Below are 70,564 nucleotides of genomic sequence, written 5' to 3'. Positions count from 1 at the left end.
CCCCTGGATCAATAATTTTTGCAGATTCCTGTCAAGCCCCCACCACAGGCCCTGTCTCAACCCAGCAAAGAAGACCTTGCCGTGTTTCAGCTGAGCGATATCAAACCTCTGCAAGGAGCGCAGCACAGCCCTGGCCAGGCATCCTGTCTCAGGCTCCAGGGGCTGCCACCTTCATCAAGGGACATCCGAGGACCCACAACTGACCTGTGGATCAGCATCCCTCCTGCTAGTTCTTGTCCACAGTAATGTCCCAGTGACACCTGGCTTGGTGTGAGCAGAGGGCCTGAAATGGACCCTTTTATTCCTCTTTCAGGCGCACCAGATTTTTCCTTCTTCTTCTTCTCTCAAAGTGTGTATGTAATAAATATAGCACAGGCCTAGGAGGATGGAAAGATGAATCACAGCTATGAAAATATTTGACTATATTTTAAGCAGGACTCCCAACAGGTACAATCATAGCCATCTACCCTGATGTGCTTCAGAGGCATCAAAAGATGGTTTTTCCACCACTGAGTTACCATTAATTATTCTTAAAATAAAGTGCTACCATGCAGCATTAATTCAGAAGAAACTGTAAGTTCCTTGCTATTTTCTACAGCTTGTTTTCACAATGAATTAATGGGAGTTAATTTAGCAGTTCACAACAAACAGGACCACTGCAGGAATACAAACTAGGCGTTGCTTCCTGAATTCTTCCTCCCTCTTGTTAGTGCTCCTCTTCGACTTTTATTAGATGTAGTACAAAAGGTTTTAGTCTGGCAGAGAGTAAATTTGTCGGAAAGGCAGAAATTAGGAAAAAATACTGCATGATTTTCTCCTCCTGTGGATATTAACAGTTTGGCACAGATACATTGCTCTCACAGTGGAAAAGAATGGTAAAAAATGGGCTCTAATTCTTTGCAGTATGTTAATATTAATATCTGTGAACTGTGTGGTGTTGTCGTGTCTGTGTAGCATGTCCTTTGTCCAAGACTGATCCCAGTTTTCTGGAGCAAGAACCATTTCAGCCCACAGGTGGCACATTGACTGTCGATCACTTTCTCTAAAAATGCAAGAGATTTTAGTCCTCACTGAGATGGAAAACTAAAATAAGCAATTTGGAAAGCATTCTGCGTCTTGGAGAGGCTTTCTATAATTTATTCAAACTCAGCTTGAAATAGAGAAATGGTTTTACCCCCAGAAGCATCCAAAAATACATTGTGTCAGCAAGTGCATTGTGTAGGAAAATCACCAAATCTTCAAAAGCTGCAGGTCGAGGTCCCTGTGCTAACAAAGGGCTCATTTACAGCTGCAGCTCCTGTGGATGCCTGTGCAAGCCAGATGCTCAGCAAGTGTTGGGGTCCAGCTGGTATGTGGCCAAGAGGCTCTTCAACAGTAATGCCTCCACAGCCAGATACGAATTTTGGGATCCCCCTTAGCCAGTCCAGAAGCTGTAGGGAATGCACAGAGGTTCCCTGGGCATTCCAGGAGAGTAGGATGCTCCTGCCTCCTGGCTCAGGCTTCTTTCTCTGCGGTGCCAGAGGTGGGAATTAATGTTTACTGCAGCGGGCATCTGCTCTAGAAGGTCACAAGGAACAGGAGGAAGGTGCCAAGCTGTATCAGGGGAGGTTTAGGCTGGATACTGGGGAGCATTTCTCCATGGAAAGGGTGTCCAGCCCTGAGCAGGTTGCCCAGGGCAGTGGTAGAGTCCCATTCTTGGATAGATTTGGGAGACATGCAGGTGTGGTACTTAGGGACAGGGTTTAGTGGTGGCCTTGGCAGTGCTGGGGGAACAGTTCCACTTGGGGGTCTTAAGTGTCTTTCCAACCTCATTAACTGTGATTCCATAAAGCTGTTGCTTGCTTTTGTTCTTTGAAGATGCTTCTATCCTTCTGGGAGACCATGAGTAGAGCAAGTTGAGGTTTCGTTTCCATCAGGAACAAAGCAAGTCAGTCTGGAAATGCTGCCTGTGTGTTTTAAAGATCTGTAGCAGCAGTTGTAGAGACTGGGGGCAGGGAGAATGGCACACAGAGAAAATTTCATTCAAGCAATTAAGGAATCACCACACTTTTATGATTAACTTCTTGTTCCCAGGCTGAATGCAGAAGCTGTTAGTGGGGGCATTGCTATTCCATACCTGGCACGAACAATGGGAATATTTGTTCTGCCCGGGAGGATTACACCTTCCATTAATCTAAGTTTTATTGAAAGTTTAAATAACAGACAGACAAAATTTGATCAATTAGCAGTGTAATTCCAAGGAGATGTCACAGTGAAATTAAATCTCAAGCATTTTTAATGCAAAGAAACCTAGGAGCTCCCTCCAGTTTTCTTTCTCAGTACAGTGTTTAGATTTTAATTGAAAGTTTATTCTGCTTTGTGCATCTTCTAGTAAATTTTAATTTCAGACTGTAATGAGAACAGTTTTCTATTACAGTGTTTGTAGCATTTCTCAGATAGATCAAAGATGCCTCATAAATGAAGAAAACAAACAGGTTTGTGTAGGATCCACTAGCCAGGGAAATCTCCAGGAGGAAAGAGATTTATGTGGGGAAAAGGAGAGGGAATTGGTGCTGCAGTGAGGAAGGATGCATGGGGGAGCCAGGTGGCTGTGATTATTGTACCCACGTGCTCAGACCCTGGGGGCTCACTCAGGGCTCCTTCAGGTGCCACCAGTGCCAGACAGCCAGGGCTGTTCTCTTGCTCATCCCGCCCCAGACAAAAGCTGCTCCCTGAGCCCACCTCGGCACTGCTGCTCCTCTGCTTCCCAGCTGCCGTGGTCCCCTTCCTGCCATCCCTCCATTTTGGCTTTCATTTCCTTATATAATTTCTCTGTCCCCAGTGAAGTGTTATTGCCATCATTACTGCTCCACATCTTCCATTTTTCTTATCATAAATGTCATTCTCAAACTGCAAATACCAGAAGTGCCACAACCTTCCTGTGAATCTATCTCAGTGCTATCTTTGGAGACATACCTCATCTGAAAAGAAGTAATACTGAAAATAGCTGTATATTTTTGGATGTATATTTTTGTCTGGATGAATGTCAGGGATCAGCTTATCGGGCAGCTGAAGCAATGCAAATCCCCAGTCTGCACAGGTCTAGTTTTGTTTACACAGTAAGAGTTTCTGGTCAAACCTGGGCCTTGATACCCTTACAAAAAGCTTCCCAAAAGTGACAAAGACTCCAGATTTAACAGAAGATAGTGGTGAGGAAAGGTTTCTCAGCGATGGTGGAGGCACAGAACACAGCAGCAGGACTGAGCTGCCGGGCGTGCAGCACACGGGCTGTGATGGCAAATCACTCTGGACTGTTCCCCTGTCAGTCACCATCAGATGAGCAAATACCAGGAGGAACTGGTGCTTGTGAAAATTAATAGACGTGGTTGCACATTCCCAACATCTGATTATCTGTAAGTGTACCTGCCAAGCCAATCTGTTTGTGAATCCTGAGGCACCAGGCAGCTGGAGCCCTGGCTGGGGCACACCAGCTCTCTGTGGCATAATCATGCCTGGGAGGTGAGGATTTGGGGTTTCTCAAGAAGTAATTTTTCTTAGTAAAAGCAGTGATTAACCTTGCTTCAGTCACGAGCAGCAGTATTTAAAACAACAACAACAAAAAAAAGGCAGCTGAGAGCTGCCTGCAGCTTGGCTTGGGCAGCCGCTCTTCCATATGGCGTGTGAAATGCCAGCACATGAAATTAACTCTCATAAATAAGTAATAAGGGCTGATTTGCCCAGATCTGGATGGGCTGACTTCCTGTGGAACACAGCCCTTAACCGTGGCATCATTGTAACTGCAGGTGTTGGAGGCCACAGAGTTCCAACAAAATGTGTATTCCAGGGAGAACTTGGAAGGAAAAAACCGCTTTGGGAAGGGGCCAGTGTTCCAGCCTCATTCCAGGATGCTCAAGGAGGAGTGCCTGTTTGTGTTTTCAGAATTGAATGTTTCAGTTTTCTGACATTTTCCACAAATCAGGCTCTAGTGAAATTGTATTTTGTTCAAACAGAGCCTTTGAAGTTACCAAAATTTTCCCTCTTCCAGAGGACTCCTTGTATGGGAGTTCTTTTTCCTCCCCAGAACATGAGAAAATTGAAATAATGAAACTTCCTCTGAGAAATCAGAAAGATTTGTCCCACATCACATATCTCATGAATCTTTCACTGACAATACAGGGGGTTCAGACTGAAAGCCCTATTCCTGCTAGAACAGATATTCAGTATGCAAGAAGGTGGCAAGATTTTAAGTAGAAGGACTTAGGACTCTTGGACTTAGAGTTGCCCATCTCTGACAAAAAAAATTAAACACAAGTAGGCAAATTCTCACAGACCCTGGTGACTCGAGACAGCAGTTTTCAGCTCACCTGCAAGAGGCCTTCCCAAGTGCCTGGTGTCCACTCGCAGCAGGCATTGGTTCAGGTACTAACCCAACTGAAAGGGCCAAGCACCAGTGTCTGAATCCCCCTTTCCAGCAGCACCGTGGCTTCCTGAAGGCCTGATCCTGCAGAAACAATGGAATTTTTCTTCAGTCACCATCAGTGAAGTGGAAGCAGTGTCGCTGGGGATTGATGAATGGTCCCTGAAGTGCAGCAGCACAATCTGTCAGGGCTGAGGTTAATGGGGGGAATGGAAATAGCTTGAGCCTGCACAGCTGACATCATCTGCTAAATTAGCTGCAAACCAGCTCACAGCGTACTCCTGCTCCTCACTTCACTGTCATTGACCCCCATGCCCAGCTGCAGCACGGCACAGCCTGGGATCCACACGGAGCCTTGGGCAGCCCTCGGGGCCAGTGTGCTGGGCTGGCACTGCTGGGGCTGGGCACCACCCTGGGCACTGCCATGGCACCGGTCACAGCGGGACCCTGCCCTCGTGTCAGTGCCACACCAGGCTTGGCTTCAGTTTGTCCTCTGACACTCTTAGGGCACAGAGGGGGACTCACAACACAGGGGGAAATCCCACGCAGAATTCATTCCCATGTGTTGACAGAGTGTCTCACAGGGGAGACTGACTGCACATCCCTGTCACTTCTCCAGGCTCTGGTTCCTGGTCAGAGCTGGTACCTCTGTGGTCTTCAGAACCAAGCTCACTCTGCTGCCAACTGGGAGTGCTTGAGAAATGTTCCAAGTGCATTTGGTACTCCACTGCATAGTGCCACCTGTCCTGGAGACCAAATTAACCCACCGCTGAGAAAATGGAAACCCAGGAATTTCATAGTTTAATGGCTTCAAATCCTCTACTACTTAATTCCCATTTATAGCATAAATACTGAAGAAAATAAAGGTATTTTAAGAGGAAAAACAGATCCTAATTTCTGTTGATGTCTTGTTCTCACCTTACAGGAAGAAAGGTGCATTCAGAGGCTGGGTTTGGCTCGGGAGGCACCATTCTGCAATGAGAGGCTCCAGCTTTTCCCACGGGCATGATAATTCACAGTTCAAATAACTTTTTTCCTGTCCTGAAGGTAAAATACAACACAGAAACTGCCATGAGCAGTTTTCTTGGTTTGTGGTTGCAGCATGGCCTTTTCTGCCCTTTGGACATATGCCATGAATGCTTTAATCCTGGCAAGGGTTTTATCTTAAACAGATACCATGAAGGGTCTAAGAAGTAGGTCAGGGGACATTAGAGGCTGTTTGGTTCATTGAATTGTGTGCATAGCACGGCTTTCAAGCCTGAAATGTCATTACTTGGATGCAATGAAGCTGCTGTTTTGTTTTAGAAAATAGTCAAATGGATGGTTAGTAGGAGAAAGGAGAGAGGAAGGACTGGGTTTCAGGGGACCAAACCCGATTTCAAGCAGGAAACCACCACCCCACACAGGTGCTTGAGCTTTGTGGTGGCAGCAGGGACCAGCAGCACCCCAAAGGTGCAGGGTGAGGCTCTGGCGTGGCGATGGGGTTACAGACATGGGAACAGGAGAGCTGCAGCTGTCTCCTCTGATAGCAAAACAGTGCTTGGGGGACACTCCTGAGATCCTTTCCAAAGTACTGACGATATTTTTTTCCCCCTCACAGTGCTTTACCACCCTGTGTCTGTCCAGGGTGCAGAGTTTTCATTTCTTTTAATGGTTCTCAGGAAATTATTGAGAAATAAAAATGTATTTCAAAGTTATCTTCAAGGCTTACTGTGGTTCAGATAGTTTAAATCCACAGTACATATGCTATTTTTCAAAGCTTTACTGGTCCCCAAATGATTGTAATGGCATATTGACTGGCTTTACTGGGGCCTTGAGAGTTTAGAAAGGAAAAAAGTAACTTAGCATGGGAAAACCCTTTAAATATGTATACAGGAAAGTTTTAAAGTTCATCTAATCTGTCTCTAGTTTTGGTATTTCTAAACCAGACACTGTCATCAAGGTTAACAGCACTTTCCTGTTCTGGGAATGTTGCAGCAGCCAGTTGACTGGAGCTCCTTGATGTCTTAAGAAAAAAAACCCACCCATCTCACAGGGCTGGTGCATGCCTCAAGCTGCTGAAATCACTGCCAGGAACGAGAGCTTGGCCTCGCTGCACTTCCCTGCAATTGCTGGAGAGCCTGGGATCCTGAAATGTCCGTGTAACAGCATTAATACAAGATGGATATAGCTCCATACCCTGGATCTGCTTAACCTGATAAATAGTTTCAGTTAATGGACAGCAAAAGGGATGATGCTCAGTAAATTTGATTTTATGAGCCTTTCACTTATTTGCTGTGCCCATTAGGTCAGAAGTTAGGTAATGGTGAGTGTCCATTAGTGCATTAGCTCAGTGATGAGGGAGCTGAGTTGGAAAAAAAAGAAAATGGTGGAAAACCCCCTGAAGCCAGGTGTATTCATTAAACCTTTGTTCATTAGTGGTGGCTGTGGTGGACACTGAGCTGGAGAGGCATTGGAGTTTGGTTCAGGTGGGAAGAACAGCAACCTCTGAATCCCCTTCCTGCTCCCACAGCATTTGGTTTGTGTTTCTCCTGCCGTGGGGAGCCTGAGACAGCCACGGGGGCTGCGGGGCAGGGATGGGGCTGCTCATGTTCTCCTGTCCCAGGAAGGTCTCTGTGCAGTGCTGGTGTGATGGGCAGCCTGGGGCTGCTCCTTCCAGTCACAGATATATGACCCAGCTTGTAACAACCACAACAACCGTTTCGCTGATAACCCTTTCTTTTACTCACTTACTTTGGATTTTTTTTCTTTGCCGAGGCAAATTAGTTTTTAATATCGCTTTTCCCAATTTCTTCGTTACCCTGGGATTATTTACACAGCCCACAAAAAGCTGTTTACTCTTCTGGGTAATTCAATGAACATTCACTTGCTTTGAATTAATATGCAGCGTTGTTCCAAGTGCTGGCAATTTAGTGGTAATTGGAACATCTCCTTACCCTGGAAAAAACATCCAGCCTCCCAAGTTAGTTTTCACAAGTGGCATTAATGCAGCAAGAGAGCCAAATTCCCTTGTTTATGTGCTAGCAAGGAAATATGGGGCTTGTTAGCAATCACAAGGTAAATTTTCTTCCCCTCACCTCCTGAGGGTGCTTCCTCTGTAGCTGTGAGGGCTGTTCAGGTGACTGGGGTCTGTGTGCCACCACTGCCAGGGCTGGGTGAGTCCCTGCTGTGGTGATTAAGCAGTTTGCCCATGATGTGTTACAGGTGCTGGAAAAGAGTTTGGTGGGTAAAAGGGGTTTGCAGCAGTGTGTGGAGGAGCAGGCCACAAAGAACCTTTTCAGCAGCAGTTTGATCTCACCTGGATGCAGATCAGAGGTATGTGTTTAAGCTATTTGTGAGCCAGGTGAGCCGTGCAGAGAGCTTTGCCTGCAGGATTTGGTAGGGATGTCTGTAATTGCAGCAGCCCTGGCTCAGCTGGGGATTGAGCTCCCTCAATAACAGCATCAGCCCCCTCAGCAGGCATTTCCATTTCAATCTGCTGGGTGCACTCTGGCCACAGGCACGCCATGGCTGTGATAGAGACCTGTCTGTGAAGCTAACAGAACCTGATAGACAGAAAATGAAATCTGTTTGCTCTGCTCTGTTGTCTGCTCGCTTCCCTAATTTGGTTCTGCTTACAAGGGCTACTTAGGATGCTAACCCTTCTCCAGGGGTTTCCCCAGCAATGGAAACAGCTTTGTTAGGGACTGAAGGCAGGGAAAGAGACAATAAGTTGCATTTGTTTGACACAGTTTTGAGGTCCCAGTGGGAGCACTTTGGATCTGTGCAATCCAAAGTGAGGGTTCTGTGCCTTTCAGAGCCTTTTTCTTCCCTTAAACTTTTCACCCCATGTATAACCTCCTGCCTAGGCAGGACATGGGGCTTAGCCAGAAGGGAAGACAAAATGTTCTGGGGTTAGTTAAACTCCCAGGTAGGGTTTGCTGCTGGATGTGGCTGTGAGAGCAGCTCCCCTGTGGGATGACAAGTCTCAGAGCAGCAGGGCCCTCCAACAGCCTCTCCTGCTCTCAAGACTTTCTTTCTCTCATCACATTTGCTGTAGAACTGGAAAACTAATGATGAAAATATTTTTGTTGATTTTTATGCTTTGCTTTTGACCTGTGAAAATGTGTTTACAGCAGGGTTTGCGTTAACACCCTGAGAATAAACAAGTGTGAATATGGCACTGATCATGCTAGCACAAAAATTAATGTTGCATATGCAACATTAAATACCACTAAAGAATTTAATTTAATTAGGGAATCAGGCCTTATGGAAGCCAGCAAGCTGACAGCCCAGAGAGCTGAAATCTTCTGGCGTTGGCATGAGCTGAGCACCCAGGATCTCACTGGAGCTGCATGGAGCTGCATGGAGCACCCCTGGCCTGCATGGAGCACCCCTGGCCTGCATGGGGCACCCCTGGCCTGCATGGGGCACCCCTGGCCCTGCTGGCAGGGGGACAGAGCAGGGTCCACGTGCTGCCAGCCCTGCCCTTCTCTGCATGAGCAGGGTCTGCAGTTACAGAAAGGGACCAGTCTGGGACAATATTCAGCTTTACAAATTCTCTGGGTGGAAATGGCTTCCAGTCACTAGAACCAATCTGGGGCCAATGTAAATCCAGAGTCTAGAGAAGAAACCCTTCAGAACCAATTAGAAGGCTCTTGAGCTAATAAGTACACTCCAGACTCCCTGACAGCTGCTCATGGAGGCAGCAGAGCTCAGGGGCTGCCAAAGAGGTGTTCTCCATCCCCTCCTGCCCTTCACAGCCCTCTGGGGTTCCTGGCCCTGTCCACAGCCCCGTGCTGCCGTGGCACCGCTCTCCTGCAGTGTGGTCCCTGCCACAGCTGGCATCTCTGCTCTGGCCTCAGCCCTGGAGAAGGGCTTGTGGGCAGTCCCCACACAGCTCAGATGAGGAGGGATGTCTTCCTCCCACCCAGCACAGTCCTTGCCCCCCGAGACTGCATTCACAAAGGGTGATTAATGCAGTCTTTGGGAGAGCACATTGACTGAGACATCCTATTTACAGAGAGCTTCCTAGTGGTGTCCTCAGGAGAACAGGGAGCCAGACAGCATAGTGTGTGTTGTTAGTAATGTAAAAGGACACTGTTATTTGTATTGCATTACTGAACTCCATTATATCTTTTATTCTCCTTGTTTCCAGGACAAATGCAGTTCCTTGTGAAGCCATCGCCAATTGGCACCCCCTGGCAGGTCACCAGTGCAGGTTTTATGCAGCGAAGGAAACTGGCTGCTCTGAATCCCAGCAGTACGTGGCTTACAGTGCCACTGACTCAGCATGAACCACCTCCTCAGCTCCCTCAGCTGCCCTGGTCCTCACCGGCCACCCTGGGCACTGCCAGCAAAGCCACCTGAGCTGGCAAGGATGGGAATGCCCAGGGACAGGGCCATTGGCAGGACCTTACCCTCAGGCCCAGGTCTTTTCCTCTGCCAGTTTTCAGTGGAGCTTTCCCTGCTCATCCCCTTGCCTGCTTGTTGCTAGAGCTTGTCACAAGCATGGGGGGTCTCTGTTGGTCACTTGGTCCCTGTCCCCTCGCAGAGCAGGTCCTGGCTGGGGGGCCATCCCTGGGGGCAGGGCTGGGACCACCTCACACACATTCCTTGCAGGTCTCAGGTCCCTTGGCAGAGCTCTGCAAGCAGCTGCTTCCCTCTCTCTCTGCATTAAGATTAATGTTTGAGCAGCAGTTGTCCCATCCATCTCTCTGGGAGGCTTCCTCCAAACAAATAGCAGGAGGAGGTGGCATCTATTTGGGAATGACAGGGCTTCAATCTATTTATTCCACAGGTAACTGCTCTCTCCTAAAATGTCAGATTGACTCTTCATCTTCCACGGGCTGGGTGCGAGCGCGTGTGGCGGGTACAGCCCGCCTCCCTTCATCTGCAAGGAAAAAGAGTCACTCAGATTGATTGCACAATTGAATATGCAGCATGGTAAACAGTTATTTGGAAATTATTGTTTGTGTTTAATTATGACATACAGAACTTTAACAGTCATAAATTTTTCATTGGAGTTGGAATGCAAATGTAAGCTTTAACATGCATCAAGGAAAGACACAAATCAGCACTTCCCACAGCACATCACAGCTTTGGGGCCAGCAGCCCCACACTGCTCATGGGCATCCCCCTCCTCAGCATGGTGGGCTGGAGCTGTCAGTGAGCTGGGAGTGGCTTAGAAACCAGAGATTACTTATTTCTGCTTGGTTTGTTCTCTGCATAAAGTCCTTAAGGCAGAGCAGAGGCTGTAACAGGCAGTCAGGGCTTCACTGCCCCCTGCACTTTTGGGGTGCAGCCAGGGTGGGGAAGGGCCTGTGGGTGTCACCTCCATCCTGGCAAAATAGGAAAACTTTCTGGTTTCATGAAAGTGTCTTTTCAGCACTTTTGCTGCTGGCAACAATTCTTTCCAACAATTGTCAGATTCATTTTCCCCATCTTTTCTCTCTTTTCACTCCTTTCTTATCTCTTTCTTCTCCTTCCCCCAGCACATGCACACGGACACATGCTGTAGCTCTTGGCAATTGAAGAAAATGAAAAATAGATATATAGAGGGGAAAAAAGTTTAACAGCAAGAAAAGATATGCTAGAAAAGAGGGTGGTAATAAAGGAATCTAATTAAAATGGAAAATTTCTGCGGGAAAAGGAAGCAGTATTGGGGGAGGCAGAGGTAGAACATTGTTTCTATCCAGCCTGCTCTTTTGGGGGAAGAGGCAGCATTTCCCAGCTGATTAAAAACTGGCATGATAATGACAGTTGAGTATTCTTCTGTCTTTGTATTTCTGAAGCAAGTCTCTCGTGGGACAAAACATATCACTCAGTGAGTTGCATAACGTTTAATTCTGTATTAGGCAAAGAACAAACTGTCTGTGTTGTACAGTTCACATGTGAGCAGAAAGGTGAGCTCACGTTTTCTGAGCAGCCACTTGTGCCTCCAGAGACAACAGGTTTGGGGAGGATTTTAGGGAGAGACAGGAGTCCAGAGGGTCTTGTGACTCTTCCAGGGGTTAGCAAATGGGGTATGGAGATCTCAAAATAGATGTGCAGAGAGGGCTGACCTGTAGCTGAAGGATGTGTTTGAGCAGTGCTGACCTCGTCATCAAAGCTTGACATGAAATATCTCCCCAGACGAGTTGTGTTTATGATGTTCTCAAGCTATTTTAACAACAATACTGTAGCCAGTGGAGCTGTGATTTACTCCACAATGGCAGAGGTGTCCTCGGTGCTCCTGCAGGGTGGCCACCCTCGGCAGGGGGAGAGCAAGGGTCACAGCACTGGGGACGTGCCCTGCAGCCAGTCCAGGAATGAGCTGTGGCAATAAGGGACTCACTTCTTCAACACAGAGTGGCCCAGACACATCACAGTGGGGCAGGGGGTGCTGAGAAGGTGGATAAATGGCGCTGGGCTGTTTGTATTTCTGCATATTGTGACTCTGTGTAGCTGTCCAATGACCCATGGCTAATCTCACTGATTTAGGCATTTCTTTGTTTCTTGACTGATAAGGGTGACAGGGGAATCTGTGGCCCTTAGGACACAGTGAATGAGTTCTGGGAAAACAAATTCTCCAAAGAGGAAACTGACTGTGGGAAGTGGGGTGGGGGCTCTAAACCAGAGATGTGGCAGTGGGAATGGCTTTCCTGGGCTTTGCCTTAAGATTATTCCTTGCTGTCTGTCACTTCTTGGTTCTCTTCCCATGCTCTGGTTTGAAGGACAGCTTTGGGATGAGGGATGAGTCATAATGAGAAAATAAATGCAAATTAATCAAAGATGACACTAGAAATTATGTGAAACATAATTTCTTTGGCATAGTGTTGCAGCGAGGGGGGGTCTGTGTGTGTGTGTACACAGGCACACAAACGTGAGCCGTCACCATTCATCGTTACAGTGCTCACAAAAGGCTTTACAAATATGCACACTAACAGCTCCCACACAGAGCTGTGGGTGACCTTCACTTGGGGCTCTGGAGCTGGATTCAGAAGCCATTGCTTTGTTTGCTGTCTGTCAATTTTCCTTTGTGCTTCCAATCATGAGTGGCAGCAGCAGTGGCAGTGACAGCAATTCCCCAGTGAGCAGCAGAGCCTGAGGACCAGGAGGGTGATGATGAGAGACACCTGCGGTGGGCTGGGGGAAAAGGGGTAAAGGAGGAGTAATGTGGTACTCAGGCTGTATCGCTGCAGTGGAAGGGAAATGCTGTTAAAGAGTTGGGTGTGGTTCTAAAAACTCAGACTGGGAGTATTTCATCTTGGAATGCAATTACATTCCTGTAAAATCTTTCGCTGGCATGATGCTGGCTGTGGAGGTGAGCACCAGAGACCTTCTGCCCACAGCTTTGCAGAATTTAGTCAGCTTGAGAGTGAGCAGTGATGCATGAATAACCTAGAGACAATGTGTGTCCTTTCATGAGCGTTCATGCTAGATCTGTGTCCTGAGAGGAAAGCAGTGTTTGGGTCACAGGACAGGGCAGCAGGAACCTTAAATCCCACAGGAAATAAAAATGAAAGAAGCACTGATATTGAGAACTTCCCCAGTCAGAGGTGGTGTATCGTAGTTGTTCTCTGTTATAAACACCACCTTGAGCTCTTGCAGGTCCAGTAAAGAGAAAAGTAAAATGAAAACATTGTAATGGGTTAGAAAATGCTGAATGAGACAGCTCCATTCAGTGTCAGTCTGCGACGTGTCAGAACTGGCGAAATGTTTCACTGTGCCAGTTATTAAAAATTAAGAAATTGTGCACAGTGTGAGGCATGATGGTGATTGATTGTGTGCTCAGAGCTCACCAGGTCAGCCTGAGCCAGGGCATTACCCGCTCAGTGACACTCAGGAGCCGCAGCCATCGCCACCACGCTCAGAACTGTTTTCACTACTCTGCTAAAATAAATACCTCAGGTCTGCCAAAACATATTAAAGGTAACATGAGCCACCACTAAGGCAAACAGAACGAAAATTCCCTTGAAGGAAGTGAGCACAAACATAACTAAAACAGTAGATTAAAGATTGAAATATGAACTGCAGATGACAGACAAACTTCAGCTTTTTCTTGGTGATTTGCCAGAGGAAAAGCATTTATTGTGTCTTTTTCATTGTGCACTCTGCCTTCCCCTTGCAGCATCTCATGCTGCCCTCACAGCCTAAGCCCTAAGAGCTCTGAGCCTTTATTTGCCAAAACTCCATCCCCACGTCCTGCTGGATGTGATTATACCCATATCCCTATAAAATGTGTGTATGTTTCTAGAACAGTTATACGCTTTTGCCTTTTTTTGGGGGGTACATGTATGCATGTTGCATACTGTGGGCAGTTAATGGGCTGCCCTCTGCAGCCAGAGAGGCGCAGGGTGTGCGCACATGGACCCTCTGCTCCCAGCGTCACTGGCAGTGGTGGCACTGTCACCTCCTGCCAGCCCCGCACGTCCCGGCCCATCTGTGCCACCCTGCCAGAGGAGCCCTGGGTGCTGAGTCACTCCTTCCTGGGTAAATATCAGGGTAAAAAGACATGACATTTTCTGGGCTGTTCTTCTGTATTAATAAGATTCCAACTGCAGGGTGACCTTTTCACAAAGGATTTGTAAATGCCAAAAGCTGCATAAAAATCTCTCTTTCTCAGGCGAACAGAGGCATCATAACTTTGCATTTATTTCTTAAATGGTGTTTTCCTGTCTTTTCCTCTTTGATCATCTCTTTCCCCTGAATGGATGTAGTGACAGCTGTACCTCCAATAACAACTGTGAAAGGGAATGAGAGAAAATCAGTGATTGAATCTCTGCCTGCTCGGGGGATCATTCTGCTCAAGAGGCTGGATGAATGAAAACAAACAGGACAGGGATGATGCCCCAGCAGGGAGGGATCAGCCCCTGCAGGAGAGGGACCACAGAGCTTGGGCATGGGGGAATGCTTTGCAGCAGGCTTTACACCCTTTTGGGTGTATTTCCAAACATAGGAAAATAATAACAGCCAAACAAAAACCCAACAGAACAAAAGGCTTATAACTTTGCCAATGGAAAGCTGAGGCTTCATCGAGGAGCAGGGCACTGGTATACACCACCACCTGCATTGTGTCAAAGGCCCCAGGGCATGGACCTTGCCCGACCTCTTTGGTCAGACTTTGAGCTTAGAGTCGCCCTGAAAATCAGTGCATTGCCTTAGTTATTACATTGTGTGAGGAAACTCTTGTACCTTTTTGTTTCACCTCCATGGTTACCTTTTTCCTTTGTTCTCTTTCTGCATTTCTCATGTCTTTTCATCACCAACTAACATAATTTAATTTTTTCTCCCTTTTGCAAGAGTCCAGAGCCTGCACTTGTCACTGGCAAGTGTTCAGCTTTTCCTAAACTGCAGCTTAAAAAGGAAAAATTGAGGCTGGATCTGAGTCAAATGCAAGTTTCATACTTTAATGTTTTATCACCTCAAAATATCATCCTGCTTTTAATTTCCTGAGTGATTCTTGTGCCCAGCTCAGCAAATGCTAATATACTCCCCCTGATTCCCACTCTGGTTCCTCCCAGGTTTTCTCCTTTTCCCTCCCATTTCCATGAGACGTGTATGATAAAAAGGAGCAACAAACTGTAGGTGGATTCCTAAGGCGTCACCTCAAATATTGAGGGTTGATACGAGAGCAGGAAATATGTCCACAGTTGAATAGGAATATATGCCAGGTAAACATGAAATCAGCAAAAACTTTTCCCTAATGCACTGGTGAATTACCTGGAAGTCTGCATGTCAGTTGCCTGAACTCTAGATCAGGTTCTTCAGTCAAGCCAGGACAAACTTTCCCCTGATGACTCTTCCTGTGGTGTTATCCTTAGAACTTTTGCACCAGAGTCCAGGTTTCCCTTCAGCAGCACGCAGCATTACTTCTTGTTCTGCTGCACTGACTAATGAGAGTAATTGGTCTCTGTCCTCTTCATAATGTCCCTCTAAGTATTTGTAAAGAGTTATCATGGCTCCCTCCAGTCCTCTTTTCTCTTCACATAAAGATTCTCAATTCATTTTAATTCGTCCTCCCTGACCCTCCCTCCCACTCCCACTTTATATATCAAATAATGGAACCCAATTACCTTGCAGACATGCCACGTTTGGAGGAGAGGATGGAGGAGGGGACAGCAGAGTGCACTGAAAGGCAGCCGTGGGTTCTGCAGTGCCCAGCGTCTTCCCCTGTGTGTGAGCCACTGCTCAGGCTCAGCAGCTCTGCTTGGCTGCAGGAGCTCTGCAGCACTCCCAGTCCTTCTCAGGTGCCACCACAGCAGCAGCTGGGCACTGCTGGGCACTCTGTGCCACGCCAGGACGTGCAGCACTAGGGCATGCAGAAACATAAGCAGAGGCCCAGAATCCCCTCCTGCACTCTGTAACATTAAGATGAATGTTAATTTGGATTACCAAAATGGAAATGTCGAGCTTCATTTATATTCTGGCACTCAGTGTTAATTACCTTTCCCTTTTTTTAGTAACCATTCCTGTGTTCTGTTTCCTCACTTAAAACTGATAATAAGCTGTCCATCTATGTAACCACTCTGCTGACACAAATCATGATGGATATGGAAAGAAATAAAATGAAAATCTAATGAGACATTGCTCAGAATGGGACAAAAAAAACGAACCATGTTCTTTAATCATCAATGTACAAAGCCAACCAGAATGAATTTGTATCAAGGAGGCCTCATTTCTATTTAAATGTCAAATACACGGAAATGTTTTAAGAACCACAGAAAACTATGGATTTTGGATAAAAGACTAAGTATTAGCCTTGTAATCACCCCATACCAACCAACAGACAAATTCAATGCCCTGGTGCTGCAAAGAGGCCAATGGCTTCTCTTGCTTAGATTTCCCAGAGTGTAAAGCAAAACTCCTTAGACATAAGGTCACTGAAAACTTTAATCACTCATTTGCTCTGCAGGACAAAGACTCATCAAATTGCCAGCATCATCATAAATACTGGTAGAAAAAGCCTAACTTTGACCTGATGCTCTTATAAATAAGAATATCATTGCATAAAGTCAATAAGAGGTCATAAGCATTTTGAAAGGTTCAGTCCTCTAACCTTCCTCCTTCCTTCCCCCTCCCTGTTATCATCTCTTCCCCCATTTGTGTTTGAAGCTGCATTTCAAATCACATCCAGTGCAGAGTGGGACACACTGCCTGGCTATAGCACCCCCTGCTCTGCTGTGGTCCAGGTGTTTCAGAGCATATTCCAAACGCTGTCGTCCTGAAGGAAGCCCTGTAACAGTTAGTAAATTTAAAGTAATAAAGCAAATCTTGGAGAACAAAGAGGGTCTTTGTTTACCTTCTAAACAGAGGTTTCAGAACATAGACCTAATCCCTCTTCTTTGGGCATATAAAATTTAAAAAAATTAAAAACTCATTAAGAAAAGGAAGCTAGACTCCCAGTCCTGTGCTCAGAAAATAAGGCTTAAATAAGCATCAGATGTTGTGGAAACCCACAGTGAGATTTGTGTAAGTGGTGTGAGGAGGGTGAGACTGGATGTCTGTTCCTTGTGCTTGCTGCAATGGGAAGGGGTGCCCCTGAAGTCCCCAGGCACTGTGTAATTAAATGGTGAGACGTGTGACAGCCAGAAGGATAAATGGGTTCAAAAAAAGATTCAATTAATTCAGAGGAGAAACCTATCTGTGGCTATTAAGCCCCTTGTTCCCAACACAACTCGTGGCTCAGGAAGTCTGTAATCTGCTAATTACTAGAAACTGAGAGCCTGATTTGTAGGCACAGATCTGTCCAGTTTCTGCTGGAGACAGGGTGCTGGCTGGGTGGTTTTAGATGCTCCAGTGTAACAGGAGGTTTGCTTGGGTCAGGTGAAGTCACCTCCCCGGAGCCTCGTGGTGCCCTCCTCGTCCCCGCTGCCCGGCTCTGAGCCCGTCGCTGTGCTGCCTCAGCCCGGCCCTGCAGGATCCTGGGGCACACCCAGCTGGGCTCCAGAAGATCCCAGCATTATTTTGGGTTTCTGTTTCATGTTCATCTGCCCTTTAGGTTTTCGAGGGATTGTTTTTCCCTTTGTGTTTCTTCAGTCATTTGAATGATATTTTATCACTGCAGTCAAGTAATTACACCGGCACAATATGAACATTAACATTTGCAGTGTGAGTTGAGAAAAAACACCATCTTTAAGCCTCCACAGCAAAAATGCTCCTCAGCAACAAATGAAGATGCCACAGCCCAAGCTTGCCTGCAGCAGAAATCCCTGCTTCTCCTCCAGGACTTTGAACTTGAACACCTCCACCACCAATACCACTAACAAACAGCAAAGTCAAACACTCTTTTCTCAAACAGACACCCAGTCCTTGTGATTTCAGATGTGATTTTGTTTCCTGATTTTATCTGCATGAGCAGTTTGAATGGTTTTATAATTTGCCTGTGCTTCCATTTTATCACATCTGCCTCCCATCTGTTATTTTTATGGTTTGCATTCCCATTCTCCTCTCCTAATGCCAGCAGCTTGACTGTAAAACTGGTGGCACATCCTAGAAACTTATCACCTCTCTCAAAAAAACATGTCTTGTGCAGGATGGCATGAGAACCACCTGGAGAAGGATGGGTGGATCTGTTATTAAAGATTTTCTTTAGCAAGAGCCCACACAACCACTGCACTGGGTGCAGGTGCATATTCTCTTCTCACTGCACCTTGCAAAAGTCCCACTGAATGAACAGAACCCAAAAGTAAACAAAAACTTAGTGATTCAGGGGTGTTTATCTGTTATATCCCACTGCACTGGGAACAAAACAGGAACAGAGTAAGCACGCCAGGGCTCCAAGCTCTTCCCCAAGGCTTATCCCAAAACACAGGGATCTGTGGGAGCAAAGAGCTGGTCCCAGGGCTGCAGAAGGGAGGGGGAAATTAAAAACCAGCCTCTGGACCCCCAGGCTGAGCAGTTCCCTGACACACTCAGAAGATAAATAAGTAATTTGGTCACTATATCATGACAGCAATCCTCCTCCTGAGCATTGCAGTGCATCCCTGGGCAGGGATCCTGCCACAAAACATCTTTGAATCGAGGTCAGTTCACTGCAGCTCTCACAACCCTGGCTCTGGTCTGCAGAGCCCACAGAAGAAATGTGAAAGGGGCTGCAGGACTTGTGCATTGATGCCAGCTTGGCATCAGGTGGGAGAACCATAACATGCAAAATAAATACAGAATTTCCCTAATGTTGTCTCCAATACTCAATGTTCAACCTCCGATAAACAGCAGATGAGTCCTGCACGCGCCACAGGTTTGGGCCAGTTAAAATTTTCACTTATTTGTGGCACACAGACTTTTTCTCCTTCTTTTATAATTTTCCAAGCACATGTATAATTGGCTCTGGCGTGCTACCAAGAGGTTTATTAGAGCGGCAAGGGATGAAACTAATGATTGTTAAGAAGATCTAATTCCAAGGATACTGAGTTGTTGATTACACATTTATGGCTGCTAACCAGCAGCTCTCAAATAAGGGCCTGTGGATTTGTTTACCTTGCCAAGGCACTAAGATGTAGCCACTAAAACTCAGAGGTTGAGGCAGAAATCAATACAGAGCTGCTGAACACCCTCCTGTGCAGCTGGGAGAAACTAATTGCTGATGAACCTATGAGTCCAATAAAAATGTGCATAATTTAAATTGTATTAAAACCATAAGCTGCTAAAACATCAATATTTAAACACCATCCCACCATCCCCTGCAGTGTCACAAGGGATCTTACAGGAAGAACAGATATTGCTAAACATTAAAGTGACAAAGGCGAAAGAATTGCCTGAAATATTTCTTTCACCAAATTTCTGACATGCATTTGAATAAAAGTGTCTCACGGAAAAATTTGGCCCCTGGTGTTCTTCCTCCTGGTGCTAAGAACAGGTGCTGGAGCTGCAGCTTTAGGAGGAGGTTCACTGAGGGCTGACCCTTCCACAGCAGGGTCCATTCCCAGTCTGTGGACCATCCTGGCACTGCTCAATCCAGAGCTCACCTGCTGAGAATAATGCATTTACCACCACGATTCTGCCTGTCTGTGCTCTACAAGGTGTGCACGTGGCAAACCTCCATCATTTTCTCAGACACACTGGGATACATACCATGAAATTTAACAAGGTGTGTCCTATACAGGGCTGTAACATTGCAGCTGTGTGCACTAATTAGATAACACTCATTATTGTTCGTTCAATTTGCATTTGCAGAGGCGGTGCCAGCCTGGCTGCCGGCCCTGATTGATTGCTCCCACTTTGCATTCATTAGGAAGGTGGCCTCAGCGCAGTGGTTTTACAGCGTGTTTGCTGCCACTTAACTGGATATGCCAGGCAAATGCCTTGAACTGTGGCTCTTGATTAACAATATTTTGCAGATGCAGTGCGGGCTGTTTGAGCAACCTGACAGGCAGTGGTGGGGCTGGCAGAGCGCTGCTCCCACTCCCTGCAGAGCCCCCTCCCTGCAGAAACTGTGGCACAAGGGCTGGTGACAGCTCACCTGTACATCAGGGTCATCAGTGACCCTGTCCACTGCCCATCTCCTCCACTCAGACGTGACTGACAGAAATAAACGGGCCTGTCAGAGGGTTTGGCTTTGTCAGACAATACTGAGCCCATGAAACTGGGGCACGTACAGGTCTCAGTGACCTCTGAGATTTCTCCTTCATGTCCCCTCACAGATGCAGAGCAGGGTTTTCTCCGGTCCATCCCATCTCCCCCTCCACTCCAGGCATCACCTCGTGGGATCAGTGGAGCCAGGAACTCATCTCTTGCCTGGGTTTCTGTAGCAGCAAACAACAGCCTGGAAGCATCCATTGCCCCAGCCCAGGGGCCTCCAGACCCTCTGGTCCCAGAGCCCCCCGCCCTCCTGTCCTCCCCAGCTCAGCCCTTTGCCACCAGTCACTCAGACTGCCAAAAGGAGGATGCTGGGCTTGCAGGGAGCCTCCTCTCAACACATCCATGACATGGGACAGCTGCTTCCCTGCCAGAGCAAGGGCACTACGTGGCAAGGTGATGCCATTGAGTGCTGGACTGATTTGAGGAGATTTTTCCTCACGCTCAGTGTTGCTAGGCTGCTGACACAAGGCAGCTCCACAGCCAGCGTGTTCAGCAGATGAACTGTCGCTCCAGCTCCTTCCAGGGTGAAGCACTGTCACTTTTCCCTTTTGCATATGCAGCACACACTGGGGAGTTCAGGTCTGTGCACAACAGATTTATTCATCAGCAATCGTTTCATTTCTGCAAAGGAAATATGTTCCACTGCTCCTGCAGCTGACAGGCTCTGGCATCAGTTGGAGGCTGAGGCTCCAAAAGGAGGCAGAATATGTTTATGGGATGAACCGCAGCTGTTTGCAGTATTTCCCCTGCCCTAGCAATTATTTTAATAGAAAGAATTCCTGGAGGGTTATTTGGCTGCACACGGTGCACGTCGTGTTCACAGTCACTAGTTCAGGTATCAGGCGAGAGAACCTGTGAAGACAGTTCTGCTCCTGTAAAGCATTTTTTTAAAAAAGGCAGCAGGTTGAATGCTGCAGCCTGCTCACACGCCAGAAAATACTTGCTCCCATGGGTAGCACAAGAAATGATAGGAAAACTGGTACATTTACATAATCTGCATTATCATAAAGTTGTTTATCAGCATGGCTGAGCTGCCCAGCACTCCCAGGGTGTGAGAAGAGATGCTGCCCAATGCAGCCAATGCTGTCTAACCTAGAGACACAGAAAAGGTGAGCAAGACACATTCCTGCAGAAAACATGGATCATCTGGCTGCACACATTTTTCCCTGAGGGAGAAGAGGTGGGACCTCCCCAGCCTGTTCATGGTGCAGTGGTTTCCATGGGTGCCTTTTCCACCCCCGTGGAGCAGTTCCTGCAGGAGGAGTCGTCTCTGGCCAGGCTGGCTGCAGGAGTGCAAAAGGGAGTACCTGCTCCACTGCTGTATTTCCACAATAAACTGGAGTCCATTTAAAATTCAGCAGCATTGTGTGAATGTGTTGCTGCTTTGCCTCAGAAATAATCAGTCAAGACAGTCCTCAGACAGTGCTGCTCATTAAATAAAACACCCGGAGTCCTCCCTGAAGGGGAAGGTTCCTCAGGGACTGGCAATATTTTAGCCTGCTTGCCATCTGAGGGCTTTAAAATACTCCAGAAGCATTAATTAAGTCTCAGGACATGCCTGTAAGATGGAAGATTAGCATTTACTCAGCAGTGAGCAGCACTGGGGCTGCAGGCTGGGGATGCTCTGGGACTGTGGAAGTTTGGATCTGGTGCTGTGAATCCCAGAGCATCCCTGGTGCCAGCACAAGGGAGGGGAGAGTTCCCAGGCTGCAGCTCCTGCCCTGACCCACTCTGGGGCCAGGCTGGTGGCCTTGGAGAGGAAGGTGAGCTCCCAGGGCGGATGTTCTGCTCGCAGAGCTGCTGTGCCAGCTCGGGTCCCTGCCAGCCTGGCACTCCCCAGCCTGCAGGTTTGATTTGCACTGGCAGCATCCGTGCCCTTCACTGCGAGCATCTCACACAGACATTGGGATTTGGTTCAGGTGGCTTAATGAGAAAATGAGTAAATCCCTGCCTGGGTTTTTATGTTCCAACCAGCTGTCCAAAACATGAGATATCTGAATTCCTTGTAGCTTTAGGATGTTAGACTCTGTTTTCTCTCTGAAAATGCCCATTTTCCAGTGCACAGGAGAGCTCTAGCTGTTCATCCCACCAACAGGACTTTAGTCACACACTTATGAATGTGTAAGTGGAAGCTAAATGCTTTAAGAGTTCTGTAGAAATAGACATAAGAGAGGAAAGCACGAATAAATAAAATCTGCCAAGTGATGCTTCAGAAAGTTGTCCAGGAAAAAAAAAAAAAAAGAAAGAAAGAAAAACTGAACAAATATTCTGTAACTCAAAGGAGAAACAGGTAAGGATTTGTGTCACCAAACAGTGCTGTTCACATACAGAAATGCCATTTCTTACCTGGAGATTTGGATGAGAAGAGAAGCTCAGTGATTTTTGTCAGTGCCTTTAGTTTCTCTGCAGAGAATATGAGCATATTACTATGAGAGAACATCAATAATGGGGGAGGTAAACACTTCCAAAACGTTAATTCTCTCAGCGTTGTGGGATCCAACATATGCATCATCACTGTACGTCAGTGAGGGATAATGTGAGCAGGCACCACAGTCTAAAATACATCTGTGCAATCTGCTTCTGAGAGAGATTTCCATGTGGGAACAGACAATGTTTCAGCAGTTTCCCATAACAACACCAGGGCCCAGCGCAGCTCCTGGCTGCTGGAATCTGTCACAAACAGCTTTGCAATAAATGCCCCTGGTGTGGATGAGCACAGCCCTGTGGGCCAAGCACTCGGTAGCCATGGGAAGGGAAAAGGCAAAGGCAAATGGGAAAATCAAAGTCATTGAACTATCACAAGCCATGCAAACTCACCCTGAGCTGCACTGGCGGCCACTTTCCCTGACTTCCCAGGGCAGACCTGCGCTCTGGATGTCCCAGTCATTTACGCCTTCTGAATACCCAATTGCTTCAGTCCCTTACTGCACTTCCTTCAGCCCAGAAGGAGGTTAAAGAAGGCAAAATTATCTCCTGGGCCATCCACTGGACACAGAACCTGGGCTTCTGTTTGGGGTCATACTGTGATCTCTGGCTCTCTAACAAGAGCTGTAAAAGAAGAGGTTGAGCAATCTATGTCTCTATCTGCCTTCCATATTTTTATCCAGGACACACTAGATCTGGGCAAATGATTATGCACAAATATTTCTTAGATTATTTTTTTAGTCTTGACCATTTTCTCACTTCTTTTACATGGGGTTTTCACTTCTGTGACTTTATTCTACCAGCTCTGTTTAGTATCAAAGTATTCACTGAAGCAGCAAATTATACATGATTATTGGAGATTACTCACTGAGAGTGAAGTGATAAATGAATAATTAATTCTCATTATTAGCGCTGTCTGCCTGCTGCCTGAGGCCTCTGTGAAGCCAGGGCCCCTTGCTTTAGGGACTGTGCTAGCAAATAGGGACAGGTAGTTCCTGCTCCCAAAGGGCTGAGCCTGGAGAGGTGGCGCAGCTCAGGGGAAGGGTGGAGAGCTGTGCTGGGCTGGGGCAGCATTCCAAAGCCCTGTGGGCTCTGCACTGAAGAAATGCCCAGAGATTCCCTCATTTCTCTGTGTGGTGGGTTGAAGGATGCTGCCCCTCCCTGCTGAGCTCATCACCCCTCGCTCACAAACACCAGGGACAGCTCTTAATGCCCTCTCACTAAGAAAAAACTCTCACAACACCGCTGATTTTTCTGTGCCTTGTTATTTCTTTGGCCAGCTTTGCTCTTTGGCTTAGAGGGTTTTTGAGCCTCAGCTCCACCTTCTAAGTCAGGAAGGTGAAACAGGTGCAGAAGCTGCAAGGGAGAAGGCAGGAGGAGCAAAACCCCACGGGGGAAGAATTTCCTCCCTCCTGCCAGGGCTGCCGTTTGCAGAAGGTGACCAGTGTGATGTATGACTGTGGAACTCCCCCAGAGCGCACACAAATAAAACAGGGAATGGGCTGTAAAATATTTTGGAGCTGGAAAATGAATGATCTCTGTCAACTATTTAAAAGCAATCCAGTAATGTGAACAATCAGAAGTGAAGAAAAATCAATACACTTTTCATGGCACTGAAATGGAAAATAAGTGGGATTTTACTCTGGTAAAATCCATGCAAACAAAACCCAACAAATTAATTTACTTGTCAATGAATATGGTCGTGTCTTCAGCAGCTGCAGCACCTCCCAGAGTGCTATCTTCAGCCCCAGCACTGTGCTAGTGATGTAGCAGAAATCCCCACTGGACTCAGTGGTACATGACAGAGAATTATGAACCATTGTGTGTTATTCCCAACACATTCAATTTGTTTAACAAATAATTCCTCGAGGAAGGCTTCAGGGAAAGCAAACAGACAACAGAGCACAGCAGACACAGCCCAGTCCCTGCTCCTGCACACAAAATTCAGACAAAGCACCAGAGTAAAGCGAAGCATCACAGTCCCTGTCACACATTGGAGGCAGGACTAGAGCGGCCAAAGTGGCCATTTCTGCACTCCAAACTGCAGCCAGGTTCTGACCTCAGGTAACAGAGGGGAATGGCCCTGAGGGTACAGCTCCTGTAGCTTCAGGAGGTGTGGGGGCCCCTTCCAGAAAGAGCTTGGTGGGAACTGGGAGAGGGAAGGATCCAAGGGAGATGGATCGGTGGGTGGAGCGAGGACTTGCAGAGCTCCACAGAGCCGCACAACTTCTCTTGCAGGTCTCAGTGCCAGGCATGCACAGAGGCAGATCTCAGTTTTCCTTTCCAAACTTTCCTCTCCTACTGGACACAAGAAATAGAGCCAGAAACAGCACGTAAATTCAAGACCATGGTGCTGGCTGCAAGAGAACTGCCAGATGTGCAGCTTCTGAGCCTTGGCCACACCTGTGTTTGGCACTATAAAGTTCACAGCTATTCTGCAACCTGCCCTCTGCATCCCAGCATCAAATGTCGTGGCTGACTCCCCTAAGATGGGACTTGAGGTAACACTGGAAAAACTTCTAGCAGGCCGAACTAATTTCTTCTCATTGGGACAACCATTCTTTAAACTTGTTGCATTTGGCAAAGTTGTAAAGGAAACATTAGTAGCACTATGAACACAAACATGCCTTTTGCAGCGGAGCCTCTCGCGGCAGCAGCTGCTCCATCCCTGAGCAGGAGCTGCTGCGAATTTGAGCTCTCCTGCAGCGCCTCCAACGTTGCAAAGAAAGAAACGTTTTCCCCATTTAGTCAGCGTTAAGCTCTAAGCTCCTACGGGTACAGTGATTTATTTCCAGGTTACTTCCAGAGCCGGCGCTCCGCAGGCGCCCCGCGGTCCGGGCGGAGCGGACACAGCCCCGGCTCCGGGTCCCTGCAGCCCCTGGCACAGCTCCTGCCGCCCACGGAGCTGGGACGGGCTGGGAGAGCCCTTCATCCTGCCCACGGAGCTGGGACGGGCTGGGGGAGCCCTTCATCCTGCCCACGGAGCTGGGACGGGCTGGGGGAGCCCTTCATCCTGCCGATGGGAGCTGGGACGGGCTGGGAGAGCCCTTCATCCTGCCGATGGGAGCTGGGACGGGCTGGGAGAGCCCTTCATCCTGCCCACGGGAGCTGGGGCTGGGAGCCTTCACCTGCCACGGAGCTGGGACAGGCGCCGCTCCTGCCCACGGTGTGCGGGATGTCTCTTGCATCCTGCCCGGAGCGGGCGCTTCGCTGGGAGCTGACACTCTCCACCAGTGCCGGGCACGTCTCGCCATCTGGCGTGCGCTCAACCCCCGAGCCCATCCCACGGACATCCCAAATGTGTTCTGTGGTAGCTGTGCTGGTCACCTGGGCACTGACCCTCAGACACAGGCAGGACGGGGCCCCGCTGCCTGAGAGAGGGAGCACTTGCGCTCCCAGCTGTTCTGGCAGCTGCTGCCCAGACACGAGCCTGTTTGCAGAGGAAAGCAGATGATGACATCTCATTCCTGTATTTCCAGTGCCACCTTCTGTACGGAAGGGGAAACCTCTGAGTTTAGCACCTCCGAGGAATGAAACTGGAAAATTCTTCCGCCACCCACGTGGAAAAACTCAGTCACTATTGAAATTAAACACTGAAGGATTTACATTTTCAGTAGCTCAACAGCACACTGAGTTGTGTGCTAGAGACACCCACAGGTGCCAAAACCTTCTAATTTTACAAAGAAAGTACATCAGCCTCACTTTGTGTTTGTCATAAATTTGTGCAGTTTCTGGGATGGGATGTAATGGGTGAGAGAAATAAACATCCACTATTATAAAAAAAAGTAAAGCATAAGTCTGGCTATAAATATCAAAACCACATGCCAAATAAATTCATGGGGCCATGATTAAAGTATGTGATCAGGAATAGTTGTTCTTCTTTGTCATCCTGAGCCTTTCCCAGAGGTTTTCAGCCCAGGACTGCTGTGGGGCTGCAGTGTCCTGGCTGTGCCATGGAACACACCCCTCATCCTTGGAGACCACTCTGCATCCAGCCACACAAAGGACTGCAGGAAACATCCAGCTTTTTTATATTGTATCAAGTTTGCAAGCATTAAAAAAAAAACCCAAAAACAAAAACAAGTTGGATTTTCTTGTCCCTAATTTCAATTTCAAATATTAAGAACAAACCTGGTTTTTATCAGTTGGTGCCTTGCTTGGTTGAGCCGCCCAGAGCCATTGTGAAAGCTGGACCCAGAGCAGCAGCTCTGCAGAGCCACATCCCTGGGAGGGCTCAGGGCCACACTGGATGAGGCTTTGAGCACCTGAGCCTCGTGCATCTCCCTGCCCTTATCAGGGGATGAGTAGGTGATCTTTAAACTTCCCTCCTACCCCTAAACATTCTGTGATTTCATTCGTCCTTCTACTTGCCTACAGTGCCTAGAAAATTACTTGATTACTTGACTAATTACATTCAGGAGGTTTTCCACTAAGCACCATTCAGCATGATTATCTGGTACCTCCAGACTTTCATTAAAGAGACAGATAAGGTCTTATCATCTTTCCTAATAGCTGCCCCATGCTGCCCTGCCAGATCTGATAAGCTCTCAAGATGATTTGGAACAGCCTTAGAACATCCAACCACTTTTAATTGGGGTCAGCTCTTCCCGTCTGCAGATGCTGCTGTCACTGAGGGATCAAATCCCTCCCCTGTGCCCAGGACGGGCAGTCTGTGGCACAGTGAGCATCCCTAGGAGTCGGAGAAGGTGCTCAGGCAGTGAAATCATCCTCCCGTGACTCTGCACCTCAGGCAGGGCCACCCTGGGCAGCACCACCGTGTCCCAGCCCTGGCTCTGGTCACAGCTGCCATTTGCTGCCAGAATCACTCGGGGATGCTGCTCTGAAGGCTGTGGAGAGCTGCAACCAAGTGAATGAAAGACTCTGCACAAACTCCTCTGAAACCTGGATTTAGGTTCTTGTTTCCACAACACTCACAGTTTGTTTAAAAGTGAGCGGAGCAATTCTGGCTGAGCAGCCTGTTTTGAGTTTGTTTTCCAGTTGTCTGCAGTATTTGAGTCTCCCTCCCACCAAACTTAGGAGTTCAGATTCTGTGGGAAACTTTCCAAATTCTGGCTGGAATACTCAGCCATTAATTCCCAACTTACCCATCTGCCAGGTCTAGAAAACATTTCTTTAAATCCTTTAAAACATATGTCTAAACTGCTTGTTTATCTGTCAACATTGTCTCACACTATTTAATTTTAAAGCTTAACTTTTTAAACCTCTCAAGGCTGACCCTGCTCCCAAGGGGAGGAGCTGTCAGTGGCTTTGCACCATGTGAGAGCTGCCTGTGGAGCCAGACAGGCTTTGTGCCCAGTGACCACGCGATGAGCTGATCAGGTTCTCCCACAACAGCCTTTTCCTTGTTAAATCCCTGTTAAAATATTAAAAAATTAAAAAAAAAATTAAACTGCTTTGAAAGGAGGCTGAGGAGCTGGAGAGAGAACATGCAATTTCCTTGTTAGCTTACCTGGCCTGCCCAAGGCCTGATGCCCTGAGGGGAGCTCGGCTGGCACACAGTTGTTGCCGCACGGTCTGGCTGCTGACAGGAACCGGTTTGTATGGAGCTTTACGGGACACTAACCTCAGTTCAGGCAGGACGGTTCTCGTGGCTCAGTGGCTGAGTGTTCGCAGAGGAGTGGCTGGCTCCTCCTGCGCTGCTCCAGTCCCAGAGCTGGGAGCACCAGCAGAGATTTCCCCATTTATGTCGCTGTGCTTCAATATTCCTCTGCTCCACTGCCGGCTGTTTGACTCCACGGGAGCTCCCAGGCTCCCACTGCCACGGCTCAGCCCCGTTCCGTGCCCTCACCTGGTTTTCAAAGGAAAGTTCCCAAAAAACTCCTCTAAAGCTGTCACTACATGGCCACACACACAGAGCATGTATATGGACACAAAATATGTTATTTATTGTGAATTTTGCAAAGACACATTTAAGCAACAAAATATACATTTGTGAACCTTTAGTTTTATACATAACAATCTGCTACCATAGCAATAAATTAAATATACATTATTTACAACAGACATAGGTCACCAGAAACTACAAAGCACTGCCTCTCTACATCAAAAATAAACTTTGTCAGATACATTTCTCCAAGATTCATTTTCACTCTATAAATTCTGTTCACATTCTCTGCTATAAATCCAGCGTTCCCTTCGCAGGACATGGGCAGTGCTACATTCGCTGGAGGCGACGGAAGCGTGCAGGGGCTGGGCAGAGGCGGCAGGACCTGCCGGGCTCTGCCCCGGCACCGAGCACCGCCCGCAGCCGGGAGCTCCAGCCCCGGCACAGCCCGCGGGGGCACAACCATCCCTGGGCCCCTTACCTGCCGCTCTTGAGGACCCTCAAATCTCTGGGAAGAAACGGAGTTTGTGCTTAGCATGCCCTGCTTCCCTCAGAAAAAGCAATTCCTGTTGTGCTTTGGCTCTGTGGGCTTCCGAGAAGATGCGGGTGCGTGCCGAGAGCTTTGCTGAAGGGAAGCCCGGGCAGGGCAGGGCTGTGCCAGCCCGGGGCAGCTGCGCACCGGCCCCGGCGGAGGCGATGCCGCCGCAGGGGAAAGGTCCCGCACAAGGACTCGGAGCAGCGGCCCCAGGGGCACAGCTGCACCTGGGCTGGGCTGAGCGAGGGAGTGCAGCACCAGCAGGCAGAGGGGGAGCACCCCCGGCCACAGAGAGCCCTGTGCAGAGGGGCCAGAGACCCCCAGCCACAGAGAGCCCTGTGCAGAGGGGTCAGACACCCCCAGAGACGCCTCCACACAGCGGGGGCTGCCCCGTCACCCCCCTAAGGCGTTCCCGAGCCCCCTCTGCTCCCTCTGCCACGTCACTTCTGAGGAGGGCAGAAGCTGTGTGCATGGAAACAGCGGAATCAGAAGGGAAAATGCACTGCCCAGTAATTCTAGTGTCAGTTAAGGAACCTTTCCTTTATATATAAATATATATATTTTATACATATATATATATATATCCCTTTTATATATGTATAGATGTGTAAGTGTCACTTGTAAGCACAAAACATTTTGCAAAGTATCTACAGGAACGCCTCCACGGCCGCCGGCAGTGCAGAAGTGCCCGGGACGCGACAGGAGCCCTGCGGAGGCGCCGCGGGACCGTCCCGGGCCGCAGGGGCCGCCGGAGCCCGGCCGGAGCGGGGCAGGGCAGCCGAGCCCCGCCGGAGGATGCGCGGCGGGCTCCGGGCCTGCGGCGAGGAGGGCTGCTGGAAATGCCCGCAGGAGCCAAACCCCGCGCCAGAGCCCGGCCCCAGCGCTGCTCCGGCACAGAGACGAGCCCGGAGCACTGCAACTCTCCCTGAGGCTTCACACTGCTCCGCCTGTTAGTCCCATCCGAATAATTCCCAAATCAATCTAGGTCACAAAGGAAAGCCACAATTTCAAGTGGAAAAAAAAAAAAAAAAAAGCAACAAAACAACCAAAAATGGCAAACCAGCTGACAGTAGCCACTGCATCATCTGCTGAAAGATCTCATGGAGATCAACACCCACAGGAATGACAACATATACAGAACCGAGTGACTTCTCAGAGGAAAAAAACCCAGAGCAGACCCTGGGAGCAAGTCATTGCACCAGTCAGCGTTTCACTGTGCAGCCTCAGGAAATCAGACCAAAGCTTCTAAGGGGAGAATTGGGGGTGGGTTCAAAAGTGCTACTGAAGCATCATCAGACAAGTGCTGAGCAGCAAAATGTGTGATCCTGAGACACCTACAGCTACAGGCTGGGCTGAGCACACGGCATGCTCCTCTTCCAAAGGAAACTGGAGGCTTAAACCCGATTGAAATGCAGCTGGCTGGGAGCAGGAGGGAGCATCCCCGCGGGAGTTACTGATATTTACTAGTCCTACACAGCACTTCGGGCCGGTGAAACTGTTCCCTGCCTTTTCACAACTGTTCTCCTTCTTTAACCTGGCTCCTCCCCATCATAGCTACAGCCTTCCTCCATGGATTAATTGCAGCTCCTGTGTGAACCGGGTCTCAGGCTCTCGGAGAGCGCCTCCCTGCAGGAGCAGGGTGAGCAGAGCGCGTCCTGCTGGGCTGGGCTCGTCTCTGGCCAGGGAGATGACGGAGGAGGGCGGGTGGTGGCTGAACCCTATAAGCACTTGACCCAGAGAGGGGAGCAGGAGCAGGCACAGCCAGGGCGGCTGCCCAGGGCTGCTCCAGGAGCACAGCTCTGCCCCTCTGAAACCTCTGCCAGGTGCTTTGTGCCTCTTGGAGCACCCACGGGGGAAGGTGGCTTTGGCACTCAAAGTCCTGCTTTCAGTAGGAATCACAAACTTGAAGAACTGTGTTCACTTGAGACTGAGAACCTGATTTCATGAGGGTGTCCAAAGGTCTCAGGCTGGGGGGACAGGGGGGAATATCCCTGCAGCATCATGGCCTGTCTTCCAGAAAATGGGTAAGGGAAATCTGCGGGCAATGTGAAATTCACGGACAGGCTTCAGGAAACTTCACATGAAGCTCCATGAAAGAGCAAAAGGATTTCTTGGCATGTTGAGAGGTATTTTCTGGGAAAGGGCACTATCGGAGAGTTACCTTGCAGAATCTGTAATCCTTTCATAATAACAAGAGCTTGCTCGAAAGCAGCAGGACAGACTCTGTAAGGGCTGGAGCAGCCTAATGCCTCCCAAATCACCAGAGTTTTATGCATTTGCCTGCCTGGTGATCCAAGCCATAGGGCAAAGCAGAGCCCACCAGGTAAATCCCCTCTGGTTCCAGTTCTAGCACTAAGAAAAGCTAAAGCTGTAATACAGCACAGCTTTAGCTTTGGGTCACCTTTCCCAGGCCTGTGCCCAGTGTCAGGCAGGGACAAAGCAGGGAGGACGAACCTGCCAAGGAGGATGAGCTGGCTGCTGTCCCCAGCTCCACTCCCTGGGCCAAGTCACTCGCCTGCCTCATGTGCAAGAAACTGAGCAAGTTTGGAGCGAGGGGCTGCCTCTGCCCCAAGAGTTTTGGGGTGTTGGTAGGAGCTGGGGGACGGCTGGAGGGACCCTGCAGACCCCACGCCAGGGAGAGCTGCCCAGGACCCCCCTAGGGAGGTTTTGCCCCATTGTCCCCAGAGAAGAGCAACAGCAAACTGCCCCAGAGCCACTAACACCTAACCTTGGCCCGACCCCCACCCTTCAAAAAACAAACATAAACCCCTGTTTCCCCACTGATAACTGCAAATAAAGCATGGAGGGACCTAAACTATGTGGAGGTCTCTCCTGCTGCCCCTCTGCCCAAAAGGAGCTGCCAGGCAACCCAGGGACAGGGGGATGGATGGTGCCCACCAGCTGCAGCACACTGGGCAAGCACAGGGTGACCAGGAGGGGACGTGGCCCTGGCCACGCGTGCAGCACAGGCAGGGACACGTCCCCTCCTGCACACGGAGGGGACAGGGCGTGCGCTGCACAGCGGGTGAGAGGGTGGCTGTCCCTGTCAGGACAGCACTGCAGCAAGGTGAGAGCTCTGTTCTGGTGTGGTGGGCGAGGGCACCTCGCTGCCCATGGCCGGGGCGGGCATGGTCCATGGGTGTTGAAGATTTTTCCCTTTGTTGAAACATTCTGTGCAAAGAAGAAAAGGATAAAAGTCAGGAGTGTGGAAGGAGAATATTCCCACCCCTGTGGTGCTGGCTATGAAGCACCTGTCCCAGGGAGGGAGCTGAAGCCACGGCAGTGCCCTTCCCCAAAACACCAGGCCAGCCATCACTCACAGGTTGTGGGAGAAGGAAACACAGTGATTGGGTGAAAAGCTCAGCTTTTTGAGACCCATGCTTTCAGAAATGTAACTTTCTTTCAAGTTCTATGGGCTCTTCTGCTCAGTTTGGATCTTCCTAATGACACCCTTAATTTCATGGAACAGAAGGAACCCAGGTAAATCCCACTGAGTTCCCTTTACCTCTGCCCATGAAATCCATCTTGTGTATCTTCTGTTTGCCCTTGGATTTTTGGAATGGGTAAGGTCCTGCACTGCCTTTCCATGGCAGTGCCCAGGGCACAGCACAGCAAACCTGGAGCTGGGCACCAGTGTTTGACAGAGCTTAACTGGGAAAAATGCAACCTGCTGGGCTGACCTGGGAGCAGGTGCAGGAGCATGGTGCTGCAGAAAGGAACAGCAGCACTGCGGGTGCAGACTGCCACGCATCCCTGCCCTTTCCCTCACCTACAGCAGCACCCAAGGTGTTCTAAGGCACAGCATGGATCCCACAGCAATAACAAGCAGAGTGAGCAGCTGTGGGTAGCTGAACACAGCTGGCCCCCAAACAGCCTTTTTGCACAAAGCAAAACACACCAACACTCACCTGTGACAAGTTCATGACTTCCTCCTGCTAGTGGCTCTGTGTGAAAGAACAGAACACTGAGTGGGTTGCGAAGGAAGGGGCAAGAAGTGACAAAATCCCTTGCCCTTTCTCCCTCATGGCCCCAGAGGCACCCCCAGAGCCCAGACCCCCGTGCCAGGCAGGGAGGACACGGCTGGCAGCATCCCACCAGCGAGAGCCCTGGCACCTACCATGCTGGAGCTGCCATGGCTGAGCTTGTCAAAGCGAAACTTCAGGTTGGACCTTGGAGAATTTCTGTTCTTTAGATCTGCTGGAGGGAGAGGACAAACAAAGAACAAAAATAATAAACTGTGAACAAAAATATTTGCTGTAGTACTGGCTGCACTCACCCAGCTAGGCACTTTAATAGGCTGTCAGGAGTGCTACCAATATTTAGTCTGCCTTGGCTGAATGTTTGGCAAAAGCTGTACATTAAGTGTTTGCGATGGAACAAATTGAGGCTTAATTACATTTCACAGTCTTTCTCCTGGAAATGCCACTGAAAAGGCTACAAGGAATGACTGATCCATATAATGTATGGGTGGATTTTCATGTTCTTGGCAGGAAAAATACAAAATAAATACTTCAAGCATTAAAAGGGGCTGGTTTAAGGGTTCAGAAAATCACTTATGAAGTAAGGAGGAGGACCTGTGGGGTGCTGAGACACAAAAAGCCTGCCTGCACTCCATGGTCCCATTTTGCCTGCAACACTCCCAGTTACAGAGCTGTTTGGGTCTATTTGTGCTTCCTGGCTGCTTCAGAAACAGCTCCTCAGCTGACAGTGAGTCTGCACGTGGCTGCTGGTGCCTTGTGGCAGGCGCTCTGTGGCTCAAGGAACCAGAGCCATGGGGATTTGTGGGCGAGGGGTGACTGTGGCCATCCCCTGTCTCACTGCACCCTCACCACAGAACAGGCCAGCAAAGAGCTTTTCCTGCCTGTTTGGCCCTTCTGAGCTGCACCTCATTGTGCAAATCATCCGACTGAAATGGATGGAGCTGGTGAGCGGGTTGGCAGGAGAGGAATGGAGCCAAGACCACGGGAAGCTGATTGTTGATTAAGTAATTGTGAGTCATGGCTCAGCCTCTGGAGACAGAGTTTCCACGACTACTGCACATGCCTGTCAGGGGAGACAGAGGGAACAAAGCCACAGCAAGAGCCACCTCTGCACTCTAATTGAGAAAGGGAACCAATTCCCCCTGGAAGTAACCACAGCCCACGGGGCCATGTGCCCAGCCCAGCCCTGTCAGGATGGGGCTGCCCCACAGCCCGTGGGTGCCTGTCCTGCCAGGGCGGGCACGGCTGCTGCCTCACCCTGGGACAAGGCTGGGGGGCGGCTCCTCCATCCCACCGCGCCCCACAGGAACCCGGGGGCGGTGGCTTTGGGTGGCTCCAGGAGCAGAAGGCAGAGCTGGTGCCGGCTGCCCGTGACCCACCTGTGGGGCTCCTGCTCATGATGACGGGGGTGGCCGCGGCCCCCGCGCCGGGGCTGTCGCTGCCGGGCGAAGCGCTGTACACAAACACCTCCTGCTTGAACGGTGACGCCGTGGAGGGCTGGCTCCCCTGCTCACACAGACAGGACATGGCTTCTCCTGCAGACAGGCCTTCCCCCACACCCTGCCAGTGCCCCACTGCACCCGTGCCCGCTGCAACCACTGCCCTGGGCAGAGCAAGCAGTGCCCAGGGCATTCCAAGGCTCGCTGGGGTGCCACGGAATCACAGAATGGTTTGGGCTCTTGGTTTGGAAGGGACCTTAAGGACCATCTACCAGACCCACCCTGCCACGGGCAGCGACACCTTCCACTGGACCAGGCTGCTCCCAGCCTGTCCAGCCTGGCCCTCAACACCTCAGGGATGGGGCAGCCACAAGACCCCGAGTCCCGCCAGGCACACCACCCTCCTCCTCCCCACAGCAGGGATGGGTTGGGCCTCTCCACCTCAGCAGCGAGGAGGGGCTGGGGGCTGGCAGGCACATCCCCCCTCAGAGCCCGGAGGTCTGGGGGCAGCAGGGAGCCCAGGGCAGCGGGGAATGTGCCATGGGGAGGGTTTGGTACCTACCACGCTGTCGTACTCCTCCAGGGTCTCGCTCTCCCCCGCCGTGCTGCTGAAGCTGCTGGTGCTGGAGGAGGAACGGGAGATGTTCGACCGCCCGTTCTCTTTCAGCTTGATAAAAGGCCTAGAGAGGCGGAACGAAGGAAGGGCGCGTGGCTGTCACCAGGGCAGCGTGTCCCTGGGACTGGGACGGGGACAGGCCCTCCTGCACACCCCCGGAGCACAGTGCTGCCGTAGGAATGAACCTTTTGGGGTGCTTCAGCACATAACCACTTCCAAAGGCGTGGGACAGGGCGTGGGGTGGGTGCCCAGCAGGAAACCCTAGGTGGAGCTGACTTCGCCTTGGCAGGGAGGAACAGGCACAGCAGCCTTCCATGTCCTGAGGATTCGGGCAACCTTGGTCTAACGCTGCTCTTTGCTCTTCTTTGTAAAACCAAAAAGGAGCTGGGCTCAAGAATTACCAGAATCTTTTTTTCCTTAATATCAAACTTATTTACAGTGAAATTTAGGTATGGTTTCGTTTGACAAATTCCTTGACGTCTGCTGAGCTGTGGTGGAAGGAGGATGGGCTCCTCCTGGCTCACCTGTCTTTGTTGGGGCATATTTCAGGGGAGCTGGGGTTGGATGAGGTTTCAGATTTCATCTCTTGGGAAGAATGTCCCAAATCTGGTGTCTTCTGGGCTCCAGAAACACTGTCACTGAGGGCACAAAGAGACAAGTTGCATGAGTTATACAAGAGACTTTAAAAGGACGGTCAAATTGTACTACCTGACACCAGCTATAAACTGTGAGAGCAGCAGAGGTTCTACAGGCACCACCACAAACTCACCACCTTGTCCTGCTCTCTGCCTGGCTCTCCGATGTCGTGTGCAGGCGAGGGAACAGCCCCGAGCGGCGCTTGATGGGGCTCCTGGACTGGTTCTTGGCAGCAACAGCTGGGACAGGGGGCTGGGAGCAGAGAACAGTCTGGGGCTGAGAGCCCGTTGGGCTGTGCAGGGGGGGAGGAGGAAGGGACAGAGGGACGTGTGGACATGCTCACCGAGAAGGTGGTCTTGGTCACCTCGCCGCTGTTGTGGGCGATGCCCCCGCTGAGGCTGCCTGGGATGCCGCTGCCATGGTGCTTCTTCTGGCTGCCCACCATGGTCTCCATGGAGTGGCTGCGCACCCGGATGGCTCTCTGTGCCAGAGGGAACAGGGGACAGCCGGTCATCACCACGCAGCGGGGCGCTGTCCCCAGAATTCCTCCCCAACTTCAGGTGTTCCCCAGGCACAAGGGAGAGCCAGCTGTCTGTGCCTCCCCGAGAGCAAGCACACCCCAAGAGCAGCACAGCTCCTGACAGCAGCCCTGGCAGGGGCAGCTGAGCACAGCTGCCCCTGGGGAGCCCCACAGCCACCATTGGATCAGATTGTCCCCCCATTGCTCTGTGATATCAAGGACTCCATCTCTGGGACCAGGAGACACAGACACAAGCCCCAAGCCCTGGCCAACCTCCCAGACCCCTTGGCAGGAATAGGGACCACAGCCAAGCCAGAAGCCGTGTTTGTGTGCACACCCTCCACAATTCTGCCTGGACTCAGAGAGGACAGATCCTCTCCTGCCTTTCTTGCACCTCTCCTGCACCTCTGCAGCCTGCCCAAAACAGCCCCTGAGCTGGAGGCTTCACAGCCACAAAAAAAGTGCTTCTGTTCTTCAGCAAGCTGCTGCTTGAGAATACATTTAGCCTGAAGCCCTGCTGTGGCTTCTGGTTTGTTTTATCCACCTCTGGAAGGGACTGGAGGTGAGCTGTGTAGCACTGGTCCCATAGCAGCCACAGGCTCTCCGTGCTCCTGTGGATCTTCATTTCTCCACATCCCTTTCCTCACTCCTCACATCAGCAATCTTCTCCATTCTCCTCTCAGCTACTCCCTCAGCCATGGCTGCTCCAGCCCCTGAACCCCAGCCCAGGCTAAAGGGTAAATGAGCCACGGCAGGCCAAATTCCCTGGATGCCAGCACTGCATCTGCAGCATGCAGGCTGTTTGCTGCTGGCTCTGGGGCTCGTGGGGCCACAGGTGGACCTGCGCAGGGTGAGAGGAACTGCAGCCCTGAGCTCTCACTGATCCTGCAGGGCTGCAGACCACAGCCCCAGCAGCCCCTCCTGCCCAGCCAATAATGAACATCAGGCAAGAGTCCATCAGACTGAATTTATTGGGGTCAGCAGCATTGACATACAATTAGAAGTTGTTCTTAGGTAAAAGTGATCAGTTGCTTTGCTGCAAAGCAGCAGCCACAGGCACTCCCACTCTGCAGGCTCCTGTCCAGGGCTTTGGGACTCTGGGGGGTTCCCAACAGCCCAGCCCTGAGGAGTGGCTCCTTTACCCACACAAGAGGCAAAGGCACCTCTCGCTCACCCAGAGCCCAGCAGAACTGAGCTCTGCTCACCTCTGAGAACTGGCCATCTGGCCCAGGGGATGGGTCTGTAGGCTGGGCCGTAGGTGCGAGGCAGTGAGCAAAAAGGTACAGTGGGGACCAGGTGTGAGCCCTGCAGCCTTTGTCAAGGGGACAGGTGTGAGCCCTGCAGCCCTCCTGTGTGATGGGGACCAGGTGTGAGCCCTGCAGCCCCCCTTTACCGTGTGTGCTCCCCGTCACTCCCAGAGCACGTGGTGCAGGATGTAAGCCAGCAGGCAGCCCAGCAGCGCGGGCCCGAGGCGCCCCACATGGACCACGGGGCTCACCTCCCACCCCAGCACTCCCTGCAATGCCAAGAGAGCACGGTCTGTCTCCTCACACACACACAGTGGGTCAGAACACCCCTGCTCAGCCTCAGCGCTGAGACCTGACGTGAACGCTGCGATGCGTGACTGACTGTGCCCTTCCTGCACATCTCACACTGGAACATCTGAACCTCTGCAGCGGGGCCTGGGGAGCTGTGCACCCTCCTGCCCAGCCCCATCCTCCGGGTACAGGAGAAGGTGACTCATTCACCAGTCCCACTTCTCTGTGCTACAGACACAGCCACGCCTGAGCTGTTGCAGCAGGCACAGCCAGGACAGGCCCTGCCCAGGCAGTGCCAGCCGCCCAGCGCCAGCCCCTCCGTGCTGCAGGGCAGCTGCACCACAGACACCTGCCCGTGGCTCGCACCCTCACACTCAGGTGCTGCCCCTCCATCTCCAGGGGTGTCCCTGCTGCCCAGCCAGACACTCTCCCTGCTGCCAGCGCCTGCTCAGAGTTTCCTCCACAGCACTTTACCCACTCCTTTTCCTCCAGCCCACATCACCTGCTTTCCCTCCCACTCACCCAGCCTCCCTGGCACACTCAGCACCCCTTCCCCACTGCACACCCAGCACGTTATTTCTGTTTTAAGCACAATGACCACCACCCCCACCCACCTGCTGTGGCAGCTGCCCCAGGCACCCCTCCTGCTCCCTGTCCCGCAGCAGTGCCAGCCAGCAGCCAGAACATGAGCAGGACACGTCCTGCCACAGCACAGCCCAGCTGCAGGCACACTCTGTGGTAAGGGACTGGGCCTGAACTGAGACCCCTCTGGGGACACAAAATGCTGCAGCACACTGGTACAGAGTGCTCAGGAGATCTGGAGAAGTCACTCCAATGGGGACACTCACCAACAATGCCACCGTGCCAGCTTTTGCTTGCTCCCACTGGGACCAGCTCGGGCACTTGGCAGGCTGGGCAGGCAGTGGTGGCAGCAGCCTCCACCTCCCCTTGCCACCCTACCCTCGGGGGACATCTCTTGTCCCCCAGTGGGCACTCTGCCAACCCCAGGTGCCTTTTAGCTCTGCTGCTGGCAAGGGCAGGGCTTTACCTTGAAAGACTCCAGGAAGCCTCCGTGACCCCCGTTCTCCAGCTTGTCCTCCTCGGGCCCCAGCCCCAGCATGGTCTGCGTGTGCCCGTGCAGCTCGTCGTGCAGGTTGTCCAGCAGGGCAGCCCGTGTGCGGTCCTGGGGAGAGCCAGGGCTCAGCCAGGGCTCCGGGAGGAGCAGTGGCACTGGCCCGTGGCCCCAGCCCGTCCTCTCGAGGGGACAGCCACCCACGGGCACTGGCCCAGCTCAGCAGTGAAAGGCGGCTTTGAGGAGGGGTGGGACAGCCCCCAGAGCTGCTCCAGGCAGGGACACATGGGCAGCGTTACCTCCAGCTTGGCAAACTTGTCGGACTTGCAGCAGGCATTCTCAGCATTGATGAGCTTGGTCAGCAGGAACTCCCGGAACTCGGGGCTCTGTGGGGACAGAACCGAGGCAGAAAACACCCTCCAGTTTAGGAGTCTCTGCGTCTCTGGTAGCACAGCTGTACCAACCCAAAACCCAAGCTCACAGCACCTGGCAGCGCCTCCAGGTGTGGAAGCACTGGGGGAAACCTCCAGGTGGGTTTGAGGTGCTCGCCTGCACCAACACGGTGCCCCAGCACCAGAGCTGCTGCTGCCGCCTTGCTCAAGTAATGCCATGCTGTGCTGCACGGCCACTCACCCTACCATAAACCAGGGGCCCCAATGGAAACCAAAATTAATGCAGGTCAATTCCAGCAGTCCTGTTTTCCCCAAGCCAGCGTGCTTGGAAACACCTCGGACATGCACATCTACATTTCTACAGCTTGGAACACGATTCCCTCCCAGCCCCTACCTTCTGGAACACCGGCGGGCTCGGCAGGGGTGGGCCAAAGGAGGGAACGTCTTCCCGGGCTGTGACTGACACCTGAGGAGTCAAGAGACGTGTTATTCCCACGGGTGCAGCAGGATAACAGGGTTTGTGCCACCTACACCCAGGTGATTTGTCAGACTGTTCCAAGGCACATTCAAACACTGAGGATCATCAAAACCCTTTAACAAATGAGCTGTTTTACAAACATGTATTTCATGTACTGCGGTCTGTATACACACACGTTATGTCACAGTGCATACATAACACACCTGTGTGCACACATGTGTGTGCTCACCAGGCCTAGCACTGACTGCATCACTGAGCACGGGGTAAGTGCCCTGGGCAGCCTGTGCCAGGGCTCACCACCCTCAGAGGGAAGAATTTCCTCCTAATCTCTAATCTAACCCTACCTTTGCAAGTGGGAAGCCATTCCCCCTGTCTTGTCACTCCATGCCCCTGTCAAAAGATGCTGAAGCAAAACTGGGTGGGTGACACCGGGACTGCCCTCACCTTGTATGCTGTATTGTCTGCCTCGGGGTTCTCCACCTGCACCACGATGTAGGCATGCAGGAAGTTGGAGGCAATCATGTCTGGCACGAATGGCGTGTTCTCCTCTTGGAAGATAATTGCCACTATGTCGTTGCCAATGTGCCGCTTCCTCTGGAGCTAAACCAGCAGGGAGAACATTGGGTCAGCAAAACCAGGCAGCTCTGCTCCTGCAGGAGCAAGTGCCAGTCCCGTGCTGGGGAGCCAAGCAGCCCCATCCCATGGGGCCAGGGCTCAGCAGGGCCCAGTGCACGGGGCAGTGTCAGGGCATCCCCACTCAGACCCCTCTGAGCAAGCAACCACATCTCTCTTACTTGTTGTGTGTCTCCTTCGGTAAAAGGCAGCTTTGTGGAGACATGAAACATTATCTCCCTGTCCCTGAACACCGTGTACACAGACTCCACTCCCGTCTGCCCATGGCTGACATCCAGGCCTCCTCGAAAACTGGAGATCAAGGGAAAGGCGGAGAGAGACGAAGAGATGTTAATTGAAAGCTTCACAGAGAGCACCAGCGGCTGTCAGGGGACAGGCTGATGAACAGCCCAGCTCATTTATCTTTATCTAGCAGCAAGCAAATCAGAAAGAACAAAGCGTGCGTCATGTGCTGTAACCAGCCATCGCTGTCACCAGCCTGAAATGCAGGGTGCACACAAGGCAGGGCTGGCCAGCAGGGCTGACCACGGCCATGGGCACGAGCCATGGCCTCACCATCCCTCACCAGCAGTGGGGATCTCTGCCTGCACTGTGGCTGCTGCAGGGACTGCCCCGGAGGCGCCCGTGGCTGAGCCGCGACACCAGGCACAGCACATTTCCACAGACTGCCTTCTATCCATGGCTGAATATAGCCAGATTTTATCACAACCTCAAAGCTGCAGGAAAAGAAAATTTTCTCTCTTGGCAGCTCCAATTTTTTTTAACTCCCCCAGCCTGGAAAAACAAGCCAAAACTATATTTGCTTCTGCTCCGCACATCCCGCTCAAGAGCGAGATGACTTCTGTTCTCACACGTAGATATTTTTACATATGACATGGTCTCTTGTTAATGTATTTGTAAAATCATCCTTTTTATTTCACTTACCCTTTGAAGTCCTGGAGAGTTATGGTGTCTCCCAGAAAACTTAAGAAGTTCTTGAAGGCAGTGCTCTCTTCATTATTGCCAAACAGCTCCTCCTCTTGTGTCTACAAAACACAGGGTGCATCTGCTGACAGCCCCGATTTCCCAGCCTGTCCAATCCCCTGCCACCTCCAGCTCCACCCACGGGGTCCCTGGGGTCTGACCTTGTTCCATGGTGTCCTGCACAGCCACAGGCTGCTCACCCCCTCTGCTCCCCAGCTGGCACCACCACATTCCCCACCAGCCACCAGCACCATCCATGGGCTGCACAGCCTGCTCAGCACCCAGCACAGCCCAGGGCAAAGCTGCTGAGAGCCTCCTCTGAGCCCCAGCAAGGACCTTAGGGTAATATCCAGGAAATACCAAACCAGAAGTGAATCCTCTGTTGAAAAATCCCTAATCATCTCCTGCTTGCTGTATTTCAAAACAATGAGACCCTAATTGCAGTCTTGCATGAGTCACTCAATCCAACCCAAAATGCAATATGTAGAGGGCCTGTCAGAGTAATTCTCAGTGAGTTCTGAGGCTGAGTTCTGCACTGCCCATCCAGAGTCCCCCTGCTAATGACAGCATTTTCAGCAAGCACCTCTCTTCAGAGCCCACAGTCCCTCCAGACAAACGTAGCTGTTTAGCTGTCTAAACATGTATCTGATTAAAATACCACGCCTGCTAAAATCCATTTTCACATCCGCTTTTCCCTACAGCAGCCTGTGGGCTGATTTCCATACTGAGACTTTTCAGTCATATAATTTTTTAATGAGTGGGGAAAACATCCGAGCAATGAGAAACACAGACAGTGAGGACAGACAGTGCCACGAGGTGCTGCCCGTGGCAGAATTAAGGCCAGAGTTGAGCCTGTGCTCCTGAAATGTGGATCTCTGGTGCACAGGGACACACTCCATGAAAGCAGCGTGGGGACAACTCACCTGCCTGAACTTCTGATAGATCACACCAAACTTGAATGTGTTGTTGACCTCATGCTCATCATAAGACACTATCATCTGGGATGCCTGCAGGAAAGCAAAATTCCAATTGTTTCATCTGGTGGTTCAAAATGTGATGGCCAAAAGATCCATGGTGGGGGGTGAGGAGAGCCCACCAGAGCTGCAGCGGGGTACAACAACAGCTGGGCAGCATCAGGGGAATGGAAGGAGAAAAGAAGCCAAATTCCCACATAATTAGGCTAAAAGTTTTCAACAGTGGCCCTAGGTGTGGTTCTCAGTGTAGCTGCAGAACACACAACCAACTTGGGCAAGTTAGCTCACCTTGGGGTAAAGAACTGGGTTAAACTTCAGCCCAGAGGCATCGTCACAGAAGGCCTGTGGGCAAGGGGAAAGGCCAGTCAGTGCCAGGTCCTTGGCCAAAACTTCAGCCATGAAAGTCTTATAAAGAAGCCAAATACAGCCTCCAAGAGCAGGAGCTCCCCACTTCACATCCACCATTGGGACGCCCCATGGCCTGGCTGGCCCCAGCTGAGGATGCAGCAAGCCAGGTCCCAGGTCCCTCCGTGTCAAAGGAGAGCCACTTTCTGTCCTTGCAGGAAACCAACAGCACCACCCAAGTGCCCCTTGACCTGAGAGCCCAGGCACTGCTGCCCGACACTGCCCATCACTGCCCAACACTGGCACAGGCTTTGCTGCACGAGTTCCAGCCAAGCCAGGCCGTTCACCTTGGCAATCTGGGGGATACTCGGGAGTTTGCTGAATCCTGCCAATGGGATCCTTTCATGCAATGTCTTCACTTTGGACCTGGCAAAGAAACAACAAGCAAACAGATGTCAGAGAGTGTCTACAGCAAAGCAATACTCACTGTTGGGAAACACAGTTGTGCTGCATTTGTTGGGCCTGGCTACTGAGCTAAGGCTCGATTTGTCTTCTCATCTCTTAAAATATTCATAGTTTGAGGGAAATGACACAATGGTTCAGACATGCTGGGTCCTGTCAGCTTATGGAGGGATGGTGAGAGAAGTGACTGGTGTTATCCCAGGGAGGATTAAACCCACAGAGGTTTATGTTCAGTTCCAGCGGGTTTAGTGACAGATCAAAGTCTCACGTTCATTATCAGGTTTAGGCAGTCCCAGCGCAGAAACACAGGGATGCTGCCACTGCCTCCCATCCCACCCAGACCCCTTCCACATGCTGCCAGTCCAGCTCAAGCACCTGCTGTAGAAACAGAACCAGGGACTCCCAAAAGAGAATATTTTGTTAAACAAAGATTTTTTTTCCCTGTACCTGAGTATAACCCTTAAATATTCTGTGCCATCTGTCTCCTCGCATTTAACAGAAAGGATCAGATTTCCAAGGCTGCTGGCTGTACAGTAGAAATTTAAATGATCCTAAAAATAGAAAACAGCATGTTAGCAGCCGGGAAGCAACTCGCTGATGGCAAGGACACTCACCTGCTACCCCACACCCTCCCACCACTCACCCTGGGCCCCCGTGCCGGGAGCAGGGCTGTGAGCAAGAGGGCAGGGGCTGCCCTGCAGGCCCCCACGTCTGGCTGAGCCCCAGGGGCAGGAAGCTCAGAGCCAACACCCCCACTGGTGTCACAGGAGCCCTGTGCCTGTGGGGCCAGGGGCAAAGCCACATGTGTGGCCATCACTGCCATGCTGGGAGCCCACCAGTGCTCCATGCCCTGCAAGAAGGGAAACTGTAAAACTCGCCCATTTTGCTCTCAACTGCAGAGTTTTCTTAGCCAAAGGTTTGAGCCCCGTGGGGTGGAGGAACCCACCTTCCCCAGGAAATGCTTGCGGTAGGCTCTGGCCTCTCCCTTGCACTCCAGCTTGTAGCCATAGGTGCTGGGGCTGAGGTTTTCCTCCTCCTCCTCGCAGATGCTGCTGTCAGATGAGGTGGGCGTGCCGAGGTTTTCTGGGTCTTCTATCCAGTACCCCCCAAACTGGGGCAGGATGATCAGCGGGTATGGGCTACCCTTCTCCAGGATCTGCAGAGACATGTGCCAGGAGGGCTCAGGCAGGACTGGGGTGTGGATGTGGGATGCAGAGCTCATTGCTCCATGTTTTGCCCCTCTACTGCAGCAGACCCCAGCCCTGGAGGGACAAGTCCAGCCCCTCTCTGAAACCTCTTCTCTGTCACAGAAGAGGGCACATGCTACTGAGGAAAAGCCAAAACCCACAAAGGTAGGGAGGAGGAACATGCTTTATGCAGCTCCTCTCAGAAACAGAATCTCCACCAATTCCTCTGCCATCAGCAGTTTTGGAAAGGCATTGACCAGAAGGTGTTCAGGGGGTTCAGGGCACCCACCTCATCAATGCTGGGGTATGGGATGTAGTCTTCCTGGAAAAAGGAACCAAAACATCATCCATGACCATCTGCTCCCTCCAACTGTCCCTTAAAACCCCAGCCCTGCCCACCCAAGCCAGGGAGCACCTCCAGCACCTGCTGGTCCCTTGCAGGAAGGCACCAACGCAGGCTAAGCCCTGCCTAGAGCGAGTTCCTCCGCTGGTGCAACTTCCCAGTGCAGTGGCAAACCCCAACCCTCTTGCACAGCTGGGAGCTGAAATGCACTGGGCTGGGCATAAAGCTGGATTAGGGATTTACAGGCACCATGCTCCCATCTCTGCAATTCAATCAGTGCCTTGTTTTTAGATAGCATCTAAATCCTTCCCAGCCCTTTGAGTGACTGTCTTTGACAATCACAATAAACCTCTGAGATGGGGGGGACACTTGAAGAGACCCCTCAAGAAACAAAAATCAACCAACCTTGTGTTTTTGGCTTCCAGACCTCTGTTCTTCCAGTTTTGGTGCCTGTTTAGAACAAAATGAATGCATTTCAGATGCTTTGACCCACACAGGGGGTCAGTCCACCAACATGAGGGTATTTTGCTACATGGAGATCATTCCAACCCAAGTGGCTGGAAGGTGAGGTCTGTTCCTGGGACAGGCCCTCTGCCCTCAGGGGCCGTGCTGGGGCAAACATCCCAAGTTTCTGGCATGCACATTGCTGCTCACCTGCATTTTTTCCAGCATTTCGAAGAATTCTGCCGACTGAAAAGAAAAGAAGGAAATCTACTGTTCGATAAAAGCAGACACAAAGCAAGCCAGTCCGAGCCACATCACAGCAGGGACACTGGACCCCCACCCCGAGCACTTGTCCTGCTCCCTGAATGTGACCAGGCAGCTGGGATTCCCATCCAGCCCCACCTAGAGCTCAGCATCTTTGCTGCAGATGCCCTTGCCAGAAGCCCTCGACCCCCAAAAATGCCAAGCTTTGAGCACATTTGATCAGGGGTCTTGAATCATTTATTTTCTTCATCACACCAGCATTGGCGAAGCTGCTGCCCGTGGTGCTGGGCTGCCCAGTGCAGGGTTAATCCCCCTTGCCACAGGAACCAAAGAGATTACTGAGCTGCTGCTATTGGAATCCCTGTTGTGCTGCCCGCCCCAGGAGTGCCGTGGCAGGAGCCGAGCACAGGGCGAGTGGCCCTGCACGCTGGGTGACACGGAGCGGGGTCAGGGACAGGAACCCACCGGGGCGGGCTCAGCCCACCCCGGCCCCTCGGGAGAGCTGCCAGGACCCGCTGACCCAGGCCGCGCTCTCCCTCGGCCGCGGGAACTCGGGTACCCCTGCTCCGAGCTGCCTGAGCTGCCCAGCGGGGCCGCCCCCGAGCTGCTCCGGGGCCGCGCGTCCCGCAGCAGCCGGACTGGCCGGGCAGCGCTGATCCCGCTCCGGCTCCGGCTGCCGTCAGGAACGCACACACAAACTACCCAGCCAGGCTGTGGCTGCACGCGGCGCTCCCGTAAGCCCCTAAGTGGCTTTTCTGGAGGCGGGCCGCCCCCGCCCCGTCCCTTCTCTCTGCCCTCCTTTTGCCGGGCCGGGGCTGCTCCTGGCGCGGACCAGGAGCGGCCGGGCCACGGCAGCGCCGCCAGCCCGAGGGGCCCGGGAAAAGCGGGACCAGCAGCTCCCATCCCACCGGCTGCCACAAACGGTTCGCGGGAGGGACATGCGTGATTTGGGGCCAAAAAAGGGGGTCATGGTAACAAGGGGAAAGGCAAAGGGGATGATTTTTAGTGAGCCCTTAGAATAGAATGAATTTCTCAAAAGACAAAAAACCACCAAAAAATAAAGGAAACAACAGAGGAGAGGATGAAGAAATTAAAATCAAAGGAAAAGTCTGAGAGGCATTTTTTCGTTTAATATTTGTGGCGAGCAAAGGTCGAGTTTACAGCATGAGCAGTCTGTGGCTGCCAGCACAGGTGGGGCAGCTGTGCCTCGGACACAACCCTGGCTGTTTCCAGCTTTAGACCATGCCCCTCCTTACCTAACACACCTGAGGGAGTCAAAAAGAGAAACCCCAGGCTCAGACAGCTCTGTGCCCGCAGCAGAATTCTCTTTAAAAAGTCTTCTTTAGTTTAAGCTTGGTTTGGATTCTGTTTATCTCCAGCTACAAATGTTCCTGGGTAGTTTCAGGTCCTGCTCTACCAGTAACCAGAGCCAAGACCTGACTCCACAGTGGCACCGGACCCAGCTGCTACAGCGAGCCCCACAGAAAATGCCACACGTACTGAGCAAAGCCTGCAGCCCTTCAGAGAGCTGTGCACACCTAGAGCCGCCTTTGCTGGGCCATAAAGGAAAGGACGGGAAGAAAACCCTGCACCAGGCAGGAGCAGAGTGGAGGGCAGCAAGCAGAGCTGGGCACCCCTTTCCAGCACTCTCCCCCACATGTCACAGCCCTGGAAGAAATCTTTTACCTTCCTGAATAGAAGAAATCTATTACCATCCTCCCCGCCGACATCAGCCGCACAGCCCGAGCTCCTCACGGGCACCCAGCAGGAGCCGCAGCCCGGCCATAGTGCCCAGCCCCGCCTCCCCTCGGTGATGTTTCCTCGAGCCAGAGGCACGGCAGGACAGCCGGCTTGTCATTCCAAAGGGTGGCTCCCCTGGGAGGCAGAGCCCGGAACAGACTGGGCGGGAGGCAGGTGCGGTTTGCGGGGACAGGCGGGGTTTGCGGGGACAGACAGGTGCGGTTTGCGGGGACAGGCACAGGTCAGGGTGCTCGGCCCCCGGCGGGCACAGCGCCTGCCCCATGCGGGCACAGAGCGACCGGCACGGGGCTGGGAGGGTCGCTGGCAGGGAAGCAGCCCCAGGACCCAGCGCCCCGCCTGGCAGCGCCGCTCGCGGTGGCGGAACGGGAGCGCCGGTGCGGGATGGGCCGCACGCACGGCCGCCACCGCGGGTGGGGAGGGACGGAGCCGGAACAGGCTGCCGGCTGGATTCCAGAAACCACCTACTGCGGCTCCTGTGGGAACAGCCCTGACCCGTGCAGCCGCTGCGCTGGCAGCGCCGCTCCCCACCAGCCTGGCGCTCCAAAGCCCGGCCCGGCCCCGCGCTCTCACCTTCATGGTCGGGGGGGCCGTCAGGGGAGGGGACAGGGGCCGCTCCGGGACGGCCACATCCGTGCTGTTCAGCAGCTCCTGCTTCCTGGAAAACCAAACACAGGCAGGTCAGCTCCCCCCGCCCCAGCCAGCGCACCAGGCAAGAGATAAGGGTTATCTCCCTTGGCAAAGCCGTGGTGTGCAGCTGCCTGTACAGTAATATCTGGAATCTGAGAAAAAACCCAGCAGACAGTGTGAGGAGGTGATAAAAGTCATGAGAAGAGCCCGTGCCCGGGGTGGGCTGCGAGTCCCCGTGTGTGGCGCGGTGGTGCAGGGACAGCAGGGCTGTTCCTATGACAGGAGCCAGCCATCCCCACGGCTTCCCTCCCTCTGGCACCCTCCCCACCTGGGCAGGACCTGCGGCTGAGCAGCCCTCTGGCAGCAAAGGAGGCTCAGTGACACCCCAGCACGGTTTTGGAGGGACCCAGCTGAGGACCCCTTTGCCAACACAGCACCTGGCACTGCATTTGGAAGTACCAAGAGCCATCATGAAGATGCAAGACCCCAGGAAAGCAGAAAGCAGCCCCTATGCCATGGAGCTGGCAAGACAGCCCCCCCCAAAAGTCCCCTAAGCTTTGGAAAAGTCCGGCCTCGGCCCTCCCCTGAACAAGATTCCCATCCCTGTTGCCCGGCGGCTCCCGGGCAGGCAGCCACGCCATCACGCAGCGGCACTGCCAGATGCTCCTCCGGGACTCAGAAAATCTGAGATTTAATTTAGTTTCCTCTCGTCCCTGCCAGGTTAGTCCTGCAGAAACCGGGCCAAAATGTCCAACTGTTTATCTCTCCGTAACGAGGTTTGGTTCCCATGGCAGCGCGCCCCGGGATGGCTCCGCGCAGCGCCGGCACCGATCCCGCCGGGCCTCTCCAGCACACAGCTCCTGCCACAGGAGCACCCCGCGAAACACCTGCCCTCCCCACAGCCCCAGCGCCCCGGGCTGCCCTCCCAGGCCCCAGGATTTGTCACAGCAGGTGACAACCACCTGCTGGTCACGGGTGCCTGCAGCCCCTCCTCAGCAGCCACGGAGGTGCTGGGGGATGAACTGGGGAGGCAGCAGAGATGCTGGGCAGGCAAAGTGGGACCAGCAGCATCATCCTACACACAGCCAGGGGAGTCATGGCACCACCTGGGCTGTGCCAGCAGCATGGGCTTAGCCGGAGGCACTGGGGGCAATACCCACTGCATTGTGTCCAAATGGGAATCCAGACCAAGAACTGGTATTTCACATTACATTAAATCGAAGTAAATCTTCTTTCTCTCTTTTTCATATCAGAGCAGGTTAAATTTACATTATTACACCTCATTTGAGCTCCTGGTATCTTCCAGTTTTTCAGTGCAAGAAATTAACTGGAGCAATGTGGGGCAATAGCAGAATTCCCATCTTGCCCACCCATAATGTTTATCAAGATCCTTCCCTCTCTGCTCTCCACAACCTCACCATGTCTCTACTGCTGAAAAATGCCGAGGATGACAGATTTTCCTTGTTTGCTCTTTGACTTTCTAGGACAGCCTGATCTGGAGCAAACCACTCATCCTCTGCTCTCCTTGCTTTGAACCCTGAGCTCTGCCTGATTGCACTCAGCTGCACAGTGGCCTCAAAGGCATAAAACAGATACGACTTTGAAAAGATTAAAGTTACAGGGATGCGCACAAATAATTTGATTTGATCTGGGATTTGTAGTGGGTTGCCATAGCATCATATTCTAAGTATTATAAAATCACCCAACTTAACAACATGTTCCTCTGTCACATGCTGGCTGCTTCTTTGGGGCCAAACTGCTGGAACTGCTCCTGCAGTTCCGGGAGAGCAAAACAAGCCCATCCCCAACGACTGCTTGGAACGGGCCTCTGCGCTGAGAGTCTGTTATGGTAAAGCCCAACCACAGACGCCGATGATTCAGCCCCATCAGTGCTGGGGTCAAGGGCTGGCGCCCGTTTCCCAAACTGATTGCCCTCGGGGGATGGTAAACGAACCAGGGGAAGATTAGCACGCCTTTGTCAGTGCACCGGGGCTCACAGCAGCCCCGCGCAGTGACCCAGGCCCCAGCTGGCACTGAGGGTGCCTCTCTGCACAGCCTGAAGCACAGCGGAGGTGGCAGGTGCCCACCCCAGGAGGATGGGCGCTGGGGACGCCGGGCAGCTCCCCACGCCTCTCCCTGGCACCACAGGAGATGCACAGCCCCGGCATCCACAGCCAAAGGTCACAGCGCTGTGTCCACTCCCTAAGGGGGCAGCTGGCAGCTGCCAGGGGCCTCTGCCTGCCCCTGATGCCCCCGTGTCCCCCCTGGCCACGGCCACGGCCGGGCACCAGCGCACAGGATGGGCTGAGCATCCTCCGGAGCCACACGGCCGGACACCAGGCTCTCCAGAAGGAAACGTGGGCATCGCTTCTGTAATTATTCCTTTGTTTTTCTCATTAGGCAAATTGAGAGAGAAGGAAAAAGAGAGAATTAGAATCCTGCATTGTTAGTAAATCTAATTAAGGAAATACCTTAATGGGGTTATGGCAGGGCCGACTGCAGGGTTTCCGAATGGAGTCTGAGATCACCCCAGCCATCCCAGCCCCCCAGGACTGTGCTGGGGGACCTGTTGCCAGCTCTAGGGAGGCAAAGCCCACCTGCCAAGGGCTGCTCTCCTGGCTCCTTCCAAAGAGGGAGAAAATGGGGATTTTTCCCCGCATTTTGGGGGGAAACCATGGACACCAGTGAGCTCCCAGCACAGCAAGGGCAGGTGAGGTCTTTCTCTTTAGAGCATCCCTGATCACAGTCCTAAAGCACCTTCAAATTAATATCCTGTACTTGGTAAACCCCACTGACATACTGAAATTCTGATTTAAAAGTCCTGCTCAGCACAGAGCCAAGGCTGCCTGGACCCCTGGCATGTTCCCATCCAGACCCTGACTCCAAGTGCACACTTCTCTCATGCTCTCTCAAGCCCAAGCCTAATGAAAAACCCCCAGTGCCTCCCCCCTCCTCATTTCGTCCATCTGATTTGTTTCCCAGACAGGCTCTAAATCAACAGAGTACATTTAGGCAAATCCCAGGTGGGGAGGGGAGATGCCAGCATATTACCTGACATGGTGAAATGCTCCACATGAGGTTGGCTCTACTCTGTCAGGATGTGCAAATGGGATGGGAGCACCCCAGGTTACCCATATGCCTATGCTTAATTCCACAGATCAAACCCGGCCTAAGGAGGTACCAAACTCCTGCAGCAACAAGTTCTGCCTGTCAGATGCCTCATCCTTGAGAAGGTCAGCAATGACTCTCCTGTAAATTAACAGCCTCTATTTTTGGACTCATAATTTTTTATCCTTGATGGGCATCACCTTGCCAGCTGCTTCCTTTTTAGTTTATTTCACATTCCATGCCTGATCTCCTAAGTTTCCAGAGGGGATGTGCTTCCCTATCACTTTCCATCCAGCCCCTACCCAGGCCCAGCCCTGTCCACAACGGGCAGTGGGAGGGGGGCACAGGCTGCTCGTCCTCCCTCTGGGGGGGCTCCTTTCATCCCCCCCACAACTGGGACTGACCCCTGGCTCCCGGGACACGAGCACTTGCTGACACACCAGGCAGAGCAGCATGGCCAGGGGCCCTTGCCAGCTGCTCACAAATTGCGAAAAAAAAAAAAACAACAGAACAAAAACTGTGGTTTTTTTGCAACACAGACAAGGGCACCTTGCTGTGAGTTTACACCTGGAAATCTGCAGTGAGTGCCTGAATGAAGAGCCTTGCCCTGACTTTGAGCAGCTCTCCACCCAATCCCAGGATGCCAGGCAGGCAAGATCTCGCTGCATCATCACTCATCCCACAGAGGACATCAGCAGAGGACATGCACTGCTGCAGGCTCCCACTGATGTCAGACAGTTGTGGGGCTCCAGAATCCCCCCCAGACATGGGGTGCAGCCCAAGCACTCAGCGCTGCAGAGCTGCACGACCCTTGGGCAGAGCCCCTGCCATGGAACATCTTCCCTAGAAACAGATTTACCTTGTTAGGTCATGGCTCAGCTTAGCCCTATTCAGCAGCGTTGCCTTCTCACATCAAAGCCTGAGAGTCAGCAAAAAAAAAAGTGCAGCATTTTCTCATCTACATTTCTTGCAATAAATTACATATTTGCAAACTGCCAGCCTGCACCTGCACACACGCAGTGTCCCCAGCACTCTGTCCTCAGCCCTGCTCAGAAAAAGGTGACATTTAACTGCCACTGGGGTTGGCTTTAATTGCCCCTCCAAACAGCAAATAAACTTTGCTGAACAGTTCAGAGCACTGTGTGCTTGAGCAGGCAGGATCCCAGCTGCTGGCACGGGCCATGGGGTCCCTGCTGCAGCACACACTGCCCGTCCTGCTGGGCAGGGGGGCCAGCAAGGAGCTGACTCCTGCTTTGCCTGCACCTCTACAGACGCTGGAATCTTCCCAACTGGCCAAGGGCTTCCCACTGGGCCAGGCCAGGCCAGGCCAGTGAGGCTCGAAATGCAAGCGATGGCGAAAAGAAGTTTTTATCTTTTACAAAATGTGCTGCCTACTCTGCCTTGCAGGAACAGAGAAAGTGGCAATTTCCTGCAGATCTGGGTAAATCAGCCAAGGCACTTGCAGAGATTTTCAGACCAGAAGGCTCGTCTGATCCTATTCCTGCCAAACCCGAGCCAGGAACCTCGGGCAGCCGTTTCTGAGCTGATTCAATAATTTGCAAATTGCAGAGAACAGCTCCCAGGAACCTGCGTCTCCAAACACCGCGGCACTGATGCCAAAGGGCAAGGGGAGGCTGTGAGAGGAGAAGTGCCCCACAGCCGGGCACCCACCCACCAGCTCTCCCCTGTGAGAGGACAGCCACCACAGTGTCACCTCACTTGCATGTGGGACAGTTGGGAAAATTCATTTAGATATAAATACAGTTCCAAATACCAGGCTTTCAGAGGAAAGGAGGAGCCCACAGCAGCAGCCACCCCCCCCAGACCTCCCTGCTCCTCCCCTCCAGCTCAGGTGTGCAGGGGAGGCACAGGTGAGAAGAGTGCAGGTGGAGGGGCAGGTGAGCATCACCCAGCTCTGCCAGGGGAGCCTGGTGTGCTGCGCTGCACTTTGCGGGGTTGCTAACAAGGAGGGACATGGGCCACCGCAGACTCTGCAGCTGCCACTGATCCTGCCAGGCTTGCATATGGCTCATGGAAAGCAAAATTCAATTGCAAATGCAGAACAAAGACTGAATGTAGGAGGGAAAAAAGCAAATAGGAGCAGGTGGAGGAACAGAGTCCCTTTTGACGATGCCGCTAGCAGTCCCTTCCTTTTCCTGCAGATTATGTCACTTTGATGGCCCTGGCAGCTTGCATAAGATGAAACAACCACCGTAAAGCACTGCTTGAATTCTTGCAATCGCTCCCATGGAGGCTCCTCAGTCCACGGCAGACAGAAAAATCCTCCTCAGGGTCTTGTTCTCCCCCTGAGAAATCTGTGTGACTCTTGTTGCACTCAGTAAACCCTGCAGCAAGAGGCGCACTGAGACGCTTTGTGCACAACATGATGCTGGGGAAAAAATAAAAAGGAAAACCAGGCTCAGACATCACAGGGCAGATTCCAGTGCAAGTTCAGAGCCAGGTTTTTTCTAAGCACTCCAGTGTCATGTTGAGCTCATTCATAAAAACCTGGTACCTGGGGAAAGACAACTCTTAGGCAAAGTCTTCCTTGGTGTCACCAGTAAAGCACTCCCTGCCCTTGAGGCAAATGCAGGATTGGCCAATGAGTTTCAGTGGGTACAACATCCAGAAGATCATTTGGGCCCCCACACCTGTGAAAGCAGGAGGAGAGACTTCAGGTCACCCCCAGCCAGCCAGTCCCTCCAACACGTGCCAGCTGGTAGCCAGAGCCATGGTCCAAGGGCAGAGCTATGGCCAGAACGGGCCTGGGCTAAACAGGACAAAACCCAAGGAGCAGCAGCAGGGCAGGAACAGTCAAGCCCAGCAGGAACCCCAGCACAGTCCCCACACCTTCGTTCCAGCCCAGTACAGGGGACCCAGCCACGGCTCAGCTCAGGTGAGCAGACATTGCTGCTGCTCATTCCGGACCTGCAGGCTGGCTTCTTCCAACTGTTCTGCTTTGATGATCTACCTAATACCCCAGCAAGGGCGACAAAAATACCTCAAACCAGCAAGTGACACAGGAACTCTCCAGGAACGCCAGTGCTCAGTCTTTAGTGCATCACTGACATCCAGCTCTCCATGGCACCAGCTGTCCAAGGCAAAGTCCCAATACCAGCAGCACAGAAAAATGGGGTACAAGCCCTGCAAACCACACCGGATGGCAGACAAAAAGCTTCATCCTCAGTCACCTCACTCTGGTTTTTCATGCTTATAGATTAGCGAGGGGGGGAATATTTTACAATAACGATTCCAAATAATCATTTCTTCACTCATTTTAGTTTGGTACAAAATCACAAATCGAACCAAGAAAAGGAAAGAAACAAAAACCCCTCAGCCTTCAGCAATGCCCATGTTGCTTCCACCCTGAAACAGAGGTACAGACACTGTGAGGTTCGGGTGCATATTTCTGACTATTTTTAACACCAAAGTTGCCAGAGCAGCAGAATCCTGGAGGAGAAAACTCCCTGCCCGGGGCAGCCCGCATGGATCAGCGCGGGGTCAATCTCCGAGGCCAACAGCGGCTCCGGCGCGGAGCGGCGCCCGCGGAGCAGATGCCAGCTCGCGGAGCGCTGCGAACAGGCCGTTTCCTACGGCACAAAGTTGGACACCAAGTACAGCCCATGGCTCGGCGATGAAAGACGAAACCGTGTGTCAGCTGTTCCCGCCGCAGACAAAGCTGCGGAGCCGAGTCACAGCGGATCCGCACGGGAGCCCCCCGGGCACCGCGCTGCTCCTCCCGGTGTGGCGGCCCCGGGGGCTCACCTGGCCCGGTGCGGGCCCTGCACACACACACTGACCGAGCGGCCACGGCAGGGCCGGTGCGCGGCTCCCGGCGCCCCGCACACCGCGAGCGGGTCACGGTTACCGGCGCCGGCCGCTGCTCCCGGCACCGCTCCGGCACACGGCGCGCACCGCGAGCGGGTCGCGATTATCCCGGTGCCTGTTTCCAGCTCCCGGCACCGCCGCCGGAACCCCCGCCCGGTGATTCCCTCCGCCGGCGGCCCCGCGTCCCCCCGCAGCCCCCGGCTCTGCCCGGCCCACGGTACCGAGCGCTCCCCGCGCCGTCACCTTCTCTCGCTGCTCTGCCGGGAGCGGTGCAGGAGCCCGATCAGCACCACGGCCGCCCGCACCCCCGCGCGCCGGGACCGCGTCCTGCCGCCCGCCCGGGACATCGCCGCTGCCGCCGCCGCCGCCACCGAGCGCCGGCACCGGCGGGGGCGGCGGCGCGTCCACGGCCGCGACCGCCCCCGCCCCGCGCCGCCCCGCGCGCGCCCCGCGCCGCCGGTAACGAGCGCGGGGCCGGTACCGGAGCCCCGCGGGAGCGGCTGCGGAATGGCGGCAGCTCTGCCCCCTCCCCGCCGACCCCCGGACACCCCCGGGCCGGGCTGCGGGCGGGCGGGGCTCCGAGCGCGTCACGGGCCCGGGGAGCGGACTGTCGGCGGCACAGCCCCGGGCGCCCCGGCACCGAGGCTTTCCCGGCTTTCCGGGCAGCCGCAGCCCGGGCTCCTCTAGGGGCGAAGCGCCAGCGCAGCCCCTTCAGCCCCCAGCGAGGGAGGACTCGCTCCTGCCCCACAGACGGGCCCTCACCGCAGCAAACCCCGCAGGAGCTCCCGGCTGGCCCCAGCCCGGCCCTGCCATCCGTCCCTCTGCCATGGAGCATCCCTCCCGCCCGAGCCCGGGCTGCGGCAGCGGGGCAGCACGGGGCCTCGAGCCTGTCCCTCACACCGGGAGCTGACACACAGCTCCCTCCAGGAAATGAATTCTTTTTTTTTTTATTAAGTAAACTGTAAATTATCTACTTCTCACTTCAGCACCTTTCCCTGGAAGTCCTTGTTGCCATGGTGATAAAACACCCAGGTCCCTCTGCCCCCCTTATCTCACCTCTCTCCTCTGCCAGTTCAATTTTCACAGGAATTAGACACAGGACAAGCTACAGCACTTGGAGCTACTTCCCAGCCTAAGGGATGGAGCACCATCCCTGCTGCCAGCAGGTGTGGGATCATTCATGAGAACATCCACCGAGCCCAGGACAGGACACGGGCACCTCCCCAAACCTGCTGGCTCTCTGTACCCCTGCAGCCATTAGGAACAGTCAAACAATCCTGCTGCAGCTGGCCCAGCCACTGCCCTGGGTGGGTGTACCCAGCCCGGCCTTAGAGCAGGGAGGGCAGGACCTCCCTGGCAGTGGCACACAGGTGCAGGGCCCCTGGGGCCGCTCCAAGTGCCACAGCTAGGTCAGGGTTTTGGGGGGACCCTGCCACAAACGGGAATCTGTTGGGGGGCACACACAGGCTGCAGGCAAGCACATCCACCTTCCATTCAAGCAGAACCTGAGCAACTCCTGGGGAAGGATGGCCAGAAAGGCCCCCTGCTCCCCACACACAGAGCAAGAGCCCAGCACAGAGCAGGAGCTGCCTGGAAACCCCCAGCTGGGGCAGTCAATCATTAACAATGCATGGGGCTCCCCTGGCAAAGCCTGTAATAAATGTGTTTGCTCAGGAGAAACAGCTTGCAGAGGCCACAGAGCACATCTGGCAGGGAACAGCCGCTGCCTCAGCCTGCCTGTCACACTCCTGCTTCACCCACCGCCCCTGCCTGTCCCCCTCTTGCCTACCACCCTTAAGGAGATCAACATAACCTCAGCTCTGGCCTTCTCTATCTAAATGTTTCAGCAGAATCTCTAATCAGATGGATTCCTTAAATGCCACAATAACAAAACCCCTATCATTGCTGTAATCTCTTTCTGTATCCTACTGTAAGCCAGATAAAAGCAGGTGTGGTGTTATTTTTGTTAACACACCACATGAATTCACCCCAGATGAACAGACAGCATTTCAGTGCCACCACAGCCTCCATCCTGACCTACGCCGTGCACATGGAGCACTCCAGAGAGCCAAGGCCCAAACTGAAACCCAAGATCAGTATTTTTGTGTTTTACCAGATCTTGAGGTCCCTGGGGAGACTGAGGCAGCAGCAATTCCAGCAGACAAGTGTTGAGGCACCCACTTCCCTGCAGGAAAAATCCAACTCGTTCTCCAAAAATTCCAAAATGCGTTTCTGTCTCCTCAGAACAACATCAGATGATGCCAAACTCTGAGTGGTGGTGAGAAAACATAAGTGGGTAAGAGGAATGAATCTTGCTAAACCTGGGTGCTACCCGCACTGCCAAGCCTTTCAATAAAGTGTTTGATGGATCAACAGATCTCTTCCTGCAGAAAATACCTGTCTGCTTTCCTTCAAGCTGAAGATATCAGTCTGACAAATTCCTCAGGCACAGAAAAAAAAAAAAGATCCCATTTCTGTGCCAAATTACACCAATTCTCAAATTCATTTCCAATTAATGGAGGGGGAGGGGGTTAATTTTAAATCTTTTAGCTCTCACATTAAACAGGCAGATTCGAATTTCATTGAGTCTCCCTCTCTGGAGACATTTTCCCCTTCTCTCCTCCCCTTTTCCAGACAAGCTAAGTATTAATCTCTTCTTGGTTTATGCTGAAGTGGCTTTGTATTGATTTTTAAAGATGTTCAATTCTGTTCTATTTGGAAATAGACAAACACTGAGCAGAACCTCAGGTTCCCTCTCCACCCAAACAGGGCCCAGCCCACAGTGGATAATGGCATCTGGACTCACTGCAGCTGATTTGTAATTTATAGCCTGAGGGCAAGACAATAGATGGTGGGGGCTGGGGGCTATGGGCTCCTAGGGGGGCTGGAGGCTCACACAGGAAAAGGACCCAGGACCTCCTGCCCCACAGGACATCAACTCTGGCTGAGCCAGGCCCTGCACAACCTGCCCTGTACTTCTCAGGTTCTGCCACCTGGGAGCTGCTCTAGGATGGACAGGGCAGGATGCCAGGGATGCCTAGGAAGGCACGCAGGGTGGCAGGGCAGGTGCAGCTGAAAGCTCCTGCCCTGCCTGTGCTCCCCATGCCTCACCCATCCAGCTCCATCCAGCCCCCTTTCCTGCAGTGATGCCACCCAGCATCGCCCTCCTGAATGTTTGCAACAGGAACGCCCTGTCAGCGCCAGCACCTCCAGGAGCTCTCCAGATGTCCCAAAGGACATCTCCTAAGACAGAACGCTGCAGATCAAGACATTCCAAGTCTCCATCCTTCCTTTGAAACACCAGTATCACCCTGTCAGTGACTAAATTACCTCCAGGGTAAGCAGTTGCCCCTGGTTTTTGGAGAAATATGTATCCCTTGAAAAATGCCCTGACATTTTTGCTCCAGACAAAGCAGTTTGGCAGTGAGCTAGGAAGCCTGAGGGGCTGGAGGGAGTGCAGGACAGGTCAGGACAATTACACACGGTGATTAACTCATCACCTGGCAGCCGTCTGGACTCTGCTGGGAGAGAAGGACCTGAAAATGCCAGACTGGGACAAGACTGAGCCTTTACCCCTAGGAGTACTGGATCTGCCATGAATAAATGACACTACTAATATTATTATGAAGCCATTAATTTATGTAATAACTTTGGCTTTTGTATAGCTGCTGCTGTGAGATGAAGCCCCCCACAGGTGAGCAGCCCATCAGTCTGCCTCAGCCACCTGCAGAGGAGCCAGCCCCCTGCTCACACCTGGCTGCAGCCACAGCTGAGCCCGGCTCCGGTGACTCAGGGCTTCTCTGGCCAGAGCTGTGCTGCTGCCTCATCAGACAGTGCAGGACATGTCCCTGTCACCCTCCGTGCCTCCCTGGGCAGGGGATATTTCTGGTTCCCTTGCTCACAAGGGACAGTGCCAGAAATACACGAGCTATGCCAGGCATTTGCCACAGCCGGGCTGGAGCTGCAGGGGCTGAGGGGAGCCCGGAGATCTGCCCAGGCCCTTCCCCACCACCTTGGGACCCTTCCCCACTGCCCAGGCACTTGCCCAGAGCCTCTCTGGGCACTGCCTCCCACCAGAGCATGGGCACCTGCCCTGCCCAGGTGGGAGAGCTGAGATGGGGCAGCTGCACCAGCACCAAGGACTGGGAGCCAGGGAGGAACAAAGGGAGACAATGCAACACAGCCCAAACCCCAAAAATAGAAACTGCTTCCCTGCAAAGGAGCAGTCACATCCCGATTTCCCTGGCATGGCAGAAACGGATTTGGGAGCTTGCAAACGAGGGAGAAAGCGATTATAGTGTTTCAATTGGTGCTGCAGGAGGGGGATAAGAGGGCATCCACTTTTACAGAAGTATCACAAGAAATAGAGCTTTAGATTACATTACATCCAGCCCCGAGTAATCTGATTAGAAATTTATTTTATGGCTTCAGTTAGAAAGACATGAATGCAATCCCAGGAAAGCACAGAGCCAGCTCTTCCATGCAGGCAGTGAGAGACAGAGCACAGTGAGCCCATCTCCCCACAAATGGTGTGAGACGGGTGTGACACGCCACAGCCACCCGACACCACGTCAGTTCGGAGAGATTGGATCGTGTGCCAAGGCGTGGGGCAGCCCCAGCTCCCACCCCACACGTTGGCAAGGCCCCCCCAGCACAGCAGTGCCCCAGCTCTGACGGTCCCTGTGCCCCAGCACTGTGGCTCCTGTACAGAGAAGCAGAGCTCAAGTGCAAGAAAAGGAGAAATTTACCTGCTGGGCTCAAGGAGGGCACACAGGGGTGGGCTGGCCCTGGCCAGAGCCCGTCCCTGTGACAAGTGCACTCCAGCATCAACCTTCTGCCTGGGCTGTGGCCAAGCAGGGCCCAGGATGTCCATCTCCCCACACAATTTCCCAAGCAAAAAGAAAGAGCTGTCAAAGAGTGGTCGAAGGCAGAAAAAGTGGTCAAAGCCACAACAAAAGAACAAACAAAAAAGAACTCTCACTGCAGAAAGCAGCTGAGGCCAGGTGGGTCTTGTCACCTCCCCTGGGCAGAGGGGATGCTGAGGAGCACAGCTAAGGAAGGTGCTGGGAGCAGTCCCTGCCTGTGCCCCACAGGCTGCCCCTGCTCGAGGGCACTGAGCCTCCAGAGCAGCCCAGCAAAGGGCTCCTGGCTGCAGGTGTGCAGGGGACACTGAGCCTCCAGAGCAGCCCAGCAAAGGGATCCTGGCTGCAGGTGTGCAGGGGACACTGAGCACTGTGTGTGACAGACGCAGCCAGACCAGCTCCAGAGGGGATAAGATCTGAGCCGTAGCCAAGAACTTTAAGAAAGCCACGAAAGAGCAGTGACCCAAGAGCAATCAGTGACAGGAGCCTGGAACACTGACCATGCCATCAACACATCAATGCACGAGTGGGTGGTTTTCCAAGACCCATTTATCAAGGAACAAAGCAAGCTGTGGGTACAAGGAGTCTCTTATACACCTCTCCCATCCATTGTGTGCCACTGGCTATGAACCAAACCCTATTCTGTAATTGAGACAGCCCAAGTGAGTCACCTTTGGGCTCTTCCTGCCCAGCAGCCTGGCTGTGTGGTGGCAATTGGGGGCAGCATCAGCCACAGCACAGCTGACACAGAACGAGGTAGTCACGGCCATGACAGCAGCACAATTACATGGAAATTGTATTCCTGATAATTTGGGGTATTTCTCCCTGTGAACACAGGCCTCCTGAAGAGATGAGCTCCAAGATTTCAGCATCCAATTAAATTAGATCAAATCAGCAGAGGAAATTAGTCTTTACAGCATGAGCAGATCCTCTGAATTTTACCAGTAAATCAGTGAGCTAAATGTCAGCATTGATCATTAACATCACTAATAAAGCCAGATTTGGAGGCACAGCCACTAACATGTGCCACTCGCCCAACGCTTCCAGCACCTCCAGCACCCTGCTCAGCCCCAGCCCTGCCCGTGCAGAGCAAAGACCATCCCTGGAGCCTTTATGCCAATCAGTCACCACTGGAAGCTCAGGATTAGGCCCAAACTTTAGCCTCAATGGAGCAGTGCCCTTCCCGAGGGAGCTGCAAGGGATGTGGGGGGAGGAGGTGGGCAGGGAGGGGGGCATGGGGGTCCCAGTGCCACAGGGGGTGGCAGCAGCAGCAGCACCTGGGCCCCAGCCACTCTTCTGGAGATGACACCATCTCAATTACCCGCCTCCCTCACACACCTTGTTTGATGTGAAAGCATTAAAAGACATATAATTTGCAGAGCTAAAACACAGGTATTATCTCTGACACATCCGTACTACAGGGAACGTTCTGAAGTCAATCACATCCAGGGGTTTCTGTTGCTCTACAGATTTTTCCTTGCCTCTTGCTCCAAATAAGAAAAGATGGAAAAATGAAGCAGTTTTTAGCTGCAGCGCCACCATCTTCCTCTTCAAATCACCTCACACTGTGCAACCCTATCAATGATCAGGAACAGGAGACCCAGATCAGCTTGTCAGGGCTTCAGAAAATGGACTCTACATTCCTAACTGGAAAGGATGAACACTCTATTGTTGTAGCAGAAATGAGCTGTCATGGTCCCTGGTGTGACACCAGTAACATTTGAGAGGAACGAGACAGGACAGTGCCTGAAAGGACTGACCTCTGAGACTTCACAGAGACCCAGAATATAGCTCTGACCTATTCAAGTGCCTGTCAAGCCTCTACATGTCTCTTCTGGGTGGGAGCCTGAGATGAGCCACGTTTTCACAACAGGCTTTGGAAGATGTGAGTTCCTTGGGTATGGCATGGGTCTCGGAGAGCACCACAAGCCCCACTGGAACTAAAACAGCCGGGATGGAGAGGGCCATTCCAGAGCAGGAGCGTGGCACGGGAGTGCCGCTGGGTGCCGCGGCCGCCCATCCCTGCCGGGGCTGGCTGGAGCCAGGCCCTGCCAACTGGCAGGAAAAGCGACAGCCGGCGGGAGCGTAGAGTAATTAACAAAATTATCATCAGGAACAAACCACGGGCTTTGGCAGAATGCCTGCACTGCCACGCCGGCACTGCCTACCCTGATCTGGGCTCCTCGGCCCAGCAGACATGGGGCTGCTCACAGTCCCCAAATCACACCCACCCTGTCCAGGGCCAAGGGGAGGCCAGTGGGAACATGGCCTGGGCCGAGGGGAGGCCAGTGGGAACATGGCCTGGGCCGAGGGGAGGCCAGCAGCCACCCCGAGTGGGGCAAGAGCTCCTGCAGACCCTGCCTGGGTGACCTCAGTGACTCTGCAGACAGGGAGCGAACTCAGGGCAGATGGGGCTCAATCACCACAGCCATCATGGCTCCCTCCACCCATCAGGACAATATTTGCTCTCAGAAGGTGGCTGCTCTCCCAGCAACCGCCCTCCGGCTGCAAACAGCTCCCAGCCTGACAGGCTATAAATATGGCAGGAGGGAAAACCAGCACAGTTTATTAGTTCTGAGACACAGCTAAAAATAGACCCATGTGGGGCTGCTCAGTCCTCTGGGCAGATGTAATTGTGGATAATCTAGCTTTAAATATGGGAAGGCTGTCTGACAGCAACAACAACATTTCAGCATATGGACGGGGCGGCACTCGCGCCGCTGCGCCACCTCCAGCGTCACCGCCTGATCCCAGCCCACCTCCCTGCTCCCTGCCTGGGCTTTCTGCAGGAACAAACCCTCACACAAACCCAGTGTCTACACCAGGCCGCTAAGAGAAAGCATGGAGTCTAATACAAAGAGAGAGCATCAGTGGAGCTGTGCCAGTATCCATTCCCCCAGCCGAAATTTTATATAGCTAAGGCTTACCAGATTGAATGGCTGAAACTCTCCAAGTCCTCAGAGCTGACAGCACCTTCCTCCTCCTGTGAAAGCTTCCTCTGTCCCAGGCAGGCTGTGAGACGTGCTGGGAGGATGCTGTGTGGGTGCAGGGTTGGGTGTGGGCAGGCAGCCAGGGCGATAACTGCCCTTCCACGAAGAGGGAAGCGCTCCCGCCTGCCTGCCACAGATAGCAGGGAGACGTTGGGACTGGCTGGATTTGGTAAATCTCCCACCAGTCCTCAGGCTGACGGGGAAGGACAGACCATGGCCCTGCCACCATCCTGGCAGGCCACTCAAGCGGCTGATGGTGAGCAGGGCTGGTGGCAGCCCCCAGCCATGGCAGCAGCAGAGACCTGTCACCATCCCTGGGCACACACCTGCAGTTCCCTGGCACTGCAAGGCGCTTCATCCCAGCAGGAGCCCAGCCACAGAGCTGCTGCCAACACAAGGACTCACTTTGCCTGGCATGCCATGCCCAGCCACGGCTCTCCGAGCTGCCAGGGCCCTGCACTCTGCTGGGTGCACAGCTAACACCCATCCAGCACTGACCCATGGACACAGACAGCCCAGGCTCATTCTGCCCTCCAGCTCAGCACTGGCTTTAACTGAGTTTAAGGTTTTCTGCAAGTCCAGAGCCTTCCTTGCACCCTGGCCCTGCACACTCAGCCCTTCTCCAGGCACTGGCAGGAGGGGGGCACTGCCAGGCTCCAGAACTGGGACAGCCATGCAGGGCATGCTGTGGTGGGGTCATTGTTGGGGTTTGGACTGGGCTGGCTCCACGCCCATCAGCAATGGAGAGGAGCAGTTCCACAGACACGGAGATGGGAAACCTCCCTGTGTGCTGCAGCTCGCTGCTTGCAGTAGTTCTGACAGCATTTCCTTTGCATGTGCTTCTCTGGCTAAATATAATTGCAAAACATACATTTACATGCAATTATCCATTTATGAAGTGCTAATAAGTCAAAGGAATTTACTTAGATGCAATCTGCTCGCCAGACCTTGTCCTCACAGGACCCAAGCACAAACCTCCAAGATCAGGGCAATAGTCAGTGCAGCCAGCTCCAAGATGCTAAATCATTCCCACATCTTCCCATTAACTCAGCTCCAGCCCATCAAATATTAAAGAGCCTCAAGCCTGGACACAGCTCTTTTTACGAAGGTTGAGTAAATCTTTCATCTCTTCCCACCTTCATCCTCCTGCTGCCATCAGCAGAGGAGCATCACATGCTCTTTCATGTGAGTTCGGACTGCGCACACACTGGCTCCCAGTAATTGCTGTGCATGGCTCCTCCATTCCACAGAGACATGATTATTTTGGTGCTGTTTTTGCTTCATAAGGCTGAAAGAAAAGGTGACTCTGCCTGAATGGGGGGCTTTTTTACTGATCTTTTTGTTTAATGCTCTGTGGTTTCTCAGTGCACCCCATCAATAACAATGAGCAAATAACCAGAGCACAAAGGCTGAGGAGCTGCCAGCAGGGGAAGGGCTGGTGAACCCCCGCAGGACATCACCCTGCCGCTGTTCCACACAGGAGGAGGAAGGGTCCCATGAGTCCCCATCCCACTTTTCCACCTCCAGCATCCCCAATCCAAGGATTTTACAGGGCCAAGGGGGCTCGAGGGTCTCTGCCTGCTTTCTTGGGGACTCCTGCACTTGCTGGGCTGCTGTGAGAAGCAAGCAAACCCACCTGGCTGGCTCACCTGGCCAGAACTGCTCTTTGGCATGCAAAGATCCTTTGCAGGCTGATGTTTTCCTCCAGGGTGACCTTCCCACCAGGGAAGCAGCTTAGCTGCCATCTGGCTCAAATCTTCCCTTCCCGGCAGCACAACCTGACCTCAAACACCCCAGGTTTGCATGGAGCTGTGCCCCCAGGAGAACCAAGGGGACCCCAGGAGCCTGGAGACACTTCCAGCTCCGTACAGAGACTTCATGTGACACAAGAAAACACCAACACCAAGCCAAGGCTGGGGAGCTACTTCTGGACAAAATTCCCCTTTTGCCAGCCCAGGGGATTCAGCAGCTCCAAGCGCTTTCCCCTGAAGTGGGTAAGGAATAAGAAAATGTAACAGAAAAGTAGGGATCACAATGGAAGTGGTCCAAACCAAACCCAGGGTCTGCAAATGCCAAATCCCATTTACTGCCCAAGTGTCTCAGGGCTGGCCCGGGGCCAGGGCACTCAAACCCAGCCGTGGGACAGGGCACAGCAGCTCCTGCCTGGGGCTCTCGGGTTCCTGTGCCCGGCAGGCAGGGCACGGCACAGCTCCCGGGGCAGAGCCAGAGCCGGGCTCCAGAGTTGCCCGGCGCTCACAGATCCCAGCTGTGCGGGAATGCCCGAGCCCTGTACAACACCTTCCCTGCCCTCCTGCAGCCCTGGCACCTTTGCTGTCACCACAGGGGTCAGCTGGCCCCGCCTGCGCTGCCAGGGCTCCCCCGTCACCTCTCCCGACGCTGCCCCGCCGCAGCGCCCGCTCCCGCTCTCCGGTCCCTCAGACACATCCCCGGTTACCATAGGAACCAACGAAACCCGAACCGAGGAAGAAAACGGAGGCAGGCAGAGAGCTGCTTTGATGCCCCAGCGCCACCTGCGTGGGTGAGTTTATCCTGACTGCGGGCGGGCAGTTGGTCCCACGGAGCGCAGGCAGGGCTCGCCCTGCATCCCTCACCCTCCCACCGCAGCCAGGTGCCCTGGGGCCGGGCTCGCTGCCTCTGCCAGGCACTGCTGATGTCTGCACAGCATGAGGCTCCCCGAGCTGCTCCAGGGCATGCGGAAAGCAGCTCCGATTTTCGGTAATAACTTATACAGGGAAAGAAAACTTCTGATGCCTGGTGCCTCTGTGCCACGGGTTAAACCGGGACACTCCGACAGAGGCTGCAGCAATAACAAGAGGGGGCTAAAAACCTGAGAGTTTGGGTTTATAATATTTTGATAATTTTAAAAGCTTTTACAAATACGAAACGTGGCTCTGGCTGAGCCCCAATTACAGAACCACTTAATGAAGCAGCCTGCCCACAGACCAGAAGCACCACGGGGCTGTGGGAAGCATTCGCTGCAAACAGCAGTGGATGTTCATCAAAAGCTCCAAGGAAACTCCCTCCTCTGGCCAGGGCAGGAAAGGCAGAGATAGAGAGAGAAGCGCGGCGCCAATCCTCGCCCTGCCCAGGCAGGAGCATGGCAGCGTGCCCACAGCACTGGCACAGCATTCCAGCCTGCCTGGCACAGTGGAGAGAGGAGGGTACGGGGGGCTCTGCTGCAGAACTGCTGCAACATCCCTGACAGAAATCAGGGCACGGTGTACAGTAGAGTGCAAAGAGCAGCTCAGTCCTTCTCAGCTTCACCGAAAAAGGAAAGTCTGCAGAGAATTCCCTGCACTCCCCAAAGTGGTAAGCATTGATTTAAACTTCTCATTAGTTCAGAACAACCTGAGCAATGAGCGTAGCGCCAGCGATTCTGCTGTGCCATTTACAACAGGCATTGGGCTCGCTCAGGCAGCAGCTCCCCCAGGCTTTCCGGATACTTTTCCATTAATGAATAATTTGCACAATGATTATAGAGGGAAACCGCATGAGCCATCACCCTGTGCATTGCCTGGAGCCCAGGGGAGGCTTGGCCAGAGCATTTCTGCATCTGCACAGGGTGCAGCTGACAGCACTGGAGGGAAGGGGGAACCCCCAACGGGGGTTCCAGGAATCCAGGAATCCAGAATCCAGGAGAGGAGAGGATGCACTACACTGGGAGGGAAGGGATCAGTACCCAGGATGTGCAGCCAGGAGAACAAAGCTGGTGGGAACAGACGGCAGGTCCCAGACAGCCACGAGTGCTGGGGGAGCAGAGAGCAACGGTGCCACCGCTGTCAGACCTTCTCCACCTTCTGTTCCCCATCAGCTGAGGGCATTCCCCAGCAGGGATGGTGACCTCACACGGCTCACTCCATCACAGCACAGGACCTGGCCCAGCAACCCCCTTGCCAGAGCTGCACAACCCACACCACCCACCAGTGTCCAGCAGTGTCCAGCAAGTGGCAAATCCACGATTGACCCACCAAGCAACAATGCCAGTCCACAGACCCTCCTGGACCCCAGCAGCATCTCCACCCCCTCCAGAGCAGTGCCCAGAGCCCCTCAGCAGCACAGGAGAGGAGCTGGGTCACCAGCACTCACCGTTCCACTGACACCACCTCTCCAGATTGAAAAACAAAATACAAAACCTCCACACTTCACTGGATTTCCACCCAGAAGCTCAGAGTCAGCCTGACCTGCTGGTTCCCAGCCCTGAGGGAGAGCTGGTGCCCTCTGGGTTGCCCCATGCACCCCTCAGCCCACTGATCTCCCAGCGATCGTGTCACCGTGTTTGCTGCAATCTCCCAGTGCCTGATTCACTCCGGGCTTCCAGGAGAACAGACCGTGGGACAGGCACGAACGCGTGTCCTGGAGTGGGCGGACATGGCTGGACTCCACTGCGCCAGCTGGAGCCCAGCTCCCAGGAAAGCATCCCCCACACACCGAGCCAGCCCACCCCAACCCCACGGGAAATCATGGCGAGAGAAGAGCCAGGCACTCACTTGATCTTCAGGCTGGCCAGCATCGTCTTGTCGATCCTGAGGAGAGAGCAGAGGAGGCTGTTACTGCGGGCTCCAGATGCAGCCGGAGGGGGCTGGGTACTGGGGGCTGCTGCCAAACACGACCTCAGCACATCCTTTGGAGGTGCCAGCGCTCCGGCTGACACGACCAACACCACAGAAAGATTTCATTGGAAAACAAAATCAACCAAGATTTAACCCAAAATGAAGACTGGCAGCAAGCAAGAAAAGATCCCCCTGGTTCCTTCCTGGTGCAGAAGTGCTGCCTCCCAGTCTGGAATGCCAGAGGTGAGCTGGGAAGCCGAGGAGGGCATCGCCTGTGTTCCAGCTCTCACCAAAGCACAGCTGCCACAAACCAGGTATTCACAGATAATGGACCTGTGGCAGCCCTGACAGGCTGGGAAGATCCCCCCAAACCCCACATACTGCAACCCAGCCCAGGCAGACAAAACACAGAGCAGCCCCATCGCTCCCAGCCCTAGCTGGCTCACGTGGGACCAGCAGCCCCAGTCCCTGGCTCTGGTAATGAGTGCTCATCTCCTCAGAATCATTGTGCTTACAGTCATATTAATATTAATTAATGCAAATCATAGTAATGTCTCAAAATGCAAAATAATGTCTTTTGGCAGTCACTGAAAATGCTCTGTTATCTGCCACATGGAATCAATTCCACATCTCAAAAAAAGACCAAGAAGCAAAATAACACCCCCAACACCCTCTTGTTTTGCACTGTGATCGCAGAGAACACAGCATGGCCACAGAAATACAGCTTCCCCCACTTGCAGCTCTACCTTGTCCCATCCAGGCTGGGCTCTGCTGTCAGGAGGGGGCTGCACCCGCGGGGGCACAGGGGGCCCTGGCGCTCTGTGGCACAGGCTGAGCCTGGCAGGCACTCGGGCACAGGAGCCATCACCTTGCCCAGGGTCCCTCACATGCAGCAGCCTCACCGTCCCAAAACCCCACAGCCACGGGAGCTCTGTGCCAGGCATTTCCCCAAGCATCAGCTTCCATGCTCTGCTCTGGAGAGCCAGCATGCTGCTGCTCCTAAAATAGATCTAGGGCACCTGCCATTGTGACTTAATACCCTACAAGCCTGCCCAGACCTCGTTGATCATTAAATCACGCTGAACATCAGAGCATGCTGGGGAGCAGAGCTGTTTCCAAACTCAGCGGCAGAGGCAAAGCAGCTCAGGGACACTGGGTGGCTGGGGCAGCTCCCATGGGACCTGTCCCTGAGTGAGGGCCGCACCAGCGGCTCCATCCGGAGCCACGGCAAGAAAAAACAGTTGTTGTTATTTGGCTTCTTAGAGGGAGAAGGGGAGGAAAAGAAACAACAACAACAACCACCAAAAAAAAAAACCACACAGGAAATAAACTCCCATATTTGGGAAACCGCAGTTGCAGTGTGACTGTGAGAGCCGTTTGTGTGCCCTGCCCTGCTCCAAAGGCGGCAAAATGAAACTGCCCACACCCCACAGCGCTGGGGCAGCACCAGCTCCGGGGCAGCACCCACAGCGGCTTTCACACCTTGTGCATCCCTACAGCCAGACCGGGGACACCACATCTGTCCCCCGGGACGAGCACACTGCTCCGGGACTTCGCTGGCAGCAGATGCAGCTGCTGGAGACTTTAAAAAACAGCAATTTCCAGCCCAGCAGAGGCTGGAAATAGCGAGTGCAGCCACAGCAGGAGGCGCTGGGTGTGCCCAGGCACCGCACACGCAGCCCCACAGGAAGGGTGGGTCGGCCGGGACCGTGAGAAGAGGCAGGCGCAGGTACGGGGCTGCGGCAGGTCCCTTCTTTTCCAGGGCACGCCCGGGGAAGGGCTCTCCGGCAGCGCGCAGGGATTTTCCGGAGCGCCTTCCCCGGGACCCGGGGAGAAAAGCACAGATCCTTTGGGAGCGGCCCCCAGCCCACAGCTCCGGGAGGAGGGGGCTCCCCCGCCGCTCTCACCGTGCAGATACTGGCAGGGTGTCTAAAGGAAAGCCCCCGTCCTGTTGCCCCAGCCCCAACTGCAAGCACAGCCCCCAAGAGCCAGTGCAGCCCCCTCCAGCTGGCAGAGCCCGTTTTCTTCATTGACTCTCCAGCTCGTGACTTTCTTTCCCCTGCAACTGCCAAAGCGCAGCAGGAGCAGAAACCCAGAGCAGAGCGCAGCTGGCCCTGGATGCCCTGCCAGGGAGGGTCACGGCTCGGCTGCACGGCTGAAGCTCCTGGGATGCCCCCGGGCAGCCGGGGCCCCGGAGCCGCTGCTCTCACAGGATCGTGGGACAGAGCTGCCCAAGAGCTGCCATTTGGCCTCCCCAGGATGAGCCCTCATATCACAAAACTTCTTTGTACAGAGGTCTATCCAAGTGCTCCCTTTGCCTTTGTAAGTAAAGAAAACCCGATCCGGCCAAGGCAGCTCTCTTGGCCTCAGCGAGGCTCTGCTCCGTCCCAGGGGACCCTGCCAAAGCCTCGGGGCTCCAGCTGCCCTCGCGGCGCCCTCGCAGTCACTCAGCATTGCCCCAGCCGGTCTCAGGCCCCACATTCCCCTCAAAGCCCCGGCGCTGGCACTGTCCAGCCCCTGCAGCCCTGCGGAACCGGGAGGGTGCAGAGCAGCCTTGTGCCCCAGACACCACCACAACCACAACACGCTTGGAACAGGCATAAAACACCTCGGAGAGGGCAGAGGGAGAACCTTCAGCTGTTTCCCTACAGATGAACGTCTCTCAGAGGGAAGAGACAGGAGCGAACAGTCCCGCCGAGCTCGGGGTGCAGGCAGCAGCCCTGCTGAGGACAGACAAGGAAGGGATGGCTCCTGGAGGTGCCAGGAGCCTGCCCTGGACCAGAAGGGAGCTTGCTGCACACGCCCAGGTGCCCGAGGTGGCTGCAAGCATCGCTGTCTGAGCGCGGGAGGAGCAGGCAGCCGGGAAAGCAGCCAGAGGCGCGGGACAGCCGCTCCTGCAGGCGCCGCGCCCGCCGGAGCCCCCGGGGCGCTGCCCGCGCTGCCACCACCCACGCGCGGGGCGCACGGGGCTGCTCCAGGGCTGCAGGAGTGCCAGGCTTGCTGCGGGCACGGGGCACGAAGCTCCCTCCCGGGCCGCATGGTCGGGCGGGCACGGGCCAGGGAGGGCTGTGCCCCAGGGCACCGCGCCCGGTGACTCCGGCTCCCACAGGAGGGGAGGGAAGCGCTCACACGGCTCCAGCAGGGCGAGGGAGGCAGGCAGGGACGGAGGGGAAGGCACCCACCAGCCGTAGCCGCCGAAGGAGACGCTGCGCTTCCTCTGGAACATGCTGGGGGCTCGGTGCTGCCGGGGCGCTGCTGCGGCCGCGGGGACAGCGGGGACAGCGGGCACGGCACAGCGGGCACGGCACAGAGGGCACGGCCGAAGCGGAGCTGTGCCGGGCGGGGGGACCCCAGCGCGTCCCATCCACCGCCCCCAGCGCAGCAGCGAATGCACACGCGCACACAGAAACACCACAAAAAAAAGTCATTTCCTTTTCTTTCCGTGGCCACAGGCTTTTCGCAACCTCACGCTGCAAATATCGTATTTCTCCTAATGGCAGGACCACCATCAGTGCCGCACGGGCAGCCGGGCTGAGCCACGGCCACCGCGTCACCCACAAACGCCGTGCCCTGCGGCTGCCCCTGGCCACTGAGGCCCGATCCAGAGGGTCACTGGTGCAGCACGGTGCTCTGTCTCTTGCTCTCTGTCCCCGAAATGGCAGTGGCTGCAGTCACAGCACCAGGCTGGCTCCCTGCCAGGGGAACCTCCACCCACCCCTCCAGCGCCCCTCAGGGGACATCCCACCAAAGGCATCAAAGCCCCATCACTTCATCTCTCAGGGCAAACAGAT

The 70,564-nt window shown here is 53.2% G+C and overlaps 1 protein-coding gene across 1 annotated transcript; it reads right to left on the bottom strand.

Moving 5' to 3' along the window:
• Window positions 1-31,658: 31,658 nt before the first annotated feature.
• RAP1GAP2 (RAP1 GTPase activating protein 2) lies at window positions 31,659-70,137 on the bottom strand. The gene is made up of 25 exons (XM_030962983.1): window positions 69,956-70,137; window positions 66,711-66,746; window positions 47,358-47,442; window positions 44,973-45,008; window positions 44,724-44,768; window positions 44,265-44,297; window positions 43,735-43,944; window positions 43,236-43,339; window positions 42,674-42,752; window positions 42,270-42,323; window positions 41,931-42,014; window positions 40,969-41,069; window positions 40,206-40,335; window positions 39,856-40,011; window positions 39,328-39,399; window positions 38,841-38,927; window positions 38,518-38,652; window positions 35,755-35,892; window positions 35,545-35,663; window positions 35,300-35,413; window positions 34,722-34,839; window positions 34,100-34,226; window positions 32,858-32,937; window positions 32,649-32,684; window positions 31,659-31,911 (listed from the first exon to the last, which is right to left on the bottom strand). Exons 1-24 carry the CDS (start codon window positions 70,135-70,137, stop codon window positions 32,676-32,678), a joined length of 2,334 nt encoding a protein of 777 aa, XP_030818843.1. The 3' UTR covers window positions 31,659-31,911; window positions 32,649-32,675.
• Between the last annotated feature and the right edge of the window lie 427 nt (window positions 70,138-70,564).

Source organism: Camarhynchus parvulus, chromosome 19, assembly GCF_901933205.1.
Source record: "Camarhynchus parvulus chromosome 19, STF_HiC, whole genome shotgun sequence".
NCBI classification, from domain to species: domain Eukaryota; kingdom Metazoa; phylum Chordata; class Aves; order Passeriformes; family Thraupidae; genus Camarhynchus; species Camarhynchus parvulus.
This window is presented reverse-complemented; position numbering and strand designations above follow the sequence as displayed.

What these genes read in the sequence shown, in the direction of transcription:
- RAP1GAP2 (XM_030962983.1), bottom strand. Translation starts at nt 70,137, where the DNA reads ATGGGACGCGCTGGGGTCCCCCCGCCCGGCACAGCTCCGCTTCGGCCG. An exon ending in TATTTAAGGGTTATACTCAG is followed by an intron (nt 42,753 to 43,235) that starts GTACAGGGAAAA and finishes TTTCTTTGCCAG; the next exon opens with GTCCAAAGTGAAGACATTGC. An exon ending in GTATCCCCCAGATTGCCAAG is followed by an intron (nt 42,324 to 42,673) that starts GTGAACGGCCTG and finishes CCTTGCCCACAG; the next exon opens with GCCTTCTGTGACGATGCCTC.